Source organism: Talpa occidentalis, unplaced genomic scaffold, assembly GCF_014898055.3.
Source record: "Talpa occidentalis isolate TD23 unplaced genomic scaffold, MPIMG_talOcc4v2.1, whole genome shotgun sequence".
Classification (NCBI taxonomy): domain Eukaryota; kingdom Metazoa; phylum Chordata; class Mammalia; order Eulipotyphla; family Talpidae; genus Talpa; species Talpa occidentalis.
The window spans coordinates 46,404,124-46,470,231 of record NW_026555331.1 but is presented as its reverse complement, the minus strand read 5'-3'; the positions used below and the strand labels follow the sequence as shown (position 1 = coordinate 46,470,231).

The following is a 66,108-nucleotide window of genomic DNA, read 5'->3' as shown; positions in this document are numbered from 1 at the left end:
CTATATTGAAAATTTAAAAAGTTATAGTATCATTATACAATGAGCTTTTAAACAATTAATTCATGAAAACATGTATTTGCCTAGCCAGGATATTTATTTACTCATAACAGTTCTCCAATATGAATTTTTACTTAAAACTTTTGACGGAAAATTGAAAACATATACCAAGTAAAAAGTAGTATGATGAATTGAGTCATTATCCAGCTTGTCTCATCTCCCCAATTCAACTGGAAGACCCAGACATCGTATCATTTCAATGTTAAATACTTCTGTTTGTTTCTCTAAAAGATAAAGACTGTTTTGTGTATAATCACTGTCACAACAAAGGAAAAAGAATATCATTATCAAATATTTACTCACTATTCTAATTTACAATTGTCTCACAAATGGCTCTATCATTAGTTGGTTTGAATTTGGCTCCCTAACACTGCAATTTTTAATAAATCTCTTGAAATTCTTCTTTATTTTTTTAAAGATTTATGTATGCCTACAGGAGCTGGGTTACAGGCCAGCGGTGCAGGGGGTGAGAGGATTCACCAGAGACAGAGTGGACAGCAGAATAGGCAGACTGACTGAAATACACTTTTGAGGGGAGCAGCAGGCAAGTCAGGAGAGGTCTGCTGCGCCCTGTGGGTGACCTCCCTGGCCTGCCTGACGGAACTTGTGCTGCAGAGGCTGGGGATAGCTCCATAGCGCTGTGCTTAACCCCTTGAGTTACCAGGAAGGCCCTAAATATTTATTCTTAACTGTCAATTATGCTTTCATTTTCCATTGGACAGGATTTTCACCATTGATAACCAACACAATGAGAACCTATTAGTACTTGAAAGATCAAATAACACCCATAGTCACAGAGTAGGAAGGGTTCAAATTTGTGGTGAACTAGTGAGATGTAAAAAGAACTTTAATCTAAATTTCATAAATTTTCTACATTCTAGAATTTTAATATAGGGATTTCTTTTTTGCTCCCATCTACCACTTCTTTCAAGCTTAAGAAATAAATAGGACCTCACTGGAGGCACAGAGGTTAAGTCTCAGCACTATCACCGCTAAGGCCTGAGTTCAATCCCCAGCCACAGAGCTAACCGACATATGGCACAGCAGACCTCTCCTGTCTCACCTGCTGCTCCCCCCAGCAGTGTATTTCAGAAGATCTGCCTGTTCTACTTCCCACTTTTTCTCTGGTGAACCCTTTCACCCCTCATGCCTTTGGCCTACACCCCAGTCTTCTGCACAAAAATAAATAAAATCATAAAAAAAGAAACAAATAATTCTCTTTCTCTATTCTTTATCTATTCTACTGTACCTACCTCATCCTGGAAACAATATAACCAGCAAATATCACAGTTCAGAATGTTATTTTATGTCTTCTGCTAACATGAAAATGGGCACTCATATACTATTGAAATAGCTTCTTCTCAAATGTCAGGGTGAATTCTAACTGATTTTAATAAAATGATCTGAATGTCAAGTACTGCACATGTTGGCATTCCAGCGAAGAACAAGGATAGAGAAGTTTGTTTTCATTCATCAAAAAAATCCACAGACTTGAGCTGATAATGTTTTGTGAGAGAAACAAAACCACAAGTGGAGTCATATTGTCAAGACCCAAAATACTTCCTGCTATTCTTAACAGAATTCACAATTGTCTCCAGACAGCCCTACAGTTGTCTTTGTCTATTAAGCAAGACACCAAATAGCCTCTTTATAATGCAGTTTGTTTTATAATAGGTTATTTGTCTTTGGGATAGAGGGCAGCTTAATTTAAGGAAAAACAGAATGATTACTCTGTTCCCAATATTGGTTGAGGATGACCACTTATAGTTTATAAAAATATATAACACAGTTATAAAATTTTAAAAAAAGAATAAAAAAATACATATAACACAGTAGATTGATAATAATAGAGGATTTACTAATAAAGTTTTTGCTGCAAATCCACAGAGAACTTTACCCTTAGGAAATAAACTTACATCTACATTGCCTCAAAACATTTAGAAACATTTACTATCCTAGGGCATACAATAATATTAATGATCTGAGTCAGTTATTTTGATTTCAACTGTGGTTGAATGTACCATGAAACTTTGATCTGAAATTGTCACAGATTGAATTGTTTGAAAGTTTTGCAGACTATAAAATTTGCCTACAAAAAGCCATCCACTGAGGGCCCTCCCTGGTGGCATCAGGGGTTGAGACGAAATCTATGAAGCTGTCCACAGACACTGAAGCACGAATTCAATCCCAGGTCAGGGAACTACCCACATGGTGCAGCAGACCTCTCCTGCCTCACCTGCTGCTCTCCTCAGCAGTGTATTTCAGTCATTGTGCCTGTTCTGTTCCCTACTCTGTCTCTTTGAATCCTCTCACCCACCCCTAGCCATATCTCTGACTTGTACTCCAGTCCTTATATGCATAAATAAATCTAAAAAAAAAAAAGATTAAAAAAAAACTCCACTGAATTTTGCTGGACACACATGAGTAAGTTATGGGGTAAGTTATCCTTCTTAGCCCTTAAAATTTTACAGGTAAAATTATGCAAAAATGAAATATAAATAACAACTTTAAAATAATAAGTGTGTTATAAATAGATACTTTTAAATGCAAGAAATCAGAAAAGGGTCATTATGTGCTAAAGGTCTTTGCACGTGGTCTTCATATTAGCCTCCAATGCTCTTATCCCTTTTCCTCTATGAGAAGACTAAGATGTATAGAAATTAGCATTTTTTTCAGTTATCAAATATAAAAGTTATTTATAATTAACTCATTCTGTAGCACCAACTGTTACTATTGTTTCTTCAACTTAATTTCCCAATTAAGTTTTTTCACAACAGACTCAGACCCTACCACAAGGGATCCAGAGAAAATACTTAAACAGGCCATAATAGAACAAAAAATTTGATAATAAGAAACTAATACAATATCCAGTGTATACTCTATTCTTTACCCATCAAGCATTCTGACTTTTATAGTATGTCTTGCTTTGATACTCTAAGGCATATTAGGAAAAAACAAGGTAAAACTCTTCTTCCTTCAACTTTCCACTGTATGTTTCTAAAAAAAAGAAAATTCCACATTTTGCTGTCAGTCCTTACAGGTCTGCCTCAGAGGATGAAGACAGCAGAAAGACTCTTGTTCACTGGGAAGAACCCTGTGGCAAGAAACAAAGGAAATAATCTGAAAAGCCTATAGACCCAGACCCTTTTTTGAGTTGTAGGAAGAATGTAAAATGGCCTGACTGCGGCCTCGTGTCTGTAGGGATACTTTAAGGATGAGAGATTCAAATAAGTTTTGGCCTTTACATCTTTCAAACACAGGTAGTTCTTCCTAAGAAAGCTCTGTGAGATCAAGGGATTGCTGAGAAGTGTTTCTCCTTTATTAATTAACTAAGTTTACTAGAAGCCAAGCTCCTCAAGTTTACTGAAATGTTAGAAATTAACTATATGTTACTGTGGGAAGAAAAAAAAGTATGTATTTTTTTCACTACATAGAACATACTGAAAGATCAAGGCCAAAAACATCGAGGGACAATGACCAGTCACTCACAGAAATCTGATTTTGGTGCCTCCCCGCTGGTGCAGCAGGTTGAGCTCGGTGCTGTGAAGCTGTCTGCAGCCTCTGCACTGCGGGTTCCATTCCCGGCCGGCCAGGGAGAAACTCATATGGCGCGGCAGACCTCTCCTGCCTCACCTGTTCTGTTCCTCGCTCTATCTCTGGTGAATTCTCTCACCCTCCTGCACCTCTAGCCTGTACCCCAGTTCTTGTATAAATACATTTTAAAAAATCTTAAAAAAGAAATTAAGAAATCTGGGCCTCCCTGGAGGTGCTGGTGGTTGAGTGCAGCACTGTGAAGATGTCCACAGCCTCTGCAGCCCGAGTTCGATCCCTGCCCGCCGCAGAGCAACCCACATGGTGCAGCAGACCTCTCCTGTCTCGCCCGCTGCTCCCCTCTGCAGTGTATTTCTGTCAGTCTGCCTGTTCTGTTCCCCATTCTGTCTCTGGTGAATTCTCTCGCCTACTGTACATCTGGCCTGTACCCCAGTTCTTGTATAAAAAAGTAAATATAAAAAAAAATTAAGAAATCTGATTTTGGTCTCTTGGTCTCTTGGGCCTGATTCTTCAATTTGGCTCTGAATAGGCTGTTTAGAAAATCTGCCTTTTAATAAACTTTAATTCACTTCACAGCAATGAATTAAATTGTACTTTATGCATATGTCCTTTATGTACTTTATATAAAGTATATGTACTTTATGTGTACTGTACTTTATGTATACGTCCATCTAACAAATTGCTTTGAGAAGAGCAACTGTAATATCTAATTGGTATTCTTTCTTCTAGAAAAAATAATCTCTTATTATACTGCTTGAGATATATATACATATAAATTGTATGTATATATATGTGCCAAAAGTATACAGCAAATGTATATACCAAAGGTGTATATATACACACATACATATATATTGAATGTATATATGTATATATTTACCAAGTATAAAATATATTTATATAAATGAAGACATTTTTAATATTTACTGATCAAATATAATTCAGTAAAACTATAGGCATGTAACTCTTTTTTTTTTTTTAAGATTTATTTATTTATCTATACAAGAACCAGGGTACAGGCCAGATGCACAGGTGATAGGATTCACCAGAGACAGAATGGGGAACAGAACAGGCAGATTGATGAAATACACCGCTGAGGGGAGCAGCGGGCAAGGCAGGAGAGGTCTGCCACGCCATGTGGGACCCTCGCCAGCCATCCGGGATAGAACAGGCCCTGCAGAGGCTGCAGACAACTTCACAATGCTGCGCTCAACAGCCTGTGCCACCAGGGGAGGCCCTAGGCATGTAACTCTTTTGCAAAGGTAATAGGAGTTAGTTACTTCAATTTCTTTTGCTTCAAAAAATGATGTTTTCTTTTCTCTGACCAACAAGTGTTTTCATGCTTTTACTTAAGCACTGATAGAATAAGGATATACCATTTTTTGGTGTGAATCAGGCTGGTCTTCTCTATACAAACATATTCACGATTGGTGATGGTATGTGGAAAGCAGAAGTGTGGTCAATTGAAAGAGATCATATTCTAGAAATGCAGTGATACCAGCCTAAAGAGCTCAAGAGAAGACACACATGGTTGAAAGATATGGTGATTAGTATATATTATGAAATTAAAAAATAGTACATTTAATTTGAACAGAAAGTGAATATTGTCTGCATTTTTCCTGCACATTCTGATTACATTTAAATTTGTAGCATAAACAATGAAGCATCACAGAAAATTTTGGGAGGAATATTAGAAGTCAATATTCATTCTTAGAAAGCATAGGGATAATATAGCAACATAAGTAAGCATATAATGACCAAAAGAAAACACAAAAAAGAGAGCTACTTTCATCCTAAGATATTATGGATAGTGCAAAATAGTAAAAATAAACCATTAAATACAACTGGGCGTTATGTTCCTTATAATCTCCTATAAATTATATTGAGTTCTTTCATCTTTATGCATCTTTTTTACAACCTAACTCTTGCATTTTTGTTTATCTTGTTTAGGCTTCTCAGTATTGAAACATCCTAGATCCACTCAATTTTTCTAATATGATTTTGAATTACATATGTAAATATATATGAAAATACATACTTACATATGTATTTATTTAAAAATATATACGTGCATACATAGTGTTTTCTTTTTGTGTTTTTCCTATACTAATGCAGCTTCTCCTACCTAATTCCTAATGAAAAACCACTAGGGGGTGAACAAACAGCATTTCCTTTTCTTTTCTTGCTCAGATACTAATATTACCTAGGCAATATTAACATGGTATAATGCTTTACTATAATGAATTCTTCTTTATTCCTGAAGTTTCTCCAAGTTACTAGAAATGTTTGAACAAAACTGAAGCCAATATACATTTAGTGACTAGAAATTTATGTACTTCTAAATCCCCTATGTTGTTGAATATTAAAGCATTTAATTAAGCAGTTGTAATTCTCTTAAAATCTGAATAAAGGTCAAATGTGAATATTAATTATTTACATCACCAGACATGAATTTTCTATTCCCTCTGAGATGATATATTACATAACCACAAGTCTGCAAATAATATATATAATTTTACTTTAAAAAAAAAAAGATTTATTTATTTGTTTATGCATAGAAGAACTGGGGTGTAAGCCAGAGGTATGGGGAGTGAGAGGATTCACCAAAGGCAGAGTGAGGAGCAGAACAGGTGTTATCTACTGAAATACACTGCTAAGGGGAGCAGCAGGTGAGCTAGGAGAGGTCTGCTCCACCATGTGGGTTAACTCCCTGTTCAACTTCCTGGCTAGGGATCAAACCCAGGCTGTGGCAGTGATAACACTGAGATTTAACCCCTAGGCCACCATAGAAGCCCCCAATGTATATAATTTTAAAACAATGAGTGGGGCCTCCCAGGTGGCACAGCGGTTGAGCGCTGGGCTGCGAAGCTGCCCGCAGTCACTGCAGCGCCAGTTCGTTCCCTGGCAGCCGGCGAGGGTCCCACATGGAGCGCAGACCTCTCCTGCCGCACCTGCTGCTCCCCTTAGCAGTGTATTTCGTGGGTCTGCCTGTTCTGTTCCCCACTCTGGCTCTGGTGAATTCGCTCACCCTCCCGCGCTTCTGACTGTACCCAGTGCTTGTATAAATAAATAAATAAACTAAAAAAAATAAATAAAACAATGAGTCTTAGGAGCATTTCTCAGCATTTGAACACTTAAGTGTCAACAGAAAGATAACAAGCAATAATAAAACATAAGCCCATTTAGAGAAAAGTAATCAATGGGCTGGCATAAAATTGTAATTATTTGTAATAATTAATTAGAATAATTGCTTATGTAAGGTCACTCTTAATTCCCTATACTTTTCCCTGCTGGGAAGGCTACTTTGCCTGTTCTTCATATAGCACTTGAGTTTTTTTGTAATTATTGCTTGCATGGTTTGTCTTTTCCCATCTTCTTACTTTTAAAATATCAATCATTATATTTAAGTGGATTTCATGTAAGCAGCATATATATGTTTTTTTCAATCAACTTTAAATCTCTTTTAAGTGGTATGTTGAACCAACTTGCATTTAATGAAAGTATGATATGTTTGGATTTATGCATACCATTTTACTTGTTTCAAGTATGTCCTCTTTTTTTTCTTCCTCTGCTTTCCATTTCCTGCTTTCTTTTATTTTATCTGAATAATTTTAGGATTCAATTTTAATTTATTTATTGAATTTTCAGTATATATGTATAGTTATTTAGTAGTTAATTGCATGTTAATTGTATGAAAACAACATGAAAAAAAGTATATCTGTCACAGTGACAAATCCTCTTAGTTCTTTCTTTTAAATATTTTACCCTTTTTGATTTCTGTAGTTATGTGAAGGGAAGACACACAGTCTCATTCTGTCCTCTTTGGAGCATACATTCATTTAGGGTGATAATTAATAGCAAGAGGAAGTCATAAATCACAGTGCCATGCATACAGCATGTGACTTTAATTCTCAACAGTATGTCTAAATAAATGCTGCTATGGAGTGCACAGTGTATCTCCAAAATCATATGGTGAAGCTCTAATGCCCAATGTGACTTTATTACTTTATTAGAATATAGATAGAGTATCTGGGAGGTAACTAATGTTATATGAAATAAGGATAGTATCCTATTCCATTTGGATTGGTGGCCTCATAAGGAGAGAGACAGAGAGAGAGAAAGAGAGATCTATTTCCATCACATAAGAATACTAATATGTCCGCTGTTTGCAAACCAAGGAAAAGGGCTCTCACCAGAACTTGACTCTGCATCCCAATCTCAGACTTCCAGCCTTCAGAATTGTGAGAAAATTTGTTTCTGTTAAGTCACCCACTCTGTAGAATTTTGTGGATAAATATTTAGCAACCCAAGCTGACTAATAAAATTCTTAGGCTATGGCATCTAGTCAAGTCTTATTGTAGGGATAAAATGGAGGCATTTGATATTAGCCCAACCAATAATAAAGCAGTACTTTGTTACACATTTTGTTACTATTTTTCATGATAATCTGCTTGAGGGACTCACTGGTGGCTGGAGAAATTGGCAAGGGAAGATCTGTATAACTGTTTCCTGAAGGAATAATATCAAATATCATTAAGCCAACCCTTACATCTACCAGCTCTGTTATCAACAGTAGGCCAGACCATCATCAATTTTGGGTGGGTCATTTCAGTGTACCTCCAAAAGATCACCCTACTCATTGTCTCTGGAATTTACCTTTCTTTTTAAAGTTTCTTGTGGAATCTTACTGTATTTTGAAAACAGAGTCAGAAGAAATTCTTGTTTCTGTTTTGTTGATTATTCAGCAGCTGCTAAGAAACGTAAATGCACATAGACTTAAGCAACTCTGTTTCTTAGAAACAGAAAGCAAACAATTGGATTCATATCACAAAATCAGATAGACAATAAGTGAATAAGTCAGTGGAATGGGATCTCTCAATGTAAAGCTGTCAGGAGCACATTATTTACAAAGATGGGTTTGCAGAAGTGGGCATTTTTACAAGTGGTTCGTGGTAGATAATTCTAATTACATGTGTATCTAAATGAAAATTAGAATTTTTATTTTTTCAGTTTTACCTGTTTTTCCTTAAGACAAAACAAAGTAATCAATTATATCGGTAAGTAGCATGTGTTTATAAAGTGAATCTTTACATAGCTGTTTTCATCAAAAAAGTATATGTAGAAACTATAGTATTTAATACTTTTTTAAAGAAACAGAGTCATAAGGCTTTTAAAATTATAAAGACATGCCAAGAATTTCATTTAGGTGATTTATAAGGGAGAGGGTTTTTTTTTTTTTGTCCTTAGTATAAATACCCTGACATCTTTATCTGTATATGTAATATTTGTTTTCAATTCTCACAGCATTTTTACTTTTCATTTTTTATAAATGTATTCTTTTAATGTAATATTGGTTTTCAACACTGTATATGATTTAGGGATATAAATTCACATCTTTTCAGATATATGTTACTACACCACTGCTATCACCAAAGTACCCAGAATCCTCCACATAGACCTTTGGGTCACCTCCCCTTTTTGCTTCTCATCCTTCCATCCCCTTCTGCTAGTCTCAATTCTGCAGTCTGATTTCTCCGGTTTGTTTTATTTAAGTTTTGTCTGTTCCTTTGTTTTGTTCCTTTATAGTCCATACATGAGTTAAATCATCCAGTATTTGTCTTTCTCCTGATTAAAATATATAGAAGAAAACATAGGAGGTAAAACATGTTGACTTCAGGGATGTCTTTGGGGATCTACTCTCCTCAACATGCATCAGGAAAATAAAGCCAAAATAAACAAATGGGACTATATCAAGCTAAAAAGCTTCTACGCAGCAAAAGAAAATATCATTAAAACATGCCCTATTAAATGGAGAAAATGTTTGCACATCATACATTTGACAAGGGACTATATTCAAAATCTACAAAGAACTCACACAAATCAAAAAAGAAAACAAATAGCTCAATCAATAAGGAGGAAGAAAAGCTAACTAGACAATTATCCAAAGGAAAAATACAAATGATCAACAGGCACATGAAAAAATTATCATTATTTGTCACCCAGGATATGCAAATCATAACCATAAAGAGTTATTATGTTACACCTGAGAGAATGGCCCATGTTAAAACTACTAGAAACAACAAGTGTTGATGACGATGTAGAGAAAAAGTGACACTTGCACGCTGTGTCCCTATGAAAAACAGTAGGGAGATTTCTCAAAATATTAAAAATAGATCTGCCATATTATCCAACAATTCCACTCCTTGATATTTATCCTAAGAATGCAGAAGCATGAATTTGATGTGTTGTGTACACTCCTATGTTCATTGTAGCACTATTTACAATAGCCAAGCTATGGTAGCAAACTATGTGCCTGACTAATAAGTGATTAAAAAAGGTGTTGTATAAACATATAATGGAATAAAACTCTGCTATAAAATGAAGATAAAATCTTGCCATTTGCAGTAATATGGATGGAGCTGGAGGCGATTTGCTAAGTGAAATCAGTCAGAAGAAGAAAGACAAATACTGATGATTTCACTCATAAGTGGAATATAAAGAAACAAAACAAAGGAACAGACAATACTAAACCAAAACAAACTCTACAAATCTAACTGCACCGCATTTTATTTTATTATTATTATTTTTTAAAGATTTAGCACTGGGTACAGTCGGAAGCGCAGGAGGGTGAGAGAATTCACCAGAGCCAGAGCAGGGAGCAGAACAGGCAGAAGGACTGAAATACACTGCTGAGGGGAGCAGTGGGCACGGCAGGAGAGGTCTGCGCGCCATGTGGGACCCCCACTGGTGGCCGGGGATCGAAACTGGCGCTGCAGAAGCTGTGGGCAGCTTCGCAGCCCAGCGCTCAACTGCTGCGCCACCAGGGGAGGCCCTGCACCACATTTTAAAGAAAACTTTTTAAAAACCTGGGAAACTGCTATGATTAATAATAAGGAGGAGTCAGGGAAAGGGACTCGATATTTTTATAGTGTTTTTTGTTTCTTTTCCTTCAGATGGGAAAAGGAACACCTGAAAATACTTGACTTTTCTGGTGACAATAGGCAAAATCTGAATAAGGTTAAGGTCACAGTCTCTTGAACAGTCTGGGCATCGGTTCCTATTTGAACTTTTAATATTACCCAATAGCATAGAAGATAACTAGAAAACTGTTTCTGCTATCTTTTTTGGCCTGTATTTAAATAATCTATTTTCTTAAAATTATGTTTGGCTACCTGAGTAGAAATGTATGTAAGCAAAGTACTCTCATAATCTACACTGAAGAGAACTTGAATAAAAACTCAAATGTACAATTAGAAGAAAACATTCAGGAACTTGACAATAAGAATGGAATTCTGTTCAATGAAAAACACATAGATAAAGTTATCAGATAGTTGACGAACTGATGAGATAGGTTGCATTCAGGGTGGTATGGCCATATTTGAAAAACTGGAAGATTTTTTTAAATAATCAAAATTAGCAAGAAGTCAGCATCTAGAATATAGAAAAAAGTTACAAATCCATAGAAAAAGATAAGAATCCCAAGATAAAATAAGGAAAAAACTAGGCAATTCAATGAAATCCAAATCTCAACTAGTAAGTACATGAAGAGATGTCCAACTCTTGATGTTCAACAGATTGGCAAAAAAAAAAAGAGTTAAGACAATTATTAATGAGATACAGAGAGAAGGGCACTCTTAAATAGTGCTATTCAAAATAAACACTGGTATAACAACTGTAGAGAGGAATCTGGGAATTACTCACTGGAAATAAATATGCTCCAGTAATCCATTCCAGGGATGCATCCCAGAGAAACTTGAGCCCAGGTTCATAAAGGGACAGGCACAAAGATGTCTATTGAAGCAGAAGGTTAGAGGAAACTGGATGTCCATCACTGCAGGATTGAGTAAATAAAGTCTGGTGTATGCATACAGTAAAATACTTTCCAGTACCTCAGAAGCAATAAACTAGTGTTATATATAGCAGCATGGGTGAACCTCTGAAGGAATATTTATTTTAAACTTAAAAAACTGAATGAAGGCTACAGTATAATGGCATGTATGTAAATTAAAAACAGATGCCTCTATAAAACAGTATGTTTAAAGGAACCACATATATCCAAAGATATCTGAGAACTCAGAGCTTAAACACATTATTAAGATGCTTGTAGTGAGGAGACTGGTAAATACAGTTAAAATGGGAAGTAAATGGCAAAATAAAAAAAATGAGTAAAAAAAGAGGCATCTTTGCATGCACTAGATATTAACCTAGCTGATGTATGTGCTGTGTACGAGGAAGTATTACTAATTGTCCTGCCTGTACCTGAGATTACAATGTGTAAATTACAAAAACATAATGCCTGTATTTTGTAACTTAATTAGAAAAAAAAATGTTACAGCATGGACTAAAAATACAGAGAAAGTCCTCCTTGTTTACAGACCCTCACAGTACATGCCAGGCTTGCATTTGTTTCTTTTTTTTTTATAATGATTTATTTTTTACATCAGTGTTCATTTTTAAACAATATTTGCGTCCCCCCCACGTGTAGCACCCATAGAATTTCCTTCACCCATGCACCCGTGCACCATCACCTCAGTCCCCTGTGCTCCTCCCCGCCTCCTGCTGATATCTCTCCCTCCTCTTCCCCTGAAGGATGTCTCTGGTTTATAATTGTCTGTTTTTGTTTTGTTGTGTTTTGTGTTGTTATTATTTGACAAGCTATTGCTTCCTCATCCTCAGTGATCTTCATCTAACCAATGACAACCTTCAAGGCACAATTTAAGTTCTACTTCTTTATAAAAACTTTCATTTAGGGTCCTCCCTGGTGGTGCAGGGGGTTGAGCACTGCTCTATGAAACAATCCGCAGGCAGCCTCTGCAGCACGAGTTCAATTGCCAGCAGGCCAGGGAGAAACCACATGGCGCAGCAGACCTCTCCTGTCTCCCCTCAGCAGTGTATTTCGTCAGTCTGCCTGCTCTGCTCCCCACTCTGTCTGTGGTGAATCCTCTCACCACCCCCTCACCTCTGGCCGGTACCCCAGCTCTTGTATGCATAAATAAATCTTAAAAAAAAAACAACAAACTTTCATTTGGTTTTAATTTGTTTTTCAAAGAAGTCCTCATCCTCAAAAGAGAAAATCTTGCTGCAATTGCATTGAAGTATAACTTTCATTGTCACCCCCTTTACCCTGTCAACATTCTTTGCGTCCCTTTGATCCTTTTTCCCTTTACCTCCTTAACTTCAAAAATTTTAATTCATTTATTATCTTTCAATTTTTTTAAACAAGTATTTTGTTATAAGTAATTGTTTTTACAAGTATCTTATAATTATTATGTTAGTGTCCAATATTTGTTTTGGTCATTCTGACTTGCTTTACTACATATAATTCCCTCAAACTCCTTCCATTTTGCTATAAATGGTGATATTTCATCTTTCCTTATAGCTGAATAGTTACATCCATTGTGTGGATAAAACACATTTTCTTTCTTTCTTTTTTTAAGATTTATTTTTATTCATTTATGCACACAAGAGCTGAAGTATAGGCCAGAGGTACGGGCATGGGAGGTTGTGGTGGTGAGATGATTCACCATGACAGAATGGGAAGCAGAACAGGTGGATCTACTGAAATACACTGCTGAGGGGAGCGGTGGCCAAGACAGGAGAGGTCTGCTGCACCATGTAGGTTAGCTCCCTGGCCTGGGATTGAACTCATGCCACAGTGTCTGGCAATAGCTTGACAGTGCTGAGACTTTAACACCTGTGCCACCAGGGAGGTCCAAAACACATATTCTTGATCCAGTCTTTTCCTAATGGGCATTTAGGATGTTTCCATGTCCTTGTTATTATAAATAGTGCTGCAATAAACATTGCAGAACATACGGTTTTTTGAGTTGATGGTTTTATGTTCTTCAGATAGATGCCCAAGAGTGGGATTGCTGAGTAACACAGTATTTTCATTTTTAGTTTTTTTAAGGTAAATCAAGAATGCTTTCCAAAATACTGTAACAGTTTACATTCTCATCAATAGTATAACAAGTTTCCTCTTTCTCTGCATCCTTTCCCACACTTCATGTTAGGAGTCTTTTTAATATGCCTCATTTTCACAAGTGTAAGATGATTTATCATGGTTGTTTTGACCTGCATTTCCCTTATTAAAGGGATGATGAACATTTTCCTATTGTATCTATTGGCCTTCTGAGATTCCCTTTGGTTTTTTGTCTGTTTTTGATGAAAATTCTAACTTTGTTATGATTACCAAAAGTATAAGATAATTTGTATATACTCAATTGTGTTGGATCATTCCTCTGGTGGTTATGGAGGAAAGAAATGTCCTACAGGGTATAACTGATAAACTGAATTGGATTTTCACTGAGATTCTGACTCTCACTATACTGGGCTCTGCAAATGATCTGAATGAGAGCCAAAGGTTGTTTCTGAAATTGATTTTTCTGTAAGATACAATAGGAAGCTGTTGCTTTGAAACAAGATTTATGTAGCTTATTCAGATTTTTGAAGGGTGCAAAAAGAGATGTACATGGGCTCCAGGGAATGGTGGTTGAAGAAAATGCAATGCAAAGTTCATGGGTCAGGAATAACATGTACAAGACAAAGGTTTAATATCTGTTTCAACCACTTGTTTCAACTGCTTACTAGTTTTGCAATTTCCATCAAGTCAGTAAATATCTCAGAAACTTTGTTTTCTTTTTAGTGTGCTATAGATTTGGAAAGATATCTATTCATCTATGATTGTTATCAGCTAAAAAGATCACTGACAGCTAAAAAATTATGAACTCTAGAGCTCAGCAACATAAAAGAGAAACTGAGCTTCAAGTTAATAATAAAATGAGCCTAAAACATAGTAGATACTTAACAAATATTTGTTGAATGAATGCATCAGAAAAATGGAATAGAGAAATGAAGTCAGAATAGGGACCAAGATCAAAGAAACCTTTAAGTCAGGCATGTAGGAGCCACAGAAGGAATTTAGGAAGGCTGATGGAAAATCAGCCAAATCAATCTTTGGCTTGCCTTCAGTTAAAGAACATGTAGTGTATAAACTGCTAACTTTTGTATTTTCTTTCCATTACTAACATTTTATTACTAATACCAAGAAAAGTGGACTACTTCACACTTAGTCTAGTCCATGGAACTGCCAGGCATGGCTGTGATTTGGCCAAATAAGCCCAGTATCAATAAGACTTATTTATAGTCGCTAAATAAAACATTTAAAAGAACCTCAGTTCTTGTGAACTGTGTTAGATTGTTAGGTAAATGTTTCAGCTAGATTTGAAATTACCTTCATCACCGGAAGGTTTTGACAATGACAGAAACAGACTTCAATTTGTCACGAGTTCTAAGTGCTTTCCCTCCTCCCTCTTAAACTCCTTGATCATAGTTTTGATTCTACCTCATAACTTAGTAATCCAGCAGACTATTTTATTTTAGCTTAAGAATTATAAAGTATAGGACCAGGGTAGGCCTAGCACAGATGATGATGAAACAAGATTTAGGTTTCACTTCTAATTTAAGCCCAAGCTTTCACCAGGAGGAAATAGTTTTCAAGTGCTTAGCACAATCTCGGTTCCACAATTGCAGAGACAAAGCATGGTTTCTGCAGAAAGAGGGGCGCCTTACCTCATAAAATTGCGTGTGCATATAAAATTTAGGAAACACACTCAGGAAAAGTCCTGTGATCAGAGATACGAAAATGGAGTGTGGTGCATACAGTATGTGTAGGATGTGTTCGGTTGGTTTGTTTGCCTCAATAGTACAAAGAGCTCCCTACGCGAGAATGACAGAGAAACAGACCATGGGGAGCATCATCAGCTGCACAGATATTTTAAACAGAAGGCTAAGGCATGAGACAGAGAAGGCTGACGCCGAACAAAGGCGCTGTCGGCTGGCAGAAGGCAATCTGAAACGTTTAGGCTGACCGGCAGGAAGACCAAGAAAGCTCAGCGCTTGGGGGCGGCCGCGCCGCCACTGCGGGAGGCGTGCCTCCCCGAAGCCCCGCCCTCCTAAACCCCGCCCCCTCACCCTCGGACCAATAGAAACCCTGGATGTTAGCGGGTGGGAGGTGCGGCCGCGTTGCTACGGCGAGAGTTGGGCGGCGGCGGGCTCTGCCTGGAGAATCTCACCGACCGGGAGAAGGTGGCGTAATGGAGGGTATGGAAGGTGAGGAGGTGAAAGGATGCCGATCGGGCGTCTAAAGCGACCCCAGAGCTGCTGGGGGTTGTTGGGCACCGGCACCGGGGAGTCGCGGCAGGTCCAGAGCGGCGGACACCGCCGCGTCTCCAGCGGCCGGGTCCTGCGGGAGCCAGACAGCCCCGTCGCCGGGAGCGATGATCCCGCAGGCGGCCCCCCCCGACGGTCCTCAGCTGGGGTTCCCCACCCAGAGCCGGGTCCAGCCTGGGGACTCCGCCGCGAGCCCCTTCCTAGACCATTTTCTGGTCTTGCCTGACTCCTGATGTCAGTTTGGTGATCACAGCCCTCGATCAGGTTTTATTCTCTTGCAAAGTGGACTCTCCGTTCATGTCCACGGCCTGCTGCCGCCCGTGTTTCCAGGGGCCCGGGTGTGTCTCCAACCTCCAGCTTCTGACATTCTCCTTGGCCAGTTTTCCTTGATAACCAATTCCCCGTTTTTATGACATTTTCTATGGGAGGCATGCCAAGAGCATCTTCCAAGGAATTGTCACTGACCAGCTTTATTTCCCGGACAATAGACTAACAGGAGGATTTAATGGTTTTTTACGACGCTCAGTAAGGAAGAGCCGGCTTTGGGTTGTTATCTTTCTTTGGGTTTATTCTTATGTTGTAGCTATGACTCCAGATTTTGCTTTGTTCCCAGTTCTTTTACTTTTTCTCTGTTCTCTCTACCCTTTTTAGCCTGTGTAATGCAACAGTCGCTTAAAAACAACAAAGGAAAACGCCCAACAAGCATTGGCAATAACAGTTCCAAGAATATTTTTCAAATTGTGTTTAATCCTTCGGATGAGGAATAAGTCTTTAGAAGTGAAAGAGCCTATTGTTTTGATTTCGCCTCCCCCCCCCCTTAATTTAAATAGATTCAGGTTGCATTAAGCATAAGCTGTTTCATTAACCCTGTGCAATGTTGTTTGCTAGAGAGTGAAATATTTGAAGTGAAAAGTGGTTACCTGGTAACTTTTTGCAGTGACCTAAGCTCACCAATAAGCAGATGTAATAACAAGTACTAGAGTATTTCTTGATCTTGCTCTGAGGTGAAGTTCCTTTAGTAAATGAATACTTTGAGGATAATGGATAATCAGGAATTCTGATAATTTTCTTTTTGTGAGTAGCTGCAATATATTATGAACTGTGAATGTTTTGGTCTTGGCTTAATTTATTGTAGGCAGATTATTCGAATTTCCATAAAATGACAATTGTAATGACAACACTCCTTACTTTTCAGGTATTTTTATGTAGCTATCTCCTGGAGTTAGGGTTTTTGTTTGTTTCTATGAAGAGCAGATATCATCATCTCCTCACATTACTCTCCTAAATTTTTTGGCTCAAACATTTTTCTGGGTTTTACTAAAAACAATAAAGACAATTTTCAGATTTGAATTTGGGAAATTTTATTTCACTTCTGAGAGAATTCCAGTGGAACGTATGTTAAAACCCAGGGTTCCTAAGTTTGCATGGACCAGGTCTCTAGGAATCATCAGAGAATGAGATTCACTCAGACATAATTATAAACTGGAAGTTTAAATAGATCAGATTCAGCTTTTTTTTTTTTTAATAAACTTTGAAACTTGTGAAAGTATTATAGCACATTCAGTGGTATCATGGATTCTGGAATTCTCATAAAGTTAACATAATACAATAAAATACCTTAGCACAGTATATCTGCAGATATTTAATTTGTAATTAAGGTAAAGATCTTTATCAGGGTGTAAAATTCTGTATGCTAACCACCTAAAACAGTGTCTGACACAGAGTAGGTATTTAAAACTATTTGCTGTTAGCTAAGTGGCTTTTGTCTAGAGTTGCAGCAAAGAATAAAAACAGTCAAAGCCCTGCTCTCATTAAGCAAATGATTTAGTAAACCTTAATTTTAGCAGTAGTAAGACATTACTATTTAAGTCTTTACTAAGAATGCTTTCAAAATATAATGAAAATCTATTATAATACTCAATTATGTAGAGAAATACATGAATTCTCATGTAATATGGTGTGCCGTGATGGGCATGTTTTATGGGCCCACTTGTGATGTATAATGTTAAGCAATACTGTTCTTTGCTCATTTGATTTTTTTTTTTAACGAAAGGTGATACTGTCATTAACGATGATGTGTTTAATTATAACCAATTAGGTTGAAATAAATGGAATTATCCTTTTTGTGGAGAAAAATAATTGACTATTGGTAGTTACAAGTGGTTTAAACTGATAAAATAAAAATCTGAGAATTTTCTGTTAATGTTACTACATTGCCTTTCTTTCTTTTATTTTTTAGTCAGTCCCTATTAGTTTACCCTATGCCAAGGTCTGAAGTTTTAGTTTTAAGGTTAGCATTCATTAATTCATTCAGTCATTCCTTCATTCAATAAACATCGATACACTGGTGGATAAGTTCAAGTTTTTGCTCTATTTGAAGTTAAAGTCTACCATTTTCAAGGTATCTTATAATATATTGCAGTATCCAGTAGAATAAAAATAAATATTGTATTATTTGCCATTAGCCTCATGTTTCTAGTTGAAACCAGTTACCAGACTAATCTTAATTGTAAAACCAAAAAATAACATGGACACTTGAAAAATTTTATCAAAGATAATTGTACTCTTTTTTTATAACTTTAAATTATTTGCATGTAGATCATAAAGCACAAAATTTTATTTTGTCTAGTGTGACTTTTATGCTTCCTGGATTGTGAAGAAATGAACTATTGGATTATGTTTCAAAACCAAATCTTTATTACTGCTCATGATTTTGTATTGTCTGTATCTGAGCACTACTGTATGTGAGTAATCAGAGCTTTTAATTTCTTTTTACCTGAATCTTGTGCAGTATAGGTATATCTAAGGGCAACAGGAATTAGTTTTAGACTCAGCAAAGTTCTAATTTCTCATAACTTTCCAACTGTAAAATAGAGATATGATAAACACTATATTTTTATCCATATTTTTAGTATTCTCATTCTTTTTATGGCTTCTGATAAACAGTTATTAACAATTGTGACAGAGATCACGCTGCCCATTCCTCATTTGGACTCCTGAATTAATAAATCTTAGTATTGCCCACTAAAACATGATTAAAAGTCTGCTCTTTTCTAATTGAAAGGAGTCGCCCCTCAACCCCCTTTTAGAATTTCTTTTTTGTTTTATTTTTCCCTAGTCTAAATACATAGTACATCTTTATTAACTTATCTCACACTCAGTGGGTTTTTTGTTTGCTTGCTTGCTTGTTTGTTTTGGCCCTGAGTTGGATGCTAGGTAGTTTTTTTTTTTTTTTAAAGATTTATTTATTCATGCATACAAGAACTGGGGTATAGGCCAGAGGTGTTGGGGGTGAGAGGATTGACCGGAGACAATGGAGAACAGAACAGGCAGATTGACTGAAATACACTGCTGAGGGGAGCTGTGGGTGAGTCAGGGGAGGTCTGCTGCGTCAGTGGGTAGCTCCCTGGCCTGTGATCGAAGTTATGATGTAGTGGCTGCGAATAGCTTCATAGTGCCACGTCCTAACCCCTTGTGCCACCAGGGAGGCCTGGATGCTAGGTATTTTTAAATAGTCAGTGTATTGGAGAGGCCTTTCTTTGTTTCTTTTTAGCTCTATGATTTGGGTAGTTTACTTAATCTGAACCCCAGCTTCTTCAGCTATAAAATTTGAGCTATTAAATAGTTGAACTATGTTAAATTTTAAATAGTCATAAGGCATTTAGTGAAGTGCCTCACACATTGGAGGCACCCTCAGTATTTGTTTACTGAAAGGTTAAAAACATTGAAAGTGTTTTTACTAAGAGTAGTGCTGGGGTACTTTTAGTATTGTGGGCAGTCACTAGGTAACGTTAGCAGCAGAATAGGTTGAAGAAGAGGGAAATTGGAAACACATAATGTGATGAGCATTTGAGGTAAGGCAAAGTGACAGGAATTAAAAAGGGAAGATAGATTTAAAAGGCATATCTGTCATGGGAAAATGTGATGTGACTGCTGGATGTGCTCGGGAAAAGGAGTAAAAGATAAAGCAGTTTTGTAGCTTGAACTAGGAGGTCATAATAAAATCTTTAACCAAAGAGGAAGACCAACTTTGGGAAATGAGGTAATGCTTTTGGCATTAGGATTGTTGTATTTGTATAGTTCTTAGTGGGGAGTTGGTGAAAAAGTCTCTTAGGTACTTGGATATATCTATCTGGAATTTTTAGTTTAGTAGTCATCAGCTTGTAAATGAGAGCAAATGGAGGCAATCACCCAGAAAAACTATTTTTAACAAAACCAAGAAAGGAATTTTGAACCGATGATTTGGCTTGATCAGGAAAGAAAATTGAAGTCAGGAGGAGTCTTTAAGGAGTTTTAAAAATTGTCAAAAAAGGGAAGTAGAAGGAGAAAATAGTTATTTTAATGTTTATTAAGTAGTGACTATGTGCCAGAAAAAGCCTACCGTACCTAGTATTTTTGGATGTTTGAGTACTAACCAGGTCAAACCCTTCTTGGCCCATAAGATTTGAAAAACTTGGGTTTAGGAGAGAGAAATTTTGAAACCAAGAGAAAAAGAACAGAAAGGGTCAAATTATAATGGTCTATACCTCAAACTTATAATCAGAGTTTTGGTCTTATGTCAGGTGCTTAATAAATACTTGTATCAATGAATCTATTTTAATATAGTAGTTTGTCTGCAGTTCAGATAAGAGAGAATGAGAGTAGTGAAGACCTACTCAGTAAATGTAAATCGGTATTTCAAAAAGTGTGTTACTGAGACACTGGTTCTAAATAACTCCTAAGGGTAGAAAGGATATCTATTGGGGGAAATAACAGCACAGTAAATTTCTTTTTTTAAAAAATGGTTGCTTTTTTTTTTTTTTTAAGATATATTTATTTATGCACACAAGAACTGGGGCACAGGCCAGAGGTGTGGAGGGTGAGAGGATATACCAGAGACAGAGTGGGGAACAGAACAGGCAGACTGACTAAAATACACTGCTGAGGGGAGCAGCGGGTGAGACAGGAGAGGTCTGCTGAGCCATGTGGGTTGCTCCCTGGCCGGGGATTGAACTTGTGCTGCAGAGGCTGCAGATTGCTTCATAGTGCGGTGCTTAACCCCTTTGCGCCACCAGGGAGTCCCGTAAATCTCTTTTTTAAAGCTGAGAATTTTCTCTCAGCTCTATCAAGTTCTGGCAGCATTTGATCAATCACCGTCCAGGGAGCTAACCCTTATGGTGTAGCAGACCTCTACGGTCTCGCCCGCTGCTCCCCTCCGCAGGTTGTTTCAGTAGGTCCTCCTGTTCTGCTCCCTACTCTGTCTCTGGTAAATCCTCTCACCCCCCTCCCAACCCAGTACCTCTGGCTTATACCCAGTTCTTGTATGCATAAATAAATAACAATAAATCTTTAAAAAAAATAAAGCTGAGACATTTCTATTCTAAGAAAATATATTCATTTAATCTAGACATTTCCCCAACATTTGACCATGGAGCAAGGGATTGGAGGATGATTTGTGAAAATACTGGAAATGACTGGTCAGGTTTAGACTGAGTAGGAAGTGAGGAAACGCCAGTGGTGGGCTATCAAATAATTGCAAGTCACGCTGAGCTCAAGAAAGTGACTAAAAGAGAGTTAGAAGGTAAAAATCTGTGGTTAAAGAAGGAACTTGAATATTTTAAGAGCCCAGAAGTGGACCTTTAAAGGTGTTTTGACAGTAACTGTTTTTACAGTTACTAGTGCACTGTGGAGTGGAGGGTGAAGTTTATATAGATTCAGTGAGTCAAATGTAATGTTGAAATCTATATTCAAATGAAAATGGGAACATTTTGTAAGGTATTAGAAATTATTTACTTGGAAACAATTAGATTTTAAACCAGACTGTAGGAAGAAAGTGGTATTACATACCATGTACTTCAAAATTGAGGTCTGTTTGGCTTTAAATGTTGGATTCACATAGCAACTTATGCCACCAGTGGTGAGGAAATAAACATGGTACACATAGCCAGAGCCATCCTTATTTTTTAAGGTTACTTTTCTTTTGAACATGTTCTCATTTTGTTCTTAAATGTATTCATTTTTTTTATTTATGCATGCAAGAACTGGGATACAGGCCAGAGGTGCAGGGGGTGAGAGGATTCACCAGAGACAGAGTTGGGAGCAGAACAGGCAGATTGACTGAAATAAACTGCTGAGGGAAGCATTGGGCAAGACAGGAGAGGTCTGCTGCATCATGTGGGTAGCTCCCTGGTCTGCCAGGGATTGAAATCGTGCAACAGAGGCTTCAGATAGCTTTACAGTGTTGTGCTTAACCCCTTGTGCCAACATGGAGGCCTGGTTTTCACAATTTTAGATAATAGCACACACACACGTATTAAATATATATATATATATATAAATGCTCAAACTAAGGCATTTTGTTAGTTGACTTTATACCTTAAATATCTTGGTTACCAAGGAATAGTTTCTGCTAATTCCAAACTAAACTTTCAAAGGTTTATTTGTTGAAGAAAGAACATTTTTATGGCCCAACACAAAATAACCTTTATTCAGCAAATCTTTGAGTTAATTTAAAAAAATTTCTCAGTTCAAATATTAACTGCTGCAACAACCCAATTTAGTTAATTTTTCTTAAAATGTGTACTGTATACTTGAAAATCAAAAGAGAAAACTAGAAACATTTTGTGGTTTGGCTAGAAGTAGAGTTCATTTCCTCATTCAGTGTCTTCCAATACCCATTTCTGATGCTTTCTATAAATCAGCAAAGTAAATTCATTTACTAACATTTAAAAAGAAAATCTGGATTTTAAAATGGAAGTGCAATAGACTTTCTTTGCCAGTTGACAACTTGAAATTTTTGCAGGAGTGATCATTAATAATTTATTCTCAGAGAATTATAGTTTTAATCTCTCATTCAAAAAAAATCAATTGTACATTGTTCCTTTAATGGAATAACTGGATTCTTTAAACACAGGCTATTCTACTTCTCTGTCCTAGTCCATTGAATTTGAAAACACGTAGAAATTCTGACCCATTATTCTTTTTTTTATTGAGGTAACATTGGTTTGGAACAATGCATGTGATTCAGAGGCATAAGGATCACACTTCCTCACATGCAGATCACCTCACCACACCACACCCACTACCATGGCTTCCACAACCCTCCACCAAAGTCCTTTGTGCCGCCTCTCCACTTTGTTTTCCCCTCCCACCTCCCTATCTTGTAGCCTCACTTTGTCAGCTTTCTCAGGTTTTTTTATTAGTTTGGTTTTGTCTGACCCTTTGTTTTCTCTCTGTATAAGTGAAGCCATCTGGTATTTGCCATTCTCCTAACTTATCTCATTTAGCTTACTCCCCTTCAGTTTCATCCATGTTGTCACAAATGACAAATGAACTCCTTTTTTATAGCCAAGTAGTATTCCATTGTGAATATATGCCATTTTCTTTTTTTTGAAGATTTATTTTATGCATACAAGAACTGGGGTACAGGCCAGAGCCATGGAGGGTGAGAGGATTCACCAGAGACAGAGAGGGGAGCAGAACAGGCAGACCAACCGAAGCGTACTGCTGAGGGGAGCAGCAGGTGAGACAGGAGAGGTCTGCCGTGCCATGTGGGTATCTCCCCAGCCGGGAATTGAACGCGTGCTGCAGAGGCCGCAGACAGCTTCATAGCATGGTGCTCAACCCACTGCACCACCAGCGAGGACCTATATGCCATTTTTCTATTCCACTTCTCTGTCCTTGAGAATTTAGGTTGTTTCCATAACATGACTATTGCACATAGTGCTACAGTGAACATCAGAGCTTATATCCTTTTGCGTTAGTGTTTTTGCACTTTTCAAGTAGATACCAAGAAGTGAAATATGATAGATCTATTTTAAATATTTTTAGAAAGTGCCTTGCTGTTTTCCATCAGGGGCTGGAGTCTGCATTCCCACCAACAGTGTAAGAGGGTTTCTTTTGACAACTTCCTCACCAACACTTCTTGTTTTTTGTATTTTTGATATGGGCCATTCTTACAGATGTGAGGTGGTAATTTCATTGTAGTTTTGATTTGTATCTTCCTGATGTTACCTGATGACGAACATTTTTTTTCATGTGCCTGTGGAACCACTGTATGTTTTCTTTGATGAAATGTCTGTGAGCTCATCTATATACTTTTCATTTGGGTTGTTTTCTTTTTATTGAGTTGTGTATGTTCTTTGTAGATCTTTTATATCTGTCCTTTGCCAGATACATAATGTACAGATATTTTCTCTCATTCAGTTGTATTTCTTTTTGTTTTATCTATAATTTCTTTTTCTTTTTAATTTGATATAGTCCCACTTGTTTCTTTTTCCTTTTGTTTCTCTATCTGTTGGAGGCCAGTCTGCAAAGACTGCAAAGAAGCAAGTGTAGTGTTTTGTGCATGTTTTCTTCAATGTATTTTATAGTTTTGGTTCTTTACATCCATGTCTTTATTCCACTCTGAGTTAATCTTTGTATATGACTGTCGAGTGTTCTCAACACCATTTGTTGAAGTTACCCTCTTTTCTCCATTGTATACAATTGGCTCCTTTGTTATAGATTGTCTGTCCATAAATGTGTGGCTTTATTTCTCTACTCAATTCTATTCCATTGGTTTGTGTGTCTGTTTTTATTCCTGTTTTGAATATAGAGCTTTGTAGTATAGTTTTGGCATTCTCCTTTTCATCAGGATTGTTTAGGCTTTTCTGGTTCTTTTGTGGCTCCACATGAGTTTCAATGATGTTTATTCTACTTTTTGAAAAATGCCATTGGAGCTTTGAAAGTGACCCATCCTTCTTTAGATTCGTTGACCAGACCAGCAGCTATCATAGAGCCACTGTAACACAGCATAATCTTTTAAAGTCTTTTAGAGCTAAAACATGATTAATCTTTGTGTTGATAGCTATACCAACACATTGTGGCATTTAGTCAAAATTTAGGCTTTTTTCTTTGTGACTTCACCCATGCTTTTGAGATGCTAATCAGTTGTTTAATAACAGCAGTTTGGTGTGTAGTGGCATAGGAAATTATTTAGTATTAATCATTATTAAAGATGAAGATTTGGGTTCTGAAACAAGTGTAAGCTTTAGTGGCTTCTTTGGAACCACTGAATTTTTTTTTGTAATTTTGATGATATCCATCCCAATCAACATCAGGTAAACATCATCATTTGCTTCTGCCCAGTTGACAGGTTCATCACATAGAGTGATGTCTTTTGCAGTGCAGTTTTCATTAGTAGGTATTGCTAGTAGTCGGTCACCAATTTGTATATAACCAGCCTCAATTTTATCAATTACACAAAATCCAGATCCTTTATCTTTGAAAACAATGATACATATGAGCTAAAAGACTTACCAATAGATCTTTTAGGAGGCTCGAAGGAATCAATTTGTTCCAATAAATGCAATCCTTTATACTGTTTTGCGTGTTCACTTGGTTGGGATCCTTGATTAGATTTTCACCACTGAGCACACTTGGGATAAAAGCTATGTCACATTCTTTCACAGCACCTATAGAATAGTATTATATGAAGATACCATTTCACACCATGTACAGGTTTTGAAGTTGCTAAATACAACCACTCATAACAAAATCAACAATATATGCCATATAATTTGAAAGGAGGATTGGCTTCAGAAGAGTTGCCATATAATTTGAAAGGAGGATTGGCTTCAGCACATTCTATGCTATAGTTCCTTGGAAATTTTCTGTTCTGTATGTAGACAGGTGAATGCGAATTCCTCAACATACTACATACTACCTAAAGCATTTATTCCACAATATGCAGTTGGTCAAGTGGTGTAATCATTCTTATTGTCTATGTACTTTTCTTGCTTATGTGATTTTAAGGTAGATTTTATTAAATTGTGGTATATTAGAGTTAGAAAAGGACCACAGAGGTTATTTATCTGAACTTTCTTATTTTAAACAAGAGGAAACCGAATCTTAGATAGGTTAAATATTTTGCCCAGCGACTTGTGACACATTGTTCTAAATGACACATTGGGAACTTTTGCTTAGAAGATATGAAACAAATTCCAGTGCCTTTTCTTCTATACTATCATGTTTTTATATGAATACCACTAGAACAAAATGTGACTTTTATCATGACCTGTTGGTAGAAGTTCCTATCAGTAGTAGAATGCAATCCATATGAACATGCCTTATTTTGTGAATTATAGAACTATGCTCTATATCCAGGTAATACAAGATGAAATTATGCTTATATATCTTTATTTTGAAGGAAACAAAGACTTTTTACATTCTTTTTTGAAATAATTATTTGTATATGTTTTTCCTCTCGTCTGTTTTCTCTTTTTTATGTCTTCAGTGATAATGATTTTATTTTCCATTAAAGACATCTAGAATGTGTTTGCTAACTTGTAGGAGTTAATCGTTGATGTGTTTTATTGTATGGTAGTATTCTGGTTGAGTTATGAGTTCTTGTATTAAAAATGAGAGATGATTTGGTTCTTAAGATATAGAGAAGTAAAATGCACAGTAACAACACATGGTTAGCTTTATGAGAGCAGTGATTGTGTTATACCACTTTTGTGTCACTGTCAGTTGGAACGTACTTGGCAAGTAGGTGCTTCAGTAGGTACTCACATGGTTTCCATCCTTTGAATTGATTTTTCTCAATAGTTCGTTTTTATAAGATTTTTCTTTGTCTTCTACTTATCAAGGTAATACAAAGAAATGTATTTTTAAGTAAATAAATTAAGTGATATATTTTTTACCCATGAACATTTAGATCATTGTTTAGAATTTAAAGGAACACATGAGGACTGTAAGCAAGCTTAATAGATTATGCAGCATGTGGGTTTTTGACCGCCATTATGAAGACATTCTTATCTTAATGAACCAAATGGATTCAGTGCACCTAGCAACTGCTTTAATTTTCCAGATAGTCTGGATTTAAGTGATCCAGATATGAGGTTGTTGCTATTACAAAGAATCCTGCCCTCTAGTATTAGAGAAAAGCAAATCAGACAAATCTTAACATTGCTTTTGTAGTGGCTACTGCTTAACTACCTCCATCTGAGATGTTAGTCACTGCCTTCCTCTAAGGTAGGGCAGTGGAGTATTAAGAGAAATGAGAGAAAAAAACAGTTGTTTTATTTCTGTTTGATTGTGTTCTCATCAGTGGCCTTTGGTTCTCCTTATTCCTTATCTGTGAACTCCCTAAAGGCTTTAAAACAAATTATGTGGAACAATTACTTCTTTCATGAGTCTTCATTGTACTACCAGAAAATAATTTTAACATTAATATTTTATTTTAACAACGAGTAAAATATTTGTCAAAAACATAGAGTGGAATATTGTTCAGGTACCATTTTTAGAAAATACAGGTATGGAAATAATTTTAGGTTTGATATTTATCTAGAAAATAAAACCAGCAAAACAACTCAGATGTGTAAAACCCTGAGGAATGTAGGATTTTTTTGTCCGTTTAGTAACAAAATTTGTTATATATGCAGTTACATGATAAATATCTCACCTTTCGAGTAAGAATTTCAGCTCTCACTTTTTTAATGAATTATGCCAATGAGATCAGAATATCTGATTGTAAACTATCCAATGAATTTTAACATAGCATCATATATCTAAAATAACTAACATTGCCCATAATATAGGCAGTTTGCTTACTAAGTGGGTGATATTTCTTAAAGCATCATACTATTTTTTGGTGTTGAACGTAACAAGATTCTTTTTATCCTAGACTTCCTAGCTCATCTCAGGAAGATCTCAGGATGAACCAATCACCAGTACAGTTTCTTAATGTTTAATAATATATAATATTAGCCTTAAGATAAATTTGGTTTTTAAAGTTTACTAATTTACAGTAGAGAGAAATAAATAATGTGAATTAAGAGAATATAATGAATTGATTTTGTTAAAATAACTAAAAAGTAAGGTGTGTCCAACAGTATCAGTTTTGTTATTCTTAAGTCATGACTTTTACATATTTGGCATGACCTTTTTGACTACTGATAACTCAAAAGTCTTATGCTCAATTTTAATGGATAAATGTTGCTTGTCTAAAGATGAAACAACTTTTTTTTTTTTAAATAAGCACTGACAACTTACACATGAAACTAAGGGAAAACATTAAAATTTGAAATTTCACAATTTGAATTTGCTTCTGTTTTAGAAAATGGAAGTGTCCAAGTTGGAGAATTGTTGCCTTGCAAGATTTGTGGAAGAACATTCTTTCCAGTGGCATTAGTAAGTAGCTTTTTCCTTTGGGTTTGATAGTTCAGTCATTGTTCAGTAGTTCAGGACAACATTCATGGAAATACCCTCTGTTGTTAAAGAGACACTGGGTACTTCTTTGTTCACGAGTATCAGTTTCATCTATGTCCTTCTTCCAGAGAATATTTCCTTCATGGTTTGGTCCTCTATGCTCATCTATTAAATATTAAAGTGTTCTCTTTGCGGCAATATTAATAAAATCTCTTAGAAATACATAGTAATGTATTTAAAGATACAGGCTGTTATGATGTTTGGGATTTGCTTTATTTATTTATTTTTTAAAGATTTATTTATTTATACATACAAGAACTGGGGTACAGGCCAGAGGTGCAGGGGGTGAGAGGATTCACCAGAGATAGAGTGGGGTACAGAACAGACAGACTGACTGAAATATACTGCTGAGGGGCGCAGTGGGCAAGACAGGAAAGGTCTGCTGTGCCATGTGGGTAGCTCCCTGGCAGGCTGGGGATCGAACCTGTGCTGCAGAGGCTGCAGACAGCTTCACAGCACTGTGCTTATTAACCTGTGCCACCAGGGAGGCCCTGGTATTTGCTTTCAAGTATTTCAGGAAAAAAAGTGAGGATGAAATGAGATTGCTAAAGTGTCAATAATTATTGAAGGAGGGAGATAAGTAAATGGGAGTACATTTTATTATTCTGCCAGTTCTTATGTATATCTGAAAAACTCCAAAGAGAAAAAATTTTTTTTCAATTAAAAGTGAATCTAAATTAGATTGTGCATTCTTTACCTTTAGATACTAAGTATATATAAATAGAAGCATGTTGAGCTGATTTTCATAAAAATAACTAAATGGAAAATAACAAAAAATGCCTATGTACCTTAAATATTATATCCTTCCTTCAATATAAATATACATTTATTAACATTTTGATGTAAAGACTTTCTTCAAGTGTAATATGCTGATTAGAGTTTTGCCATGGTCCATTTTGCATCTTGTTATTTCCAGCTTTTTTCTTCATTCTTTAAAAACATTGTACCCTGTGATTATCTGTTATCAATTCACAAATTTTCAAACATTTTTCAAAGCACTCAGCTGAGCTTTCATAAGGAAAAATTCCCTTTTGCCTTTATTTATTGTTTTCACATTTAATTAAATAATGTACACTATAGCAATTAAACTTGTACAGTCAGGTTTGGGAACAAAGCACCATATATACCCTTTGACTTGTATAACTCAAGATATGGGAATAAATGTCCGTGGAGGTTGTCCATTAAGCTACATTTAACAAACAAAACAACCACCAAAAAAAACACTTCTTCAATGTTTATCCAAATGCAAATGGTGTCCTCAGTCAACATGTTTTACTTAAGGGAGGGAGAATGATTATCCAGTAGGTTAATTGGAGTATACTTAAGAGAACCTTCATTTTAATGTCCTTAAAATGTATAAATGAATGATTGCATGTTAAGGTTGGGATCATGTTAAAAAAAAAAAAAAGCCAATAGACATGGAACACCAGTAAGCTCACAAAAAAATCCTTGGTAAAGAAAGGTAGAACAGGGCCTCCCCAATGGTGCAGCGGTTGAGCACTGGGTTGTGAAGCTGCCCGCAGCCTCTGCAACACCGGTTCGATCCCCGGCTACCGGGTGAGGGTCCCACATGGCGCGCAGACCTCTCCTGCCACCCGCTGCTCCCCTCAGCAGTGTACTTCGTCAGTCTGCCTTGCTCTGCTCTCCGCTCTGACTCTGGTGAATTCTCTCACCCTCCCACGCTTCTGACTGTACCTAGTGCTTGTATAAATAAATAAATAAATCTTAAAAAAAAAAAAGTTAAAAAAAAAAAAGAAAGGTGGAACACGTGAGCTCCAGAAGGGAGGAATGATTATGGAAGGAAGACACTAATCTGGCCTCTTTGGACTATTATTTTATATTAGTTTTATATTAACAGCCTACTATTATGTTAATTTTAGTAAGCTACTATTATGTTAACGTTTTATAATCCTAACACTAATGTCTTGTCCTTTTACATTCTCTGGTATCAATTTTTAGATACTTGGTGATGAAGATAACTTTTTTTTTTTCACTGCAGTAGTTTTGACTTGGTTGCATTATTTCCTTTAACATTGTGAAAACTAGAAGAATATTAAATAACTGGATAAAATATTAGAAGTGTGTTCTTTATATTCTATTATGAGAAAGACAGCTTATAGCACATATTGTATATATTTTTAAAAAAATTTACTTAAAGCAAAGTATGTCGTATGTATTTAATTATTATTTATTTTATATTCAGGATTTTATACTGGTCTCAAATGACAATTTAAGTAAAGTCTTATAGTCCTTCTGTAATAAAGAAAATCATGCTCTCTCTCAATTTTAACAGAAAAAACATGGACCCATTTGCCAGAAAACTGCCACTAAAAAACGGAAGACTTTTGATTCAAGCAGACAAAGAGCTGAAGGAACTGATATTCCAACAGTAAAACCTCTCAAACCTAGGGTAATTATATAATCTTTTTAACAGTATGAACCTTGCTTCTGTGTATATTGAATATATATATATATTTTTTCAGGATATATATTTTATATATATATTAACATTTTGATGTAAAGACTTTCTTCAAGTGTATATATGCTGATTAGAGTTTTGCCATGGTCCATTTAGCATACCGGTTATGCTAAGATGCCAGTGGTGCAAGAGAACAGAGAACATTTCCATATGGGGCAATTAATCTTACCAAAAAATTATAATAGAAAAGTCAGATGTTTATCTTTCTTTTTTAGTCTGTGAATATTTAAGGGAAGGATGGTGAAGTTTGAATAAGATACCTCAACCAGTATTTGAAGTTTATCTTAGAAACCTGCCAGATACATAATTGTATTAACTTTATTTAGCTTATATTGATAAACTAATGATATTTTTGGAGATGGTATAACGTAGTGGAATATCCCTTGGGCATCATAGATCAACTGCAACAGAGAGGAGAGTCTTATTTTATTGTACAGGAAGTGGGTGGAGAGAAACACCAGAAGGCTGCAGTCCAGCACGGATGTTGGCACATCAGGAGTCCTGGTATTTTCTTTAAGTTTTATTTTCAATTTATTTCACAACATGTTTTAAAACTGGTTTGTCTTTATTTATAGCCTGAACCACCCAAAAAACCATCCAATTGGAGAAGAAAGCATGAAGAATTCATTGCTACCATAAGAGCCGCTAAAGGCCTTGATCAGGCGCTTAAAGAGGGTGGTAAACTTCCTCCTCCTCCTCCCCCTTCCTATGACCCAGGTATCTAGAATATTGGTGATAGATCTGTTCATACGGGGAGAAAACATTGATAAAATTTTTATAAATTTTAAATCACTAATAAAACGGATGAACCACAATCTTTAATATCTTTGCTATAAAAGTAAGGGCATTAATCAAGGCATGTAAGCTCATAGAGACACATTAATATTGAACAGAGATAGACATTGTCTTTTCATCTTAATAGTTTTACTTAACAAAGCATTATTATATCATTAACAATTATTGTAGTCATTGTTAAATGTTCATATTCCAGGAAATATTTTCATTATGCTCACTGTGGATTGAAATAGTTATTTAGTAAGACTGAGAAAGTTGTGTTGCCTAATCCCTTGGTATTTTATCTGGGAAGGAAAAAAAAAAATCATCATACTGCTTTTAAAATGTGTGATTCATGTGGAGAAACTATCCTACAGAGTGATATACCTAAATTATGTCTTATGTGTTAATTTACTTTTATCATTGGGTAGGTAAATTTACTTTTATCATTGTTACCAAAAGCAAGGCAAGAGGTTGATAATCCCATGTTAGATATTGAGATACTAAAAGATATAAAATAGCACAGTTGACACTTTGACACTATTTATTACTTTGCATGTCATGAGAGCTCTATTGTAACTACTTAACTGTCACTGGTGGGAGATACCAGCCAGAGACATATGTAAATGAATGGGTTTGGGTACATTTCAATAAAACTTTATTTTTAAAACAGACAACACACAGACTGAATTTGGCTTCTGGCCCTATTTTGCCAGCCCTTTTCCAGAGACTTAACTTTAATTAATTAATTTTTAATTCTGGTATTATAATATCTAGGATATTCCACTAGACTTGAAACTTTTTTAATACCACTGTAATTTCCCCATAAGTTAAATTTTCTCTCTGCTTGGCAGTATTTGTACATAGCGTATTGATCAATTTGACTATAAATAGCATGTTTATATAAGTCAGAGAGTACTGTTTTTTAGCATAATTGGGGCTTAAGAATTATTTTTAATATCTTAGTCCAGACAAAGCAGCTCTTGTTAGTAGAGAACTTATCCTACTCCATTCATTTTAGCAGGACAAATTTCTGAACTTGATGAGCATGAATTCTAAAGAGCAAACTACCTTTCAAAAAGTAAATCCGTTGAAATAAATTGAGATTTTTTTGACACTAAATTTTATATTTATGTTTATACATGATGTCTCATAAAGTTGAGATCTTTTACAATGCTACAAATGTTTTTGTCTGTGATAATTTTGAGATTTAATTTTAAAAGAAATTTTATTTAAAGTATACCTTGCATTTTGGGACAATATCTAATCTTTGGAAATAGTTGCAGTTTTTTTTTAATTTGAATTAATTATGTTACTGAGATATTTTTATCACTTCTTCCATCTGTTGGAACCTCTAAGACAAAATACAGCTATAATTAAATGACTTTCTGTGTTTTTCTCTAATTGAAATAAAAGATTTTAACAGATGATCTCAAAATTTAAAATGTATTTTTAGTATATAATGTGTTATTGCTTAGTCTTATGTATAACACAGTATTATAGAGGCAAAAGAGCAATAATATTTTTCCTCTACTTTTTCATTCTTTTATACTGAGGATTGTTCTTTTGTTCTTTTTTTCCCCGAATATTTGATTCTAAATTTGGAAAAAATTAGAATTTGTCATCTACTAGTAGACTTTTTCTTAAATATTTTTACTGAGCTTAGATAAGTCATGTTGGATCATTTATAAAGACATGAAAGTTTCTGTTTATCTGATGTTATTTACATTGTTACATCTTAAATTACTGTTCATTAAAACTTAAAATTCTTTTAAGTTCCATTTCAAATGTTATATTATTAATCTGTTATTTTTTTATCTGTTTTAGATTATATCCAGTGTCCTTATTGCCAGAGAAGATTTAATGAAAATGCAGCTGATAGACATATAAATTTCTGTAAGGAACAGGCAGCACGTATTAGTAATAAAGGCAAATTTGCTACTGATATCAAAGGAAAAGCAACTTCTCGGACACAGGTGAAATTCTCAATTTTAATCATTTCTACAAAGAAATGTGAGAACAGCTCATTTAAGTTTTGTGTTTATGCTTTACAGATATTTTATCACAGTTTTCTTAACTGCAAAAATTTCTGCATTATTCAGGGATTTAGTAAACAATTTGAGTGGCCTATTGAGAATAAAATTAATGAATTTGAAATGGACATGAGTTAGTAGAGAATTAAAAATTTCCTGATTTAAAGAATAGGACAAAGGTAAGAACATCATTTAAAATAGGCGAAACAGATTCAGTCTATAAATTACATTGTCTGTCATCAAAAGTGCAGTTTGCATTTTGCACCATATAATTGGCCCATTTTTCCTATTTACAAACCCCCAATATTTTCCCTTCTGGTAACCATTATTTTGTTCTTATAGTCTAAGAGTTTGATTTGTTTTGATCATTAGTTTTATTTTCATTGTATGTGTGAAATCATACAGTCTTTGACAGTGTTTGTCTTTCTACATATGACTTATTTTACACAGCATAATGCTCTCTAGGACCATTCATATTGTTGCAAATGTCGAGATTTCATCTTTATTTTATAACTGAGTACTGTTGCACTGTGTGTGTGTGTGTGTGTGTTTACCACATCTTTATTCAGTCACCTGTATCTGGGTACTTAGGTTGTTTCCAGCTCTTTAATATTGTGAATAATGCCGTGATGAACATTGAGAGGTATATATTTCTCAAATTAGTGTTTTGATATTCTTTGGATAAATACTTAGAAGTGGCACAATCTGGACTGTACGGACTTTGTATTTTGAATTATTAATGAATCTCCATACTGTTTTCCACAATTGGTCAATTGGTTTACATTCTCATTAGTGTTTCCTTCTCTACATAGCCTTTCCGACACTTATTTCTTATAGTTTGGATAATAACAGCCATTCTCACATGTAAGGTTATAGATATCTCATTGTTGTTTTGATTTGCATCTCCCAGATAATAAGTATGATGAAATCTTTTCATGTGCTTGTTTTTGACCTGTATGTCTTTTTTGGAGACGTATCTGTTCAAATCCTCTGCTTATTTTTAAATTGGCTTGTTTGTTTTTTGTTGTTGAGTTTTACGAGCTCTCTTTATATATTTTGGTTACACACCCTTGTCAGATGTATACCTTGTAAATATCTTCTCCCATCCAGTAGAAAGCCTTTTCATTTTGGTGATTGTTTCCTTTGCTGTGTAGAAGCTTTTTAATTTGATGTAGTACATTTGCTTATTTTTGCTTTTGTTTCACTTGTTGTCAGGTCCAATCTCCAAAGACGTCTCTAAGGCCAATATCAGGGAACTTATTGTTTTTTCTATCATTTTCTGGTTTCAGATTTTATATTCAAGTCTTCAATACATTCATTAATTAGTTTTTGAGTGTGGTGTTAAATGATGGTATAGTTTCATTCTTTTGTATATGGCCACCTGATTTCCCCAACACCATTTATTGAAGAGGCTGTCCTTGCACCAGTGTATGCTCTTAGCTTCTTTTTCATAAATATATATATATATATATATATATATATATATATAATGTGTGTATTTCTGGGTGTCAATTTTGATGTTGACTGTAGGTTTGTCGTATGTGGCCTATTATGTTAAGGTATGTTCCTTCTATACCCATTTTGTTGGTGGTTTTTTGTTTAAAAGGATACTGCATCTTGTCTTGTTGGTCTGCTGTGATGATCATATGATTTTTGTCCTTTTTGGTTATGCATAGTATAACATTATTTGATTTGTGTATGTTCAGTCATTTGGCATCTCTGGACTAAATCCTAATTGATTGTGGTATCTGATTTTTTTAGTATATTGTTGAATGTGGTTTGCTTCTATTTTGTTGAGAATTTTTGCATGTGTGGTCATCCAAGGTCCTTATCTATAATTTTTTCTTTTGTGATGTTCTTGTCTGGCTTTAAAACAAGATGATGTTGGTCTTATAAAATGTCTTTGGAAGTCTGCCCTCCTCAGTTTATTGAAAGATTTTGGGAAGGATATGTTTTAATTTTATTTGGAAAATTTGGTAGAATTCACGAGTGAAGCCATCTGGTCCTGGGCTTCTGATTTTTGAAAGTCTTTTCATTACTGCTTTTTCATTTCCTTACGAATGTCTTTTGGAGAACAAAAGTTTTAAAATTATATCAAGTCCAGTTTTTCAATAATTTTTTCTATGATTTATGCTTGGTTTTTGTCAACGATGCATGTATTTTTTCTCCTGTGTAGTCTAGAATCTTACAGTTTAGTGTTTATATTTTGATTATGTATCATTTCAAGCTAATATTTGTATGTGGTGTGAAGTAAGAAACAATTGTTAACTCTTTTCTATGTGGATTTTCTGTTCTAGTACTCTGTTAACTTTCCCAATGAATTAATTAGCTAGACATGTTGGTTGAAGATCAGTTGAATGTTTATATGTGAGTATATTTTAGAACACACTTTTCTGTTCCACTGATATGTGTATTTCTCCTTTTAGCAATACCACACTATTTCCACTCTGAGTAAATTGCATTTGCAAACTTGTTATATTTCCAGTTTATTTTTCTTTATTTCACGATGTTCATTTTCATCTTGGTTGGCCATCATATTTTTTGATCTTGTATTTTGCTAAATTCACTTATAAGTTATTGTAGACTTCTTATAGATTTCCTAGGATTTTTCTGTGTACAGTCATTGATGGGGTTCTGATGAGATACTGGGGTTCAGTGAGCTGGGTCCATTGTTAGATCTGAGAAAAGTTTCAGCAGAGTTCCCCTTTTAGCGGGACTAGGCAAGTTTACCATGGAGGCGAAGACATTTGCACAGATACAGGCAGGTAAAAGGTTACATTTTAAAAGGACAGGTTTGTTAGGAAAAGGAGAAAGGAATAAAAGAGGCACCTGCATAAACACAGGTGGGCTGAGAGGTGCTGCTGCTGCTGCTGCTGCTTTTTTTCCAAAGGGAAATGTTTGCTTAAAGAGACAATTGCACAGACACAGGAAGGCAGTCTTGGGAAGAGCCCTGCGTTTTGCCAGGACAGGAATTGTTCTAATACAGTATTCTTTTTGGTGGGGAGCGGTTCACGGTTCGCTCCTTTGTGCAATTGATGTCTAAACCAATCACTTCTAGGGTGTGGTTGGATTAATTTTAAAGACTGGCGATTTCCTAATGCCCCTCAATCTCCTTATCTACACTTTTCATTTGTGCCTAGAAATATTTTCTATAGCAGGACCTGCCTAAGGAATTTTAATTTCTATAAATGGCTTAAAGACTGGGTTGAACTTTCCTAACCCCACCTTAAGTTTGTGGTCTTTTGAGGTCTCCATCCCAATTTCTACTCTAAGCCCTCCATGAGTCATGTCATGTCATGTCACATGTCATGTGAGTCATGTATGCTTTCCTTCCCCTCCCTCCCTTCCTTCCATCTGTTCTCTCTCTCTCTCTCTCTCTCTCTCTCTCTCTCTCTCTCTCTTTCTCGTACTGGCTAGAACTTTTAGTCCATTGTTGAGTAGAAGTGTGGTAAGAATGAACATTTTTACTTGATCCTGTTCTTAAGTGAAAAGCATTCAGTATTTTACCACTGAAGTTTTAGCTTTGGATTTTTATTGATTTCCTTTGTTAGACTTGTCAGTTCTATTCCCTAAGAGAATTGATTTTTTTTTAACCAAAAATGGATTTTCAGTTTTGTTGAGTGCTCTTTATCTATTAAGATGATAATATTTTTTTCTCCCTTCTTTTAATATGATAAACTGCACTGATTGATTTTCAGCTGTTAAATCAATTTTGCATTCCACAAATAAAATCCATTTGGTTGTGAATCGTTACCTTTTATAATATTGTTAGATTTGATATGCTAAAATTTTGTTCAGAGTTGTTACCTTTATGCTCAGAATAGAAACTAGTGTGTGGTTCTCATTACAATGTAATGTAAAAAGGGGAGATTCCTTTTTACCTGTCCCACTAATGAAGGGTGGAGCTGAGTGTTGAGAGGAAGGTGAAAAGCACTTGGGAGAGAGGACTTGGGTGGATAAGGGGCATATGGAGCAGAGAGACACGTGAAGAAAAAGCCATGCTTGCTTCTCAGAGCCTTTGTACCAGTCACTTGGAAGACATGGAAGGAGACTCTTGGGCAAGAGATGGGTGGGAGACTTGAGAGGAGGCTGACAATGGCAGCCTTTAGCTTGACTTATACTTTGATTTTAATCCTTTTCTTCCAGACTTGCCTGACCCCTTCTGCCCCTTTCCTATGGCTCCCTGCCTAAGGTACCTTAGTTTGTGGCCAGCTTTTGGGCTAACCCTGTTTGTCTGGGCATTTACCCTGGAGGAGATGGGCAACTGGGTGCCGCCTCTGCAGTGCGGCACTCAACCCGCTGCGCCACCAGGGAGGCCCCCTTTCTTCTTTCTATGCACACTAATTCTATTAAAGTTCTTTTCTGTTGAAGGTCTTGCACACTAGGAATTATGCTTTGTCTTTATGTGGTAAATGGCACAACCCATTGAGTTTGGGAGTTTCAGGTGCCCATAGTCTTTCCACTAACATTCTTTACATGTTTTCCATTGGTTTTGATATCACCTCATAATGGATTTACAATGAGTCCCTCCCATTTTCTGAAATATTTATAAATTCTTCTTTGTGGAGTTTTGTAGTATTGATGTTATTCCTATTTTATGTTTGCTGGAATTCACCAATAAAGCAATGTGGGTATGGATTTTTCTTTTAATTCTTTTTTTGGAGGTTTTCAATTAATGCTTCAATTTCTTTGATAGACAGAGTATTCAGCTTTTAATTTCTTCTGGGTATCAGTTTTGGTAATTTGCATCATTTATATAACTTGCCTATATAAATGAATTTATTGACCTAAAGGTATTGTGCTTTTAGTGCCTGTAGAACTTGGAATGATACTTCTTTTTTTGAAGTTCTATTCTCTTTCTCCAGAAGAAAGAGAAATTAGGAAAATAATTCCACTTGTAATTGCATCAGAAGTGTAAAGTACCTAGGAATAAATTAAACCAAGGAGGTGAAAGACTTTATATGAAAACTTTAAGACATTGTTGGGGGAAAAAAAAGTACACAGATAAAAGGAACAAAACTACTAAAAACTGAATGTTTATATGTTCCTGAACATTCCATATTCTGGCATTTTGTCTTTTCTCTTACTTTCTAATGGGATTTGTTTCCCTTATCAATCTCATTAATTAATGAATTTTGTTACATCTTTTCAAAGAAATGGCTTTTGGTTTCACTGCTTTAACATTGTTGTAGATTTACTCCAAAAGTCTTGTTTTTCTATTTTACTTTGTTTTAATTGGAGTACCATTAGTTTACATCCTTGAAAATATAATTTTTAATCACCATATACAGTTCAAAATACTTATATTTTTAAATTTCTTTTACTATTAGTTTATTTAAGAATAAGTCATTTGCTTCCAGGTATTTGGTTTTTTTTAGATATGTTATTGTTATTTTTAATTAGGTTCTGTTGTAGTGTAAGAACATAGTAAGATTTCCATTTATTTCAGAATCATTTTATTGCCTGTAAATTATCTAATTTGTAGTATATATTCTTTTTTAAATTTTTTTTAAATGAATGTTCCATAGCATTTGGGAAAAAAATGTATTCTGCAGTTGTGTATAATGTTTTATAAAGGTCAGATTAAGGTGACTGACAGTGTTATTCAGATCTTTATGTTCTCATCTTCCTGTTTAAATGCTTACATCAGTTATTGAGGGAAATGTGTAAAAATAGCTATGATTGTGAGTTTTTTCTATATCGCTTTAATTTTCCAGCTTTTGCATCAAGTATTTTGAATTTTTAATAATTTTGCTTAACATTTATAACTTGGTATTGCTTCATCATTTATTTTCCCTTTTATCACTATGGATTTCTCTTATTTTCCAAGGCAATATTCCTTGTGAGAAGTGAGTTTTCTCCTGGTAATATAAATCATTTCAGTTTAACTACCCTTATTTCCTTTCCATTCTTTAAATGTTTTTTAAAGACATTTTTGCATCTCCTGTAGACAGCCTATATAATTGGTTATTTTTTAAAATCTAATAATGCCATCCTGTTGTTTCAAGTGGTTAGTAATTTACATTTATTGAAATTATTGGTGTGTTTAGGTTTGTCATATTGATGTTTTTTTGTTTTGTCCTTTTTATTTTAACTCCATTTGTGACTTATTCCTTGCCTCTCATTTTAGTGAAAGACCTTTTATTTTATTTCACCTCTTAAACATATTTGCAGTAACTTAAGCTTAACAGCTAAATCTAGCATACCAGTGCCCACTTGGAGACAGTTTCTGTTAACTCTCATTTTTGCTGAATGTGGGCCATACTTTCCTGTTACTATTTTTCCTTTTGTTTTCTTAACTCCTTCTTCCTCTTTTCCTTCCCCTTTCCTTCTCTCCTCTCCTTTCCCTTTCTTGCAGTGAAACTCAGAATACACAATTACCAGTTTTTTATTTCTTATAATTGGCTGTTTTTCTAACTTCCTATTAACTTTTTATACTCTCCAATTTCCTGTTAATATTTACGCTTATCTTTTCTTTCTTTAAGTTTAGTAAGCATAATTGTTTTCTATTATGTGTCTGAAAATTGTAGTATCATATGACCATTATAGATTTTTTCTTGCTCTCTTTTTTCACCCTCATTCTTGATCCTTATGTCATTATTTCCAAAATTATTATTGACTGTTTACTGCTTGTTCCCTGTAAAAAGTTACTCATGAAGATTATACATGTGGTGTGTCCACTTCCAAAGGTATCTAAGCAAACTAGCGGTTTTGAAATTATTGACTTAGTTTGCTTGACCATCCTAGTAATGCTAATTTATATAGCAAATCCATGTAATGGCCAAACGGTTGTTACAGTCTTAGATTATGTTGACCTGGCAGTTCTTCTTCCACTTACTTGACATTCAGTGTTTTTAAAATAATTGTACTTTGCAGAGTGTTTTCAATTTTCACTTAAAGGTTGATCCAAATAATGATTTCTACCATTTTATCAGAAATGAATATTCCCCACATTCTTTAAGCTTTTTCACTTTCAATGGAAAGTCTTTCTAAATATAGTCTACTAAATAGATGTATTAGATCTGTGATTGTGTAAAAGCATGCGAAATAATCAACAGCCAAGAAATGCTTATTTAATGAATGAGATATATATGAATATAGCTATATATATAAAGTGATTTTGCTCTTGTAATAAGTAAAATGTATCTATAAAATTGTTAATAGAGTTACCCTGAAATTCTTCATAGTACTTGGCAGAATTTTAGCTAGATGTTTTGGAAAAGATAAAATACAGTTCAGTAAGGAAGGAGTCAGATTATCTAGGTCAGGCGAACAGCAAGTTACTGCCAACAGGTGAATATATTTTAAAGAAGGCATTCAGAGTAGATTGAAGATTCAGTAAAGAAACTACCCCAACTAGATATCATAGAAAGTAATAAGGAATATTATAGGAGATAGATGAATTTGGGCTAGTTGTGGATAGCTCAGGAAACCTGACAATAAATTATTTGATTAAAGCAGTGGAATAGCTAATAGAGAGTGGAAAGACAAAGCACCTTTTGAAAGGAATATTCTCTCTTTTGCTGTTTTTGAGCCATTAATTTAATAATAATTACTAGTATATACAAAAAAGTCTTTACTCCTTATTATACAATGCCCTTTATACCTGCATCCTTACTAAGGCTTGACCTCTCAGTATGTAATTTGGTATACCAACCCCTTTGTTTAAGCTAATCATTTTTCTCCTTTTTGGTAGTTAGCAGAATATTGGTTAGCGGTAATCCTATTTCTTAGTCCAGTTTTTATTAACTTTATTTTTAGAGACATGTTTTTGATATTTCACAAGTCTTTATTAGATCTTGTTTTCCATATTGTTGTTAGTTTTAAACTTTTCCTAATCTTCATTGGTATTTCAGTGGAGAGACTGATATACCCAGATGCCTTTTAAACTAGAGACACCTCTTACTATGCTTTTTGGAGAAACTATATATGATGCATCTTCAAGGACTCCTAGTCATTTATATTTATTTGACAGATAGCTATGAAGGCCTTTTATTTGTCAAGTGCTTAAGAAATTTTAAGCACAAATTTCTGGCATATTTGTGCCAAATGTGCATAGTAATTATGTGTGTATATGACCCTTTCATCAAGATTTATTTATTTTTAGAAATAACATACTGAATTTTAAAATGTTACAATGTATGCCTTTAAAATTTGTGTCTTGGGGGAGGAGAAGAGGGATTAGGGTCAGAATAAGGGGGGGTGGGAATTTTATGGGGAATATAACCAAAATGAAAATGCCTACATTGTGCAAAAATGAAAAATGATGTAAGAATTATATAAAATAAAATAATTTAAAAATAAGATAAAATAAAGTTTGTGTTTTGCCAGCAGTACTAAGCAATAATACATCATAAATATTGTATTATACTAATTCTTGGTTATAAAATATGCTTTGATTTTTGAAAATTAGATTAAAACCAGTATTTCACATGAATTCCTAAGTAATGTAAATAAAGCAATGGACTAAATTTCAGGTACACATGTAAGCCCAGTAATCACCTATGATTGAAACATCAGACTAGAAATAAGGTCACATGAATCTTTTTTTAATATATATTTATATATATGTATATATATTTTATATCATTCATTTTTGTAGGTCACATGAGCCTTAATTCTAGTTATGTCTTTAAGTCGGGGTATAACCCTAGACAAGTTTTTAGCTTTAGTTTGGAGCATCAAGTCATCTATAAGATACTTTTACATTTAGTAGCATTCTGAGCGATATTTGACTCAAGTAAAAGATAATAAAATAAAATTAATAGTGATATATCCCTCTAGAGAATGTTGAAAGAAAAAAGATAAACAAGATAAGCTGAACTACTTTTTCTCAACCCATATTATATTCACCTAACATGTACTGGCAATGATAAATAAATTGGAATTGGCTCTTTTCCTTTATATAAGGAAATCCACAAAGCAGTTGTCATAAAACTTGTCTGTATTGGTAAGGTAACCTCATGACTTTTTATTAGTAAGAAATTTGGCTGGATTATATATATGATATATAAAAGCATAGCCAAAAACATTTAAAACTCTTGACCTTTATGGTTGTACAACCAGGTAAACATCATTTGGTCTTTCTAAGTTTTTCTGTTAATGTTTGCCACTTAAATCTTAGCATTGATGAAATTATTTTCATTAGACATTTTTTTTCCCCTTTGCTCTTGGTTTATTTTAGCAGTGTAACATCTGAAGCAGACTTTCAGTATACCAATTTTGAGAGGGAACATTAGATTCAGAAAACTCTCTTTGGGGTGACATAGTTCAATTTACACTTTTTTGACTTGTGTAATTTATTAGCTAATAAAAAGAGTTGTTGATAAAAATATCTTATTTTCATTATTTTAGTATAAGCCGCCTGCTCTTAAGAAGTCAAATTCTCCTGGAACCACACCAGTGTCTTCACGATTACCACAACCAAGTAGCACTAGCAAAACTGTTGTAGGTAATGAAATTCATAAAATTATTTGACATTTTTAAGCAATGTTGATAAAAAAGAAACTGAAGTTAGTGATTTGTTCTGGAATATTAAAATAGATTCATAATTAGGAAGAATTGTGGAGGATAAGCAATTATTTCTGGATAAAAATTTGGTGGGCTTCCGTGGTGGCGCAAGGGGTTAAAGTGTCAGCACTATGAAGCATTCCGCAGCCACTGCAGCACAAGTTCAATCCCTGGCCAGGGAGGTGACCCCCATGGCACAGCAGACCTCTCCTGTCTGGCTCGCTGCTCCCCTCAGCAGTGTATTTCAGTCAATCCACCTGTTCTGTTCCACACTGTGGGAATCCTCTCACACACCGCCCCCCCAGCACCTCTGGCCTACACCCCAGCTTTTGTATGCATAAGTAAATAAATCTTTTAAAAAAATTGGGTAAATTTTAATAGCTTCTACTTTAGATATTCTGTAGTTCTTTGTTGTTACTCTAAATGGTTATTTTTGATGTTGTTATTGATAAATCACCAGTTCAGAATGGTCACCAGGTTCTTTTCTTGATTCTTCCACCACAGTATTCTTCCTTCATTTCTATGTTAGTTTTTTCATCTTACTGAAATTGGCAAACTTCCTTAATAGACAAATGTTTAGAAGCTTGAAAAAGCTGTTGATTATTGAGGTGGGCCTTTGTTTGTGTGTATATTTTAAGAAAGAAAGAAAGAAATCAAAGGTGTTTCCTGGAAATGCCAGTTTAAAAAAAAAAAAAAAACAAGACTTCTTGTTGATAATTTGTTTTGATTTATTGCACTAAAGCATTGTTTTCCTATCAGAGGTTCTGTTTTATGTGATTTTTCTTTTTCAGAGAGTCATTAAAACTAATGCCTTTTTATTATAAGGTGTGCCCACAGGTAAAGTGTCTTCAGTTAGCAGCTCTTTGGGAAACAAACTTCAGAACTTATCTCCCTCCCATAAAGGGCTAGCAGCCCCTCATGCAGGGTAAGTATACATCAAATTTATTTTATGGGTAATATATTTTACTAACTTACATTTCTTTCTAAATTAATTTGCCTTTTAACATATTGTTGATCAGCACAATGCTGTAGGATATCTAAATTAAATAAATAAACATTTTGGAAAAAAGATCTGGTGGCATTTATTAAAAGCATATGTTTTGTTTGAATAATTTTATTTCTAGGAATCTAGTTTAAGGATACCTCTTGAAATTTGGAAAATTTTCATAGTACCGCAATTTATTAAGCACCATGTATCAGGCACTGTGCTCAATATTTTAGATATATTTTTATTAAAACTACCCCACTACCATAGAATGAAAGCCTCAGAAAAACAAAATAAATATACATGACCATTAGGAGTTGGAAGCAGGATAAAAATTGAACTTGTTTGTCTATAAACACTGAGCTCTTTTCATATATTTTTATTGTAATTCAAGTAAAGTAAATCCCCTAAATGGCAGCTATGTTTGAATAGTAAATTATGAAAACCTAACAAGATATATTAAGCAGTCATAAAATATATAAAAATTTTAATAACAATTATGCTATAGCATGATAAGGATGTAGAAAACAGAACTCCTTGTGTGCTATGATAGAAACTATAAAAGTATTTGTAGAAAAAATGAAACATATTGAAGTATGAGTTTTTTTTAATGCTAGGCTTTTAATAAAGTAGTTTAACATTCGACAATTATTTTGATGTAGAAAAAATGTTTGATAACACTAGAAGTTTTAATAGAAGGCCACCTATTCCAGTAGAAACTTACTCACCCATTATGATACGTCAGGAAATTATATTACCACATGACTGCTGGAATGAGGATTAATCTCAAACTTTATAGTGATAAAGTTGATATAAGAAATGCCACACACATTAATTTCAAGTATTGGGTATCTTGAAATTTTGACTTTTATTTTACAAACATTTATGAGTATCATTTGAGAGTAATTGTCTTTTCTTTCTTAATTTGGACTACAAAGCATAAGACCTAAAACAAGATTAATGTAATTATCATTGTAGAAAAAGAAAAAAAATCAACCAGCAAGATCTGATAAATTAAAAGTTCTTATTGTTGCACTACCAAAAAAGAAACAGCCTCTTCTCAAGAAAGAAACAGGTTATCAGGTGGTTGAAAAGTAAAAGTAAAAAGTTCTCAATGGTAAAATACTGATTCATTTTTTTTTCTTTTCTTTTCTTTTTTTTTTTTTCCTGCTTCTCTACTGAGTACTTAACTAAGGTATAAATATAGCAATATGTGTTTTAGCTGTATAAAATCTTTCTGACGTATCACAGAGCATTGACCTTCATATAAGGCCTTATGGTGTTCATTATAATTTTATTTACAGTTGATTATGAATAAGAGCCATTATTTTCACTACCTCTGCTATCATACTGGTGTTTTATCAGTTGGCAATAATAGCCTTTACTGACACCCTGTATTCTTGAATAAGCTATGTGAAGCTAACTGATGTAATGAAAATGGAGTCTGGATTAGGAAGCTAGACTTCTAAACTGTGCTTTGTCACTAAGTGACTTAACTCATGTCAAGAAAAAGTATGTTTTCACTAAGAAGCAAAGATTTTGAGCACATAATTTTATGTTTTTCACAGCTCATAATGTCATGAATATTTAAAACTTCTGGATGTCCCTCAGAATATTAAACTGTCAAACATAATTATGCAAAAATTTATTTTGTCTATTTTATATGTGATCCTTGTGTGTTAAAGGAGTGTTTCCAACCACTGAAGAGTGAGTAGTGATGTTTGCTTCTGGCCAGTATGTTGTTATTGATATATTAACTAGCATATTGCAAAATAGATTCTTTCAGGACTGCCGATTTAGTGATCCAAGTTAATTTTATTAGAAATATAGAGGTACTGATCTTTTTGCATGCTTCCTGCTAGATTGTAAACCCTCTGATAGTACAGATCATTTCTGCCTTCCCTTGACATGTAGCTACAGAATGCAGTGTAATGCATGGCACATAGGCATAAAACAAATGTTTGGTGAATGAATGAGAAAAAATGAATACATTAATAAATTAAATCCATTGTTGGCTGGCACATGATAGAATCATGGTCCTAGTACAGATGGAAGAATTATTTCAAGTTTGTCTGGTGACCATTATTTTCATTGACATTGATAACTCAGGGTTGAGTGAAAGTGGAATTAAGCATGTGAAATTGCCTCTGGTAAACTATAATATTCAAGAAATTGAGTCCTTTGAGACTACTAAATGGTGTCATTTCAGTGAGTTGGGCTCATTTAAATCTAATACATATATTCTTTATTGTGGTCAACTTTAATCATGCATACCTGTGGTCTGTAATATTTAGCATGTATTGAACTCATGCCCTAGAAAAATTTCTCTTTCACTTGGAAAAATTGTGTCTTTGGCAGTTAACTTACAGACAACCTGTGGGTCAGCCAGTTTTAACAGATTTTATTTAAGCAAAACATATCCACAGTGGAAAATTTTTCACTCTCAAAAGGTTATCTTTAATCTTAGGAGATCTTAGAAGTATGACAAACACAAAGCTTTTAAATAAACATTGCCACATTTGAGTTGTGTCACAGAATTTATGTAGTCATGCCTTGAAAATTGTTTTCTTAATGGTTAATTACCAGCCTAAATGAATATTTCAGGTGATTAGTTTTATCAAATTTCGAAGATTTACTTCTGTTCAGTTACAATGAATAACAGACATTTGTTTTGTAGATAGGCTGTATAGTTGATGTGTTAATAAAACTAAAACAACAGAATACATGTAAGGAACATTTTTAATAAAAATGGGTTTGATTTTCATGCTTTATATTAACAACGATAAATAGATGTCTGCTTTTTGAAAAGAACATTTTTGTGTGAGTAGAGACATACTTTTCTCATAAGCCTATCTTTCGGTGTGTATGAGTTAAGTTTGTATAGAACATCATTTACATTTTCATGAACTACTCTGTCTTTCATGGTTCACCTAGAAATGCCTAAAGCAACCTAGTATGCAAAGTTTGGCTTCTTCAGTGGATATAGCAACGATTGATGCTATTGGATTAGGGAACCTAGTTTTGCCTTGGAATTGAGATATTTAATTACCTGCATAGAGTAGATGAATTTTGTCTCAAGAGCAGAAATATGGCATTCTAAAACTTTGCCTCAGATCATCATAACTGTGCAATTCTACAAATATACAAAAATACTATGTGGTAAATATTTTCCTGATTTTACTTTAGAAATCATCTTTTTGTTATATATCTATCATGCTTGTTACAGTCTTACGAGATTGAGTTGCTTATTTCATGTGTGAAATCACTCTCATAGTATCAGCAGTAAACAAGTACCTTCCATAAGTTAAAATTAATTTCAAATTAAGAATAAGTTAATATTATCAAATGTCTTAAAATTCTCATTCACTATGAGTATTTTAAAAGCTTTTTTTTCTTATAACAGTTAAATGGAACTACAGATTGTCGTTTTAAATTAAAAAGTTATGGTCAAAATAGAAGTTTATAAAAAATACATTAACTTGACAAAAAGCTTTGAATTGGAAAATGCAGAATAATGTGATACTCATCATCACCCTTTAAATTATGGTAAAATTAAGCCAAATCGTTATTGAAATTTACCATTTGTTTAGATTTTCAAAATCTCAAGTATTGGCATCCTTTTATATACGAAATTTTGATATTTTGTAGCAGGTGATCTATTGAAACAGTGGTCTGAGACCCAAATCATGCCCAACACCTGTTTTTATTGAAATATGACCACATCCATTGCTTGTGTATTGTCTGTGACTGCTTTCATACTACTGTAGCACAGTTGATTATTTGTGAGGTGGTAGTATAGCCTGCAAAGCCTAAAATATTCACTGTTTTGCCCACTGCAGGACAAGTTTGCAATTTTCTATTTCAAAGAAGTAAATTATTGTAAGTTATATGGGATATCTCGGGAACTTTTGCTATAGTGTTCTATGGAACCAAACAGTGTTTAACTTTTATTAATTCAACACATTTCTATGGTTGGATTGAAAGGATAGTGAGAGATTGAATTACATGTTCATGTTGACTATGACCAAATCTAGGTGCCGTTTTAAGGACCTATCTTTGAATTTCATAATGGGATTAAAATTCTGTGGTATGTATCAGATTACTTAGTCTTCACCAAAATCAATACTTTTGATATGCCTTAAAACACCTTCCTTTGTTTTCCCTAGCAGTGGTAAGACTATCTTTGCTTCTAAGTGGGTTTACTGTTGCTCTAATTTCTTTCATACCTTGGGTGTACAATAATTGTCATTACTTAAAGTAAAGTCTTCAGACTTTAAAAGAAAAACAGCATAGAAGCACTATAAAAGTATTGATGTCAATACTTCCATAATGGCTTACTATCACATTAAAAGTATATCTCTCAATTGTTGTGAATTTAAAAATACATAATAATGTGAACTTCTCATTGTATTTTCTCAGCATTTATTTATTTTCAAAGTAACTGCACGTGTAGATGATATAAAAATTCATTTTGAAAATCAACAAAGTGTATTTTTTCCATAACTTGAAACACCTAACACCTTGAAGTCAAGGCAGAATGGCATCTGTACTTATTTTATTCATTTCCTTAAGTCAGTTACTGATGGTTTGCAAGTTTCAGGAAAAAATAGAGAAGAAACTCCAACAAAATAGCATCAATTGGTCAAAACCTTCACATTTCTTTTCAGTATGTCTCACCACTTTTACAGAGAATTCAATTTCTCTTAAAATACCCATTTACCATATTGCTGCTTTGACTTCAATGCTACTGGAGGTTGAGGGGCAGAAAAGGAGGTTGATAGAAAAGGAAGTGTTCATATTTATTAGAATAGTTCATATGTATTAAGATAAATAAGAAGGTGGCACATGAAAATTGGTCTGCTACATCTTATGATCTGGATAGTTTATTGAAACATTTAAATATTTGAAAGGTCTGTTTGTAAACTAAAACTTTTTAAATTTATTTAATTGTTGCAACATTGACTTATTTCATAATATTTAAAAATGTATAGTTAAGATTATGTATGTGCATTAATATATTTCTACATATATAATATTACATTATATACATGTAATATTGATTACATTATTTATAAAGTTTTTATTAATGTATTTCTACTTTGATAACAACATTGTGTGACAATAGAATATTATAGCAGAACATAAACTTAAATAATTTTACCTTCAGAATAGCACTAATTTTTAACCTAAGTTTGAATTATAAATAAATACATACATTATATAAGTAGGTAGATAGGTAGGTAGGTAGGTAGGTAGGTAGGTAGGTAGGTAGTGTAGGTAGGTAAAAGAGAAATCGATCAATCCCATTAAGTTTTATTAGCAGATATATGGTACAATACTATAGGTTCCCACTGAAACTTGCCTTTCAATTAGCTTTTCAAAATCTGAAAATACTTGGAATATATGTAATATTCCCATTAGATAATTTTATGTAGATATTTATTAGATTCTGTACATCTCCTTGAATTGAACTTTGTGGTATATGTAAAATTTGAGTAATACTGTTCCTATTAGAAGAATCTGTAAAATACTTTTTAAAAATTTTTTCTAGTTCTGTTGAAATGTAATTGACATATCATTGTAATAATTAAAAATTTTCTACTCTGTTGCTTTCAGGAACTTTTTTTATGAGAAAAGAATTAAGATCTTTTATTCCTTATTCCAGAACCACAAATACCTTTTATAAGATAACCACCACTTAGAAAAATGTTTTGATAATTGTTAAGCAGTTCAAAGAAAAATCTGATTTGTTATTTAAAATTCCAAACAGGTGAATTTTGCAATAATCTTTTACAAATAAAAACACATCAAAATTTAATCTCAGATATTTTAGAATATATGTGTAATATATATAATTCATGAAAGCATTTTAAAAAATTTTTAAATGTGTTACATAATGTAATATAAGCACCACCACAGCAAAGTAAAAACATAAAAATGGATAAAATGTGTTGCTCCTAGAGACCCTTATAATGTAGAGAATTTAAAAGTTTCTTTGTAGATACTGAACTCCATACGAGATTCATGTCTTTCTTATTTACCACTATATCCCCGGAATATAGCACAGTGCCTGACACATAGTAAATGCCCACGTTTTATAGTCAATGAGTAATTGAAAAAATTCATGAGCAATTAAACATTCCCTTACAATAAAAAAGTATACTTTAAAAATTAATAATGATGTGTATTTAAAATAGTTCTCCTACTTTCACAATTTAATTTTCTCTGCTCCCTATTATGAGTGGACATTGTTCAGTAACAGTATATGATTCAGTTATTTGTTGATATAAACAATGAAATTTTTACAAATCTGTAGTTCCTTCTCTCAGCCTCTAGATGGAAGTCCTTTATACTTTATATTTTTGGTTAGCGAAAAAAATAGAGAAAGCTTCAAATGGAATGACCATTTAACATTTTTACATGTGATTTCCTCCCCCAACACACACACACACTTGCCATCCGTGTTTTTTCACATAGGATCATGTTTTATTTTTCCCTGAAAAAAATCTTAGAAATACTCATTATTTGTTTGAAAGTCAGATGGGATAAAGATGTAAATATATTGTTTATTTGATTATATCTGTAATTTTAAAATGCAGATTAAATCATAAAATAATAGACAAAAATTCTGTGAATTTAGGGAAGGGGAAAAGTTAGATTACTTGTAAATTCTGTAAGAGCGAGCATCAGATCTCTTATTTATCAGAAAAACAGCTTTCAGTTTACTTCTGTGAATTTTATTTCAAAGCTGTCTTTGTAGATATCCTTATCCTTCATTGATTCTATTGCCGTGTTGCATATAATATGGCACTTATTTGGATGCTCATTAAAACTAATAGGGTGACCTGCATAGTGAGAATTTTCATTTCTAATAATGTTGTATGAAGTATGTGAACACTCTTTTTGACTTTTAATCTTTACCTTGGCAGTCAGATTATTATGACTTGAGGGCTAGATTACTGATGAACCAGAAAAACAACTTTACAAAAAATTTTTATGTAAGGCAACAAACAGTAGCAATCTCCTTATGGGTACACCTTTATATATTTTAATAGTAAGATGGACAAGTTAGGCCCTCCACTTCGTACTGGAAGACATGTGCAAAGGTTGTATGACAGTGATACAAAGTCAGACAGTACCATCAAAAGACATGAGTTCTTGCCCATTTACAAGTAAGTATTTGTACCTCAGTTTGGTTGATCTTTTTATTTTCTTGCACTCTTTATATAATGGAATACTATAATTTGTGCATTCCATACTTAAAAAAATCTTATTTTAATCATTTTAGGTCCAAAAATGCTGAATAAACTTTTAGGACTAAACACATTTTGATTTTTTGGTGAACATTTCTATAGTCCTTAAAAAATGCTGTTTTTAGGGCCTCCCCGGTGGCGCAGCGGTTGAGCGCTGGGTTGTGAAGCTCCTCGTGGCCTCTGCGGCGCCGGATCGATCCCCGGCTGCTCCCCGGCCACCCGAGGAGGGTCCCACATGGTGCGCAGACCTCTCCTGCCACCCACTGCTCCCCTCAGCAGTGTACTTCGGTCCTTCTGCCTGCTCTGCTCCCCGCTCTGGCTCTGGTGAATTCTCTCACCCTCCCACGCTTCTGACTGTACCCAGTGCTTGTATAAACAAACAAACAAATAAATAAATAAATAAAAATATATGCCTCTAAAAAAAAAAAACTAATAAAAAAAAATGCTGTTTTTAGTTCATACTTTTTATTCCAATTGTTTTAATTTTTGGAAAGTAGAAATAGTCATCTTCAAAGTTTTTCTTATGAAATCTTTTTTTAGGAGTTATATTTTAAAAGGAAGAGTATAAGGAATATTGTGCCATATATATCAAATAATACTGCTAGATCATCTTTCATAAATTATTATAAAAAGGCAGAGGAAAATATGATGAATTATTATAAAAAGGCAGAGGAAAAGTTCCTAGAAAACAGTCACAAGATCCTAAGTCTTTTAGTTACTTGGATGATTGTATATTCCACATAAAGCAGAGGACAGGTATGATACTGCCAAGTACACTCCCTGTCTGTACTGGCCTAGCAACCTGAGAAGACACGAGTGTGGCAATGGTAATCATTTTGGAACTCTTCCCTATAAGTCTTTAAAGTTTACTAGTTCAGGCCTCTATCCAAAATCTAGCCCTCATATTTTAAAGTGGTGAAATTAGTATCTAATAAGTTAAATTACTCATGAGTTTAAAAATGTATTAGTAAGCACACTTAGTTAACTTTTAAACCAAGGCCTCCTGTAATATTTTACTTACTATGTATGAGAAGTAGCAATAAATTTAACCAGATACACAATGAAATAAGGATAAATCTTTAAGATATCAGTGGCAACCATAATTTTTAACTTCTTAGTGATAAAGCCTAGAAGGAACGATTTAGGCCCGAAGCCACTTTTCTTTGTACATTTGCTATCTCTACCCTGTGAAGCAGATATCAAATAATTACTAATAGTAAGATAAAGTACAATTCCAAAATTTAACCTTCTTTTATTATTCTTTGGGCTGTAGTAGGCAGAGTGCAGTTATAGAAATGGGTTAGCACTTATAAGATGCTGGCCAGGAAGAAAAATGTGTTGATAATGTGAGAGAACAACATATTCCAAATGCTAATCAAGACAGATCTTCCCAGTCATTTGCTCTTGACAGATTCTGCCTCTAAGAAGATGTAATGAAACTACATGCTAGACATTTAATAATAGTACCTATTATTGGTAATCTCATTTTTTCCTCTAGTGTTAAATTACCCCTATGTTGAATATGTGTGTGTGTATGCATGGGTGTGCTTGTATTATCTATATATACTGTTTGCATGTTATATGAAGGCAATAAGATTTCTAATAAAACTTGATTCCAGAGGGGGAAAAAATGTCTCCTTCTAATTCCTTTTATAACTCTCACTGGAGGAAAAAACTTTCTTTGGCAATGGTATTTTAGAAAGGAATTCCTACAAGGGCACTAGAGGGTTATTACCTGGTGTATTATTTGGCATGCAGTGGGCATTTGAAATAGATGTTGTTATTACCTGCCTGCATTAGGGGGGGTAACTTTAAAATTTTAGGAAACTCTCTTCAACTTCGCTGGATAAGTAGAGGAAGAAAAATTTCAGACAAAGTTTAAAAAATTTTGATTCAAAGGAATTTTAAGAAATATTCTTATTCATACAACATGACATTGCTTATTATGAAATGAAAGTAACTGACTAAATCTCTAAATAGGGGGAGGAAACTAACATTTTATTGACCGTCTGACCCCTGAGTCATCAACTTAGTAGTTGTGTCATGTTGGGTAAATTTCGTAATCACTGTTTGCCTCATTTGTAAAATGGAGTTATTAACTGTACTTACTTCATAGATTATTTTGAGAATTAAATAAATTTACATATGAAGGCAATTAGAAACATAACTGGCATATAGAAAACTCCATTATATAAATGTTAATTTGTAGCAGTAGCAATAGCCATGGTTGTATTAATAGTATTAGCTTCATCATGATCCTAAATATTTAGCTAAATTATAATTTACATCTTTTAACTTCTTATGAAATAGGTAACGTTAGTCACATTTTGTAAGGGATGGGGGATATAAGCACTATCACAAAGCTGATCAGTACCATTCGGGATTTGAATCCATTTTCATCTGAATCCCAAAGCCTATCTTTTACCATTAAGCTATTATTTAGCCTTCTAAGCTTTCTTTGCATCCTGAAGTTTCAAAAGGGAATTCAGAGATGATCTAATCCAAACTCCACTGATACACATAGCCCAGTAATGAAATTTCAGTCCAGTTGCTGAAATGAAATCTTTAAATGGAAAATTATATTAACTGATTTTAATTGCTATTGCTAGGAACTGATTTGCATAAATTGAATATTCTCCTCTTAAATTGTCATTTATGTTTCATTCTTTTTTTAGAGGTATCACCTACGTTTAATATACAAATATTCAAAGTATTTAACAAAACCCATCCCTATTTTTGAGAGACCTTTGGATTTAAACTTTAAGGGCCTCCCTAGAGGCCTAAGGATTAAGACTCAGTGATATCACCCTTATGACCTGAGCTCAATCCTGGCCAGGGAGCTAACCCACATAATGGTGCAGCAGACCTCTTCTGTCTTGCCCACTGATCCTCTTAGCAGTATATTTCAGTACATCTGCCTGTTCTCCACCCAACTCTGTTTCTGGTGACTCTGCTCACCCTCCTCCCCACACTTCTGGCCCACACCCCAGTTCTTCTACATGAAAATAAAAATTTATAAAATATAAATATACTTTTAGAAACTTAACCTTTCAGAATGATTAACTTAGAGATTTCATGTAAGATATATATACATGTTTTAGTTCATTTTATATACTATTAGGATAATAAATGCAAAAATCTTTTGGTTTATTCTTAGTATTAATCACTGTTATTTTCAGATCTAAAAATTTGAACTTTCATCTTTTGAATTATCTAAAGTTTCTGTTTTTTCTAATTAGGTAAATAAGAAAATTGAGAATTAAGTGCTTACTTTTCAATAAGTTTTCATGATACTGTCTCTTCTTTACTTCTAGAACTAACTTCAAACCTCGCAATTCCACACCACCTAGTTTGGCACGAAATCCTGCCTCAAGTATGCTTACAAGCAAAAGGAAAACATATACTGAGAGCTACATAGCCAGGTATGTTTAGCTCTGCTATCCTAATAACTAAAATAAAATTGAGTATATATAGTTTTCCAATGATGATATACAATAAATAGTATATCAGGATATACATTATAAAGCTAATTTTTCCTTTGTTATATGACTTAATCTGACTTTAAAGTTGTACACTAAAGAAATAGTTTGGACATAAATATTTTCCTGCACCTTGTAGTTATAATTTTATTACTCTAAATTTGTTCATTTCCCACTGGATGCATTTGTGTTTCTTATGTCTTAACTACAGCACAGTTATTTTCACTCTCTGTAAATTGAATAATAGACTCTTTAGATCATTGTTATTGTAATTTTCTGCAAGATTTTAATACATCTAATGCATTTAAACTCCCCCAACTGGGGTTATGATAATCCTTGTACATCCCTTTCAAACCTGTCACAATATTTGCACAACTTTGACATTTAAATACATTGTCTGTTTTTGTTATAAGCATATAAATTTGTCTGTTAAAGATATTTTTAAATATATCCCAGCTTATTCCAAAAATTTAAGAAGAGGTGCATAAATCCATGCTACAAATAAGATACATTTTACATGAAATGTAAAAGTTCCTTCAAAAGAAGCTCATGCAAATGATTTCAAACAAACTAGAAAATTAAGCACAGTTATAATCCTTATCAAATCTGAATCACTAACCAAACTACCCCTGCTTCCTACCACACACCCACATACACAGGTGCAAACATGCAAAATGGGCTTCTGATAATTTTACATGGTAAGTTCTACCAAACTTTTCGAGGGGTGGAAGGCAAAAAACAACATTCTCCTCAACTTCGGTCAATTCTTCACCCTTTCTGACTGTAAGTGCATGTTTGTACAAAGAGCTGAAGAGACTCAACAAAAACAAAGTAAATAATCCAGTCAAAAAATGGGCAGAAGAGCTAAAAAGGAACTTCTCCAAAGAGGAAATGCAATGGCCAACAGGCATATGAAAAAATATTCAGCATCACTTGTAATCAGGGAAATGCAAATCAAAACTACAATGAGATACCACCTTACACCAGTGAGAATGGTACATATTAAAGAAAACTAGCTACAACAAATGTTGTCGAGGATGTGGAGAAAAAGGAACTCTCCTGCACTGCTGGTGGGAGTGCAAACTGGTCCAGCCACTATGGAAAGCTATGTGGAGATACCGCAACCTGCTAAAGATGGAGCTTCCATATGATCCGGCAGTTCCACTCCTAGGTATTTACCTAGAGGGCACAGAAGCATTAATTCAAAAGGGCACCTGCACCCCTATGTTTATAGCAACACTCTTTGCAATAGGTAAGCTATGGAAACAATCCCAAATGCCCAAAAATGCATGACTGGATCAAGAAGATGTGGTACATATACACAATGGAATATTACTTAGCAATCAAAAAAGATAAACTCATGCAATTTGCAGCAACATGTATGGAGCTGGAAGGGATCATGCCCAGCAAAATAAGCCAGAAAGAAAAAAGAAAAATACCGGATAGTCTCACTCATAGCAGGAATTTAGAAAACCTAAATAAGGGACCAGGAAAAAGACTAATTATAATAAAGTAAAAATCAAAATCAACAAGCAACTATAAACCAGAGACACACTACGGGGGTAGAGGGGAGGGAGGAGAGGAGGGATTAGGGTCAAAATAAGGGGGATGGGAATTGTATGGGGAATATAACCAAGATGAAAATGCATAGATTGTGCAAAAAATAAAAAATGATATAAAAATATATCAAAGAAAAGAAAACAAAAAATATTTAAATAAAAAAAGTACAAAGTACAAAAAAAATAAAATGTTTCAACAACTTGAGACTCAGGACACTTTATATTTAAGCCAGAAAATGAGATGATTCAATATTACAAAGTCTACCAGTATAATTTAGCACATCAATAGATAAGAGATTTAAAATATTTGTCACTATTGATAAATACAGAAAAAAAATAAGATTCATGATAGATTTTTTAAATGGTCTTAGAAAAATTAAAATAGAAAAATTTGTAGAAAATTAAACTGATAAAATGTCATTACTAAAATAGTATCAGACTCATATTAAATAACATGTAAGAACCATATTCTCTAAATGCACAGGAACACAAAAATGTCATATAATCATTTCTACTGTAATAGAGAATCTAGCTAGTATAGTAAGACAAGGAAAAGGATTTAAAATTGAAAGATGAAAATAAAATGTAAAATTTATTTACGAGGGCCTCCCCAGTCGCGCTGGGGTGCAGCCTCTACAGCGCCGGTTCGGTCCCTGGCTGGTCCCCGGCCACCGGAGGTCCCACATGGCGCGCAGACCTCTCCTGCCGCCCGCTGCTCCCCTCAGCAGTGTACCTTGGTCCTTCTGCCTGCTCTGCTACCTGCTCTGGCTCTGGTGAATTCTCTCACTCTCCTGCACTTCTGACTGTACCCCCAGTGCTTGTATAAATAAATAAATAAATCTTTAAAAAAAAAATAAAATAAAATTTATTTACGAGTAACATGACTATATCATATATTTGTATATATATTTATGTTGCATGTAAATATAATATTTTTATTCATTAATTTGTCTCTTGATGTTCTATATAGACTGTCCCCAGTAGACAAATCAATGAATAAATAATAATGAAGTATTTTTAATGAATTTGTTGCATTTGAGATCAGCATATTGAAAGTTATTGTAGTCTATTAACAATAAACAGAAAATGTAGTTTTTACCCCAATCCCTTGGTACCACTGATCTGTTTTTTTGCCTCTATGGTCTTGGCATTCTGATACATCTTATAAAAGGGATCATATATGACTGTTAAATCTACCAGTGTTGTTGAGGTTCATCTAATTGTGTCATGTGTCAGAACATTGTTCCTGTTTGTTGAACAATATCCCATTGTGTTTTTTATATTACAATTTACTGATGCATCGATAGATGGATCCCTGGTGGATTTTATTAGAAAGTTCAATGTTTCTTTATACTTAAAGTACTTAAATAAAAGAAGTGTTCAAATTGGGAAGTATCTCTGAATTCTCCAATAGCTATTTCTGGTGGAAAAAAAATTGTTTTTAATGGTATATTTATAATTCTATCAGCAAATAAGATTTCCCTTCACATTGACTTAAATATCATGTCTGACTGAACACATGCAGGAGAGAATATAACAATGTTCTTTGGAGAATCAAATAGCTATTCTTCCAGTTAAATAATGTTTCATAGGTGGCACAAGCGGTTGAGCGCCATGCTGTGAAGCTGCCTGCAGCCTCTGCAGCACCGGTTCGATCCCATTCGGTCAGGGAGGGTCCCACATGGTGCAGCAGACCCCTCCTGTGGTGCCAGCTGCTCCCCTCAGCAGTGTATTTCAGTCCATCTGCCTGTTCAGTTCTCTGCTCTGTCTCTGGTGAACCCTCTCACCCTCCCGTGCATCTGGTTTGTACCCCGGTTCTTGTATAAATAAATAAATAAATCTTTAAAAAAAAGTTTCATGAGTAGAAACTGAACTTTCCCAATGGTTGCCTTCTGTAATGAAATCCTTATAACAACAAACAATTTGCTCTTCACTTTTGTTACAGTGTATATGTATAGTTCTTGTAATTTTTGTTTTTCCCTCGTTGCTATGTTTTGTTATTAAGACCGGATTTGCTAGGGTATATAGAGGGGATTCTTGAATATTACATCAAAATGAATCAATAATAAAATGAAATAATACAGTATGGTTATTATTATACCACAATCCTTCTGATAAAGAAGATCTGTCTGGAACCTGAGACTTCTATCTTTCCTCAGGATAGATTTCCAGTTTCCTTTTAATAAATGGTTTTGCAGAAAGGATACTATAAATTTCCATCCTGTTACCATACTACATAGAACAGCGGGTAAGCATGAATGCACTGGTCATGAAAAATTCTCCCAATAAGGATGAATATAATGCCAAAGCAAACATTTAGAAATGCAATAATTACTGAAAGAGATTTTTTTTTTAACCAAAACTAGAGGAGTATTAAAAATGAGATTATGCAGGAGGGGGAAAATGAGATTAAGCAAGTTTTTAGTTATACTTAATATGAATGCTTCTTTTCCTAAAGGTTATAGGTTGAAAACTACTGATTTAGACTTTATGTTTCTACTTTTTTTTTCTGTTCTTCAGGCCAGATGGAGACTATACATCTTCACTCAATGGTGGAACTATTAAAGGCATTGAAGGAAATTCTTCTGGACACTTACCAAAATTCTGCCATGAGTGTGGGACTAAATACCCTGTGGAATGGGCAAAGTTTTGCTGTGAATGTGGTATTCGAAGAATGGTTCTGTGAGGAAAATCCTAAAAGAAAGAGCTAAGTCCAGAGTTTATGACTTGCTGCTTAGACAGCTAGAATACTTCCTCTAGTTATTTTATGCTAAAATTCTTCAAAATACTTTTTTCAGCAGGTTTTGGAGCATAATCCTTTGGCTATGTAATGTATGTGTGTATATATTTGTGTACATATACTGTATATAATAAAATACCTGATACCCAACTGTGCCATTCAAGGAAATATTCACTTATCTGTCAGAAAATAGTTTTTTGTGGAATCATTAACTTCAATATTATTTTACTGTTGTTAAAGCACATTAAGTATACCGCCACAAATTCTAAAACCCTAATGCTTTTTACCCTTCAAACTTTATGATGATTATTACTTTGAGGAAAAAATCAGAATAAATATTTTACTATTGGTGCCTATTCGGGTCGTATACTAGGATGGGATACTTGGAACTCTGAATGGGAAGAGAGTATTTTTGTTATGATTAGTTATATAAGATCATTTTGCTGTAGAGCACTTCAACAATTCAGTTTTTTTTTTTTTTAAAAGAGAAAAAGCTTTTAGGTCGACATTGCCAACTAATTGTTGTATTATTATATAATTTAATATCTTTACTCATTCTTCAGAAATGTAATTATACGATTTCCTTTTCAGAGATACAACACTGAAAATATAAATGTATCTTATTTTTGTTCTGAATGATTTTTTAAACCTTTATATTTGTTGACCACATAATTTTTCTACTTCCAATTTCATCTTTTTCTTCTCCATAATCCTACATCTAAGAGTAGTTTCAGTTTACTGTTTCATTTGTGAAAAGGTTGAAGATAAAGCTATTTAAGATGCACATAATTCTTTGCAAAAAAAAAAAAATCTTACTACCATATACCTGAATTTAGAATTTAGAAACAAGTGTTTTACTGGATTTTGAAACAAGCTGCCTCATTTAATAAATATTAATTATGGTAATTAATCCTTACTTCAGGGCATGCAAGTAAAAGTGCTTAGATTTCAGCTATTTCAAATGTAGTTAGATACAGTTAAGAGTAGCTTAAGAGGATATCTTAATTTTTCCTACTCATATTTTCTTTTTAATGTTTAATGATGAAACACCTTTCACATTATAAAAAGTCACTGGAAAAATGTATTGTTTTAATGCATAACTGATTTGTAATGTATTTAAACACAAAAAAATCATTTTCTCTTTGAAATACAGCTTTTAATCATCAGCTCAGTGTAACATAGCATTTTTGTAGATCTCTGATTGCACAACCATATTCTGTAATTCAGTAGTAACTTCTGTTGAATCAAACCTAACAGAGTTTCAATCTTATATTTTAGGCAATTTCTAGCTTCTTGTTTATGATTCGGATCATCTATAAGAATCAACGTAAAAATTAATGGCTTAGAATTTGTTTTTGAAACTTATCTATCTTTATACTTTATAAATTTTCATTAGTTTTTTTGCTTTTTCAGTTTCGGAAAGGGATATAAACTTCATGGAAATTATAATTGTCATTTTCTTATAGTTTCTTCGCTTTTAAAATTTTTGGTGTCTTAAAGTCATATTGGTTAGAAAAAAGTGCATCATCTATAATAAGCTGTAATAAATTCAGGATAATAATGTACGGATTAGATTATGAATTTAGTCACTTATGTTCTTCATCCGACACATATCATATGAAGAACTTTAAACTCTTGTTTTATTTAGAAACATTATTTTCTTTCAAATATTTTTTTAAGACCATAAAATTTTTATCTGCCTAAGGAAGGGATAGATAAATGAGTTTAAAGAAAGTGGCACATGTTTGTTTCTCACTGAATTTTATAGGTTCAATTAAATGTATAATGTACCTTATGGAGAATGAGTTGGTAAGAAACCATCGAATTCCAGAGTCCAGCTATTATAAAGTAAGTAGGAGAAATATATTTATGAATAATGAAACATTGTGACAATGTATTTAAGTGCATATATCACTGTCATATATTGTTCTCACATTGGTTTGTTGTGCAATAGTTTCATTTTTATTAAAACTTCAATCTATGCATCATTTATCTTAATTTTATTTATTTTCGCAAGTACTTGCCAGTTTGATAGAATAAAGAAATGGTTGTAAGCTTAAATTTAAAATGTAAAAATTGCTCTTGTATTCTGAAAGTTATTAGCTTGCAAAAGTAAGATGATTATGGCTGCTGTTGTGTCTTGTTCACTGTTTTATTACAAATAATGTCTCATCTTTGAACCTATTCAATAAAGACATGAAGCAAAAAAATGCTAATTGGTTTTTATCACTGTCTTTTCATTGAGACATAGGTAGATAAGAACACTGAAAGACAAATAAAATGTAAAGATAAAGTACAAAGTTTTTGATGAGAAAAACCTTTCATTGGCAGTCTTTTTTTATGCCATTGACTTTTAAAAAAACAATTACTATCTTATCAGAATGTTTTGTGACTTTAAATTATTAGAAATATGTTTCAGCACAAGACTTTTGAGGTATAGAAACATTCTTTACATAGCCACTAAAATTTAGCAAATGAAAACATTAATGAAGTCAAGATTGAGAAGAAACATCAAGTGTATTTGTAGCTACGTGATATACAGCTTAATGGCAAAAAGTATTTATGAATACCTAATGACATAAGCCATCATCTTTAAAATTTTAAACAGGAACTGTTTGTAGTAAATGCATGGAGCTTGAGCATGTTCATTTGGTACTCGATTTTCCTTAGGCTAGAGATGAACTCTTCTACCACTAGTAGAAACTCAGGGAATGAAAAAATAATAGGAGAGATTCACAGCTACAAAGAGTCAGCAGATTTCAGGAATTATTTGCATTGCAGGTGTATGTATTTTATATGGTAAGTATATTTATAGTACTAAGGCTGGTTTTGTGGTTGACAATAGTATTAAATAAAGCAGTGGAAAATAATTGAAATAAAACAAATGATAAGCACATACACTTTATTTTTATTTATAAAATGTTCAGTAAATATTGTCAGTATACTTGTGTACAACTTTGCTTGACTTACAGTGAATTGCTTTTTTGCCACTAGAGGGTGCTTTTGGATAATATTACCACACTGCAATTGTTATTTTAAAGGCTCCACAGTAAAAAGGGAATGATTTTTTTTTTTTTTTTGATAACATGAAATTACCATGATTCATAAGAGGTAGTTTTTGTTTTACTGTGATTTTAGTAATACACAGGTTGGCTTTTCAAAAACAGTCAAGCTCATTTTGTGTACCAGAGTGGTATTGATAGAAATATTTATACCTCACAATATCTTGTTAGCAAGGTTTTGCATCCCAGACATGATAGTCATACGCATTACCAAGTACTCCTTGTACTACAGCTTTAATATTTGCTCTTAGTTATACAACAGTTATCATCTTTTATAATAAATACATTTTTATCAGCCATTTAGCCTAACATATGAGATTGACATCTATTTAGGGATACTTCATTTTGTGTTTTACTTCTGTAAGATGCTAGGAATCAAGAGAAATGATGCAATGTAATTAAGTTTCTGCCCCCAAAGTGATGTATTTGGAGAAGTTGATATATAAACAAACAAAACTTAGGACAAAGAGATTCATTTTATTTTTTTTCTTTCCCTACCATCATCTTTTACCCCTTTAAATCTTTCTCTCCTCAGAAACCTCAAGATGTTTATTAGTGACCACTTGCTTTCATAAGTACTTTGCTTTATAGTATCATCTGCTATGTAAATGTCCAATATTTGTCTTTCTGTCTTGCTAACACATACATAACTTCCCCAGACTTCTTCCATTTTGTCGTAAATGCCAACATTTTGTCTTTCCTTACACCTGAAATATCCCATTGATTGGACATACCACTTCTTCATCCAAACCTTTCTCAGTGGGCACTAAGGTAGTTTCCACATCCTATCTGTTGTAAATAGTGCTGCAATAAACATTGTCAAGTATATGCTTTTTTAAGTTGATGGTGTTCTGTTCATATATATGTTTAAGAATGGGACAGCTGGCTTATCTAGTATTTCCAGTTTTAGCTTATTATGGCAAGTCCAGATCTCTGTCCATAATGGCTTCACCAGTTATATACCTACCTACAATGCAGTAGGGATCCTCTTACTTCACAACCTCTCAAGTACTTTTTGGGAGTCTTTTTTAATATGGGCCAATCTTACAAGTCTGAGATAATAACTCATTGTGGTTTAATCTTCATCTAACTCATTGGAAGTGATGATGAACATTTTGCCATATATCTATTTGTCTTCTGGATATCTTCTTTGATGTATTTGGTGACTTATCTGTTTAGATCTGCTGCCCATTTATTAACTGGGTTGTTCTATTGAATAAGATTTTTTTTTTTAATCTTAGATACTAATACCTTGTTGGTTATGTGTAAATATCTTCTCCCACTCAGTAGAATGTCTTTTTAATCTCCTAAATTTTAGTTTTCCCAAAAAATTTAATTAGAGGTAATCACAATTGTTTATTTTTGATTTTATTATCCTTGCCATAGGGGTCAAGTCTCTAAAAGCATCTTTATCGTGGATGTCATGGAACATGTCACCTATGTTTTCTTCTAAGTATTGTTGGAAGTCATATCTAAATACTTAATCCATTTTGAACTTGTTCTTGTATATGGGGCTAGAGAGTGACTCAGCTGCATTCTTTCAGTTTTCCAACACCATCGAGGAGATTCTCCTTTCCCCATTGTAAGATTGTGGCTCCCTTACCATAAATTAAGTATTGATATGTATGGGATTTTTATTTTTATTTATTTTTTAGAAGTGGGGGTACAGGCCAGAGTCATGAAGAGGGGAGGGGGGTAAGAAGATTCACCAGAGAGGCAGATGTACACTGCTGAGGGGAGCATTGGGCGAGACAGGAGAGGACTGCTGCACCACGTGGGTTGCTCCCCAGCCGGCCCGGGATTGAACTCACGCCTCAAAGGCCGCAGACAGCCTCACAGTGCTGCACTCAACCCCCTGCACCACCAGGGAGGCCCTATGTATGGGATTTTTAGAAACAATTGAGTGAGATGGTTATAAGTTCTCCAAAGGTTTGATAAAATATTTGTAATGCTATCTGCAATAGGCTCTTGTTTTGGGGAACATTTTTATTGTTGATTCTATGTCCGTACTTACAATTGGTATATTCAACTCTTATGTTTCTTCTTGGTTTAGTCTTGGCAAACTATATAAATGTATAAATTTGTCAGTTTCTTCAAGGTTATCAAATTTATTGGTATGTAACTCTTAGTAATCTCTTATTATCTTTGTGTTTTTATGCCATCTGTAGTGATTTCTCTTTTTGCTTTCTGATTCTGTTTATTAATATTTTCTCTTTTCCTTTGTTAGACTACCTAGATGGTTTTTTTTTTTCTTAAAGGACTTCATTTTATTGATCTTTGTGTAGTCTTTTTGATGTCTATTTCATTTATTTCTTTTTGTTTTTCTTCCCTTATTATTTTCTTCATTCTACTGACATTGTGTCTTGTTTGTTCCTATATTTCAACTTTCTTTAGATGTAGTATTAAATTGTTTGTTCAGGGTTATTCTTGCCTCTTAGTGTGGATCTGTACTGAAATTATCTTTCTCTTTAGACTGTTTATGCTGCATTCCATGAATGCTGGTAGATTTACCCTTGTTTCTATAAGTTTCAAGATGATTTTTGATTTCTCTTTTAAGTTCATCTTTAATATGATAGCTATTAAGCAATATTATTGATTAGTCTCCATGCACTTGTAGTTTTTAAAATATAATTGATTTCCAGCTTTATGGCTTGATGATCAGAAAGAGTACTTGGTATGATTTTGATCTTCAAAATTTTGTTGATAGTTGACTATTGTATCCCAATATATGCTCTAATAATGGTTCCAGATGCAGTTGAAAATAATGGATATACAACACTTTTGGGGTAGAATGTTCTGTAGATATCTTTTAAGCCTATTTGGTTTAATTCCTTTTTTAAGGCTATTGTTTGCTTTTTTAATTCTCTGACTTGTTTACCTGTCTATAGTTGTAAATGGAGTATGAAATTCTTCTAGTACTACTGTTTGTCATTATCTTTCACTCTTATTAATTGTCTTATATATCTTAGTGCTACATTATTCATTGCATATATGAGTGTTGTTTCTTTTTGTTGTATTGTACCCTTAATCATAATATAAAGTTTGTCTCTATCTCTTATTACCCTTTTAAATTGAAAGTCCGTTTTATCTACTGTAATTATAACTGATCTTTACTTTTTGATTATCATTTGCTTGTAGCATTGTCATTTAGCTTTTAATTTTAAGTCTGTACCTGTCCTTAGTGGTAAGGTAGGTTTCCTATAAATAGAAGATTGGACTTGTTTTGAAATCTATTCAGTAACTGTATGTCTTTTAACTTGAAATCAGGCCATTTTACATTTAAGTGATTATTGATATAAGTGCTAATTACCATTTTATTATTTCTTGTCTTTTTAGTTTATCTTTGTTTTTTTTTTTGACATATTCCTTTTATGTTTTGTTTAGCTTTCATTTACATTGTCTTATGTGTTACTTCCATTGATTTTTGTTTGAATGTTTTACTACTAAGGTTAATTATATGATGGATTATTTTTATAGCTCATTGGAAGGTCTGATCTTAAACTTGTTCTGACTGACTACTCTGTTACTCTTCTCTCCATGTTATGTAATTTAGGTGTCTGTTACCTCTATATTTGTGGGTTTTTTTTTTTAAGATTTATTTATTTATGCATTCAAGAACTGGGGTATGGGCCAGAGGTGTGTGTGGCGGGGGGCGGGCATGAGAGGATTCACCAGAGACAGAGTGGGGAACAGAACAGGCAGACTGACTGAAATACACTATGAGGGAAGCAGCGGGCAAAACAGGAGAAGTCTGCCTCGCCATGTGGGTTGCTCCCTGGCCTGCCAGAAGATTGAACTCCTGCTGTAGAGGCTGTGGATCACTTCATAGTGCTGTGCTTAAACATTTCCTTGCACCACCAGGGAGGCCCTAGGAGGCTTTGTTTGTTTGTTTATTTGTTTATTTTCTGCTTTATAATAGCTCTTTATATCTTTCATGTCTGGCTTGGTTTTGATAAATTCCTTCAATTTTCAGTGAAGCTCCTTAGTCTTCCTTCTGTCTTGAATGATAATCTTAAAGGATAAAGTATTCTAAGCTGGAAACCTTTTTCTTTGATTAATTTTATCACCTGACTTTCCCAATTTACCTTGGATAGGCTGACTGATGTTCCCTTATAGATTATCTATTTATTCCTCATGATGTTTTTAATATTCTTTTACTTTGACTTTCAACACTTTGAAATGTGCCTTAGAGTGTGTCTCTCAGGTATTACAGTGCTTGGAAC

At 34.0% G+C, this 66,108-nt stretch overlaps 1 protein-coding gene across 2 annotated transcripts; it reads left to right on the top strand.

Annotated features, from left to right (window-relative positions):
• Positions 1-15,634: 15,634 nt before the first annotated feature.
• Positions 15,635-61,031, top strand: ZC2HC1A (zinc finger C2HC-type containing 1A). Of its 2 annotated transcripts, XM_037505025.2 has the most exons (10): positions 15,635-15,720; positions 27,860-27,933; positions 30,305-30,421; positions 31,066-31,207; positions 33,092-33,240; positions 42,652-42,748; positions 43,633-43,732; positions 50,848-50,964; positions 54,360-54,467; positions 58,604-61,031. In XM_037505025.2, exons 1-10 carry the CDS (start codon positions 15,705-15,707, stop codon positions 58,767-58,769), a joined length of 1,086 nt encoding a protein of 361 aa, XP_037360922.1. In that variant the 5' UTR covers positions 15,635-15,704; the 3' UTR covers positions 58,770-61,031. The 2 variants fall into 2 exon arrangements, with proteins under 2 accessions (XP_037360922.1, XP_037360914.1); XM_037505017.2 differs by lacking the exon at positions 50,848-50,964.
• The last annotated feature ends 5,077 nt before the right edge of the window (positions 61,032-66,108 follow it).

Coding starts and splice junctions, on each gene's coding strand:
- ZC2HC1A (XM_037505025.2), top strand. Junction 27,934..30,304: donor CATTCTTTCCAGTGGCATTA/GTAAGTAGCTTT, acceptor CAATTTTAACAG/AAAAAACATGGACCCATTTG. Junction 42,749..43,632: donor CACTAGCAAAACTGTTGTAG/GTAATGAAATTC, acceptor TTTTATTATAAG/GTGTGCCCACAGGTAAAGTG.